The sequence below is a fragment of the Malus sylvestris genome, chromosome 1 (assembly GCF_916048215.2).
Source record: "Malus sylvestris chromosome 1, drMalSylv7.2, whole genome shotgun sequence".
NCBI classification, from domain to species: Eukaryota; Viridiplantae; Streptophyta; class Magnoliopsida; order Rosales; family Rosaceae; genus Malus; species Malus sylvestris.
In genome coordinates, this window is record NC_062260.1 from 11,575,986 (window position 1) to 11,648,074 (window position 72,089).

At 37.8% G+C, this 72,089-nt stretch overlaps 3 protein-coding genes and 1 pseudogene across 3 annotated transcripts; all 4 read right to left on the reverse strand.

Annotated features, from left to right (window-relative positions):
- Positions 1-21,046: 21,046 nt before the first annotated feature.
- Positions 21,047-24,971, reverse strand: LOC126620821 (8-hydroxygeraniol dehydrogenase-like). Its single transcript, XM_050289149.1, has 5 exons — positions 24,751-24,971; positions 24,546-24,659; positions 21,839-22,352; positions 21,539-21,692; positions 21,047-21,449 (listed from the first exon to the last, which is right to left on the reverse strand). Exons 1-5 carry the CDS (start codon positions 24,846-24,848, stop codon positions 21,241-21,243), a joined length of 1,089 nt encoding a protein of 362 aa, XP_050145106.1. The 5' UTR covers positions 24,849-24,971; the 3' UTR covers positions 21,047-21,240.
- Positions 24,972-30,313: 5,342 nt separating this feature from the next.
- Positions 30,314-37,015, reverse strand: LOC126620818 (probable rhamnogalacturonate lyase B). The gene is made up of 16 exons (XM_050289135.1): positions 36,915-37,015; positions 36,247-36,316; positions 35,369-35,490; positions 35,193-35,243; positions 34,987-35,106; positions 34,705-34,824; positions 34,399-34,534; positions 34,129-34,299; positions 33,865-34,020; positions 33,485-33,591; positions 33,316-33,406; positions 32,911-33,052; positions 32,473-32,629; positions 32,210-32,326; positions 31,992-32,118; positions 30,314-31,882 (listed from the first exon to the last, which is right to left on the reverse strand). Exons 1-16 carry the CDS (start codon positions 37,013-37,015, stop codon positions 31,643-31,645), a joined length of 2,028 nt encoding a protein of 675 aa, XP_050145092.1. The 3' UTR covers positions 30,314-31,642.
- Positions 37,016-47,700: 10,685 nt separating this feature from the next.
- Positions 47,701-54,225, reverse strand: LOC126620813 (probable rhamnogalacturonate lyase B). Its single transcript, XM_050289121.1, has 17 exons — positions 53,977-54,225; positions 53,706-53,820; positions 51,718-51,787; positions 51,364-51,485; positions 51,167-51,214; positions 50,945-51,064; positions 50,723-50,842; positions 50,429-50,564; positions 50,081-50,251; positions 49,801-49,953; positions 49,609-49,715; positions 49,414-49,504; positions 49,060-49,201; positions 48,813-48,972; positions 48,500-48,616; positions 48,295-48,421; positions 47,701-48,197 (listed from the first exon to the last, which is right to left on the reverse strand). Exons 2-17 carry the CDS (start codon positions 53,807-53,809, stop codon positions 47,955-47,957), a joined length of 2,031 nt encoding a protein of 676 aa, XP_050145078.1. The 5' UTR covers positions 53,810-53,820; positions 53,977-54,225; the 3' UTR covers positions 47,701-47,954.
- An 11,615-nt stretch (positions 54,226-65,840) lies between these two features.
- Positions 65,841-71,072, reverse strand: LOC126610270 (L-type lectin-domain containing receptor kinase IX.1-like; annotated as a pseudogene).
- Positions 71,073-72,089: the final 1,017 nt, after the last annotated feature.

Genomic DNA, 72,089 nt, shown 5'->3' on the forward strand with positions numbered 1-72,089 from the left:
CTTTGTCACTATCTAAAGGTGATATGAAAAATATTATTCCATTTGTAGATCTTTTAGCCATTTATATGTATCAAACAAATTGGCTCTCAAATGGAAGGCTCACCCAAATCTACTCCAAGTTCAACTCCTATAAAAATGAGGAGTTTGAATGGGATATATGTTTCCTACAATTTATCTGTTGTGGAACCAAAAAAATTTGGAGAAGCCAAAGATCATTTAGTATGGTAGAAAGCAATGGAGGAGGAGCTTGCAGTGATTGAAAAGATTTCAACTTGGGAACTTGTAAATAGGCCAATGACAAGCCTGTCATTGGTGTTAAGTGGGTGTATAAGAGCAAACTTAACTTGGATGTTACTGTGCAGAAGAACAAGGTAAGATTTGTTGCCAAATGGTATTCACAACAACCTAGAATTGATTTTAATGAAACCTTTGCCCAAGTGGTAAGGTTGGACACTATTAGAACTCTAATAGCTTTGGCAGTACAAAAAGAATTGGAAATTGTAGTCAAATCAGCATTTCTCAATGGAGTGTTGGAAGAAAAGGTCTATGTTGAACAACCATAAGGTTTCCAAATCAGAAATACAGAGGATATGGTGTATAGGTTGAAGAATGCTTTATATAGGCTAAAACAAGCACCCAAGGCATGGTATGGTGAAATAGATTCTTACTTCACCAAAAATGTGTTCTAAAGAAGCTCTATTCAAGCTACCTTGTATACCAAAAAACAAGGAAACTCTGATATCCTCATTGTGTATGTGTATGTTGATGATATAGTGTTCACAGGAAACATTATGCGATGTATGATTTGGGGCTGTTGCATTATTTCCTTAGCATATGAGTTGTGCAAAATGACAGTGGGATCTTCATTCATCAAATGAAGTATGCCAAGACCTTGCTAGAGAAGTTTGGACTGAAAGATTGTAAATTAGTGTGCACTCCATTGGTGGCAAATGCAAAGTTAAACCAAGATGATAAAACTGAGGATGTGGATCAAAGTTTGTACATAAGTATTGTGGACATCCTACTCTATTTGGCAGCTACAAGAGCAAACATCATGTATGTTGCAAGCCTACTCTCTAGGTTCATATATTGCCCAACAAAAACTCATCTAGGAACTGCAAAGAAGGCTCTGAGATATATGCAGGGCATAATTGACTATGACATCTATTATGAGAAAGGACAATCTTCAATCCTAATTGGATTATGTGACAGTGATTGAGGAGGCAATGAAGATGATTCAAAGAGCACCTCAGGGCATGCTTTTTCCTTTGGATCAAATGCATTCTCATGGACCTCTGTCCAGCAACAAACATTTGCACTATCAAATGCAAAAGTTGAATATGTAGCTACAACAAAAGCAACTTCTTAGGCCATTTTGCTCATATTTGTGCTGAAATACTTTGGTAAAGTTCAATTAGAAGCTATCCCATTGATGTGTGACAACATGTTAGCAATTGCAATGACAAAAAACCCTGTGTTCCATCATAGAACCAGGCACATCAAAAGAAAGTATCATATCATGAAGGACACTTTGCAGCTGAATGTGATTCAACTCCTCTACTGCAAAATTGAAGATCAAGTGGTTGATATCTTCACCAAACCATTGCCTAAAGAGAGATTCATATATCTCAGAGATCTACTTGGTGTCAAGACTAAAAGCATTTTAAGGGGTAGTGTTGGAATATAAGTTGCTTGTAACATTGAAGGTTCAAAGTCCGGACTTAAAGGACTTAAGAGTCCAACGGCTAGTTTTATGTTTTAAACATAACGGCTAGTTTATGCAAGAATGAAAGCATATAGGATCCTAGTTGCTAAGAATGGTTGTAGGGCTAGGATTAGAACATGTGAATGGCTGAGATTCTTGCATCCAGTTGTCCATTGTCAAGGACATGTACCGTTTGTAGTGCTTGAGATAAGAATGTAAGAAAATGAAGAAAGGAATGTTGAATGAAATCATCAGTCTAGAATGTTTTGCAGACTGCAATATTGAAAATTCCTTATGTTTTGTTATTTCTTTTGCATCATTCTTCCCTAAATATCCAAATTCTAACAGAATCCCTACAGCCTCTATAACCCAGGAACCTTTAAACCCATGACAAAAAAGTAGCCCCACGAATTTAATTACAGTCGAGTAGAAAACCCCTCAAGAGAACGCAAACCCATAAGGAAAGGTCCCAGGCTGATTGAGAAAACTCAAGACCCTAACATAATATCTACCCACGCGTACAAGAATCAGCAACACATAAATATGATAGAATAAGAAAGAAATCCAAGAAAGGAATGCCACCAAACCCTAAGAAAACCCTAATCTTTCCTCAAAAGAAGAGCTTCTACTCATTGAGAACCTTATGTTTTTATTAGTAATAGGCTAGTTTTCTGTATAGAATACATGTTTTCTCATAAGCAGGGACCTCTTTTATATCGATACTAGCCTCTTGTCACACATACGCCTGTAACAATTCACTACTACAACAGGGCCTTATTGTGTCAGGGTTGGTGTCAGTTTTATATAACATAGTGGCAGATAAGATATTTCCGACATCTACTTAACATGGTGTTAGAATTAATGTCGGTTATAAGCGACATAAACTGTCTATCTCGCTTATAACTGACATAAACTGTTAATATCGCTTATGACTGACATAGGTTTTAATATTTTTTAAAATAGTGGTGTCGCATAAAACAAAATCGTGTCACTTGTAACCGACATAAAGTTAGCTTCGGTTAAAAGAAGACTGGTGTCGTTTCTACCCGACACTAATGAAAGTTTTTTAATATTTTCAAAGCCTCTGTCGATTGTAGCCTACATAGATTTTAATTTCTTTTTAAATAGTTTGAAACACAGTTTTGCTTGTAGGCGACATATTGGTGGCCTTTATATACCCTCCCCATGTTTTCTTCTTCCTCTCTCGCGTCTTTCTTATTTCTTCTTCCAATTTATAAACTCTCCCCCATGTTTCGTTCTTTCTCTCTCGCATCTTTCTTATTTGTTCTTCCAACTTCATTAATTCCTTCTTCTTCACAGTAAGTTTTTCTTGCTTCTAGTATTTTTATTTTCTCCTCTTATGTTTAATTTTTATTTACAATTTGTTTGTACCATACTTGACCGACCCCGAAACTACTAAGCACCGGTCAACATTATACCGCCAAGGACCCATAAGAGTATCCCTCTAACCTGGAGGCCAATCACAACGCGACACATGTCAACATCAGAGGCCAATCATAATGTGACATGTGTCGACATCAGAAGCCAATCACAGCACGACACGTGTCAATGTCAGAATGAAACTAGAAACTCTCTTCTATAAATAGAGATCATTCTCTCACAATATTTTCCTAATGTCATTTGTGCTAAATCATTCACTTGTACTCACTAAAGGAAAGCTTGAACCTATGTACTTGTGTAAACCCTTCACAATTAATGAGAACTCCTCTACTCCGTGGACGTAGCCAATCTGGGTGAACCACGTACATCTTGTGTTTGCTTCCCTGTCTCTATCCATTTACATACTTATCCACACTAGTCACCGGAGCAATCTAGCGAAGGTCACAAATTTAACACTTTCTGTTATACCAAAGTCCTCACTGATTTTGTGCATCAACATTTGGCGCCGTCTGTGGGAATGACACTTATTCCCACTCTCTTCAGCTTTGTTAAGTTGGTTTTCACCATTCGTACACTCTCTTTTGACCAAGCATCCTTTTCTAACATGGAGAGCGAAGGAAGCCACAGCACACAGAATGACACCTCTTTTGCACCTGGTGCGAAGCAACGAAAGAAGGAACAAAAGAAGTTTGCTCTTCAGGCTAAAGTCGATGGGCTGGAGGCTCAGAACAACAAGATAGCGATGAAGAATAAGCTCCTTCAAGAGCAGTATGAGAAAGTCTTCGAGATGCTCCATGAGGCTAGATATACTAAAACACACGAACTCATCACCCCTGTGGAAGTCAACCATCAACTGGGTGCCCCCCAACACGGAGCGTCATTTGCCCTCGACATGGGTATTCCTGTTAAGGAGCGAGCTACTCTTCGAAATGGCGACCAACATAAGACATCTCTCAACCCAGCTGCTTCAACTCGAAGCAGGGGAAGTGAAGGAAGGCACCTCCTTACAAAAGGAGTGGAAGGATCGAAAGTCGTCTTTCACGACTGTCGAGACTTCCTAAAGCAACGTCGAGACAATCTCATCCATGTAAGCTCGAAGATCAATGACCCAAGGGTCTCTAAAAGACTCGGTCCCCTCCTATGTCCCAGGCCGGCTACCAATTTGGGGAAGGGGCAACAAGTCCTAGAGAAACACGAAGGTCTAGAGGACTCAGAGATGTTCCGACAGACATACCTTGGAAGTCAGTACAACGAGTACAGGGAAAAATCACATGCTCTTGATCAAACCTTCCTACTTCCAAGAGGAGATGGAGATTTACGAAAGAAAGCTCCAATGGTACATGACTCAATTCAAGACCCTCTTGTCTTACAGCTCCTTAAGGAAGTAAACAAGTTGAAGGCCGAACGACAAGCTGAGATACCTAATTGGAACCAACCTAGGCCTGGCCCTCTTACAAGGAGGATCCTCGACACCCCCTCCAAGCAAAGACAAAGCAAAAGCTTGGCTTGCAACTCTATACTAGAAAGGAGGACCCGATTAAACACTTTAACCTCTTTGAGTCCACCATGGCATACCGGATGCACACCGACGAAGAGCGATGTCTTCTCTTCCCCTCTACCCTCTCTGGTGGAGCTCTAAACTGGTATTATCATCTTCCACCTGAGATGGTAGGCTCATTTGAAGAATTGAGGAAACTGTTTGTTTTTCAACACGTTTTCCAGACCGATCGTTTGCACTCTGTGGATGACTTGTACATTATTCGCCAGAAGCCAGATGAGTCATTACATATGTATGTTGGCCGCTTTACCCATAAGTATTCCCGTTGTGCTGGGGCAAACGATAAAACTGCCCTCAAAACCTTCACGGCAGGCCTACGTGATTGTTTTTTCAAGTACATGATTAATGCCAACACTTAGAAGACTTACTCTGAGGTGATGGCACAGGCTTACAACTATGCCTCCGCTGAGGCAAGAACATATCAAGGGAAACCCCCCACAGCCACCCCTTATCAGCAAGTAGGGAGTGGAAGCCAGATCCAACCAAATAAGAAGACTTCGACCTTCCAAACAGCAGCGGTGCCTCCTCCTGCCTTACTTAATACTTAACCAAGTCAACAGACATATCAATCTCAGGGTAAAGGGAAAGATTTCCATCCTCACCAGTCCTATTTTAGTAAAATGAGTAAGGGAAACTATCGCGATAACCAAGGGTATCGCCACGATAATGCTCGCCCCTAGACAGTCAACACAGTGGGCCAAGCATGTGTCAGGACAGACCTTACCCTGAGGTATAGGACATACACGCCTTTGAACGCCACATACGTGGCCATTTACCCCAGCATAGCACACCTGATACTGAAGCCAATGCCGAGGCAGTCGGGTTACAAGCCCACGAAGAACACGGGCACGTTTTGCTGCTACCACGAACATAACGGCCATGACGACGAGAAGTATATCACCCTTCGTGATCATATTAAAGCTTTGGCGCAAGAAGGAAAATTTGATCAATTCCTCCTTCACCCTTCAAGAGATAATCGTAACCAACGCCAAGTGAATGTGATATATTCCATAAGCGGCGGCACACCCATATTTGAATCTTCCAATAGGGCCATGAAAAACAGCGAACGAGCTTTAAGGCCTGGCCACCAAGTGTTTCACGTGGAAGATATCAGGGGAGGCAAATATCAAAAGCCTAACTGGGATCCAATATGTTTCTACCATGAGGAAGAAAGAGGTATCATTTACCCTCACAACAACTCACTGATCATGGAGGCTCACATAGCCAACTTTGAAATACGACAAATCCTGGTAGACACAGGGGCTTTGGTCAATATCATGTTTGTTTAAGCTTTCAAGGCACTTAATGTAGCTGAACACTTGCTCGATCGCTTGATTTCTCCTCTGATAAGCTTCTCTAGTGATATCGTGCAACCTATAGAAAGCATACACTTATCTTTCACCATTGGTACAGGCCCTTACACAGCTACCATCACCACTAACTTCCTGGTAGTTGATTGCCCAACAACTACAATGTCATATTTGGACGCACAGGCATCAATGATCTCAAGGCCATGGTATCCACACATATGTTGTTGATGAAATTTCCAACCTCCTATGGCAATGGTTACATCAGAGAAGATCAACTTAGTGCACGGTCATGTTACAACATTTCGGTCAAGCAACAACACCTGCCTGTGCCCACGGAAACCTTTTCTATACATGACCAAGTCATAAAAACTAGCCCGGACGAAGCCAACTTGGATCTTCACAGTGGCAACAATTAACCCGACGATCATCGAGATGACTATTTTATCCAGATCACATGGTGAAGATTGGCACCATCTTGTCACCACCTATTTGGTTGGCATTGATCTCTTTTTTGCAAGATGACACTGAGGTCTTCGCCTAGTCATACGAGGACATGCCAAGCATCTCTCCCGATATCATATGTCATCGCTTAAGTATTGACCCCAAGACCAAGCCGGTGAGACAGAAGTGAAGATCTTATGACGTTGAACAATATAAAGCAATGAAGGTAAAAGTTGAAAAACTCAAAGGCATAGGCTTCGTCCACAAAGTCAATTACCTAACATGGGTAGCAAATATGGTCCTTGTTAAGAAAAATCTGACCAAAGAAAGTCTCTTGCTCCAAAAGGTCTTATGTAGAATGTGTGTCGACTAAACTGACCTAAACAAAGGATGCCTAAAGGATAGCTTTCCTCTTCCTCTCATTGACAGACTTATAAACTTAACGGCAGGGTGTGAACTCCTGAGCTTCATGGATGCTTACTCAGGATACAACCAAATCCTCATGAACCCTCCGGACCAAGAACACATAGCCTTCACTACGGATAAGGGACTATATTGCTATAAAGTCATGCCCTTCGGCATAAAGAATGCAAGAACGACTTATCAGAGACTAGTCAATTCAATGTTCGCCGAACAGATTGGGAAGAGCATGGAAGTTTACGTTGATGATATGCTAGTCAAGAACAAACATGCTGACCAACACATCACTAACCTATCTGAAACTTTCACCATTCTGAAGAGGTATCAAATGAGGTTGAATCCCAACAAATGTGCCTTCGGCGTAGGCTCTGGCAATTCTTAGGCTTCATGATAAGCTAATGAGGCATTGAGGCTAATGCCAAGAAGATCAAAGCAATCCTCGACATGAAGGAACCGGTAACTTCAAAAGACATCCAAAGCCATACTGGCAAAGTGGCAGCCTTAACTAGGTTCATCTTTAAGGCCACAGACAGATGTGCTCCTTTATTTAAAGCACTTAAGGGAAGTAAGAAGTACATTACATAGACTGATAAATGTGCCGAGGTATTCAAGAACCTCAAAGACTACATGAGTAAAGCCCCTCTGCTCTCCAAACCTGAGGTTGGTGACACTCTTATTATCTATCTGTCGGTATCAGCTTCAGCAGTAAGTTCCATTCTCATTCGAAAGGATGGTAATGTCGAACAGCCTGTCTATTACGCTAGCAAGGCCTTACAAGATGCAGAGACATGATACTCCAACATTGAGAAATTGGCTCTAGCATTAGTCATGTCTGCTTGAAAACTTCGTCCTTACTTCCAAGCACACTCCATCGTCGTGCTTACCAATCATCCTCTTCGACAGATACTCCAAAGTCTTGATACTTCAAGGTAAATGATAAAATGGACGATAGCATTAAGTGAGTTTGACATCTCCTACCAACCAAAGCCAGCTGAAAAGGGCCAAGCAATGGCAGACTTCATCGCCGACTTCACATATCCTGTTGACATTGTTTCTACGCCTAAAGAAGTGGTTTCATTACCCTTGGAAGCTCAGAAAATAAAACCAACAACCCCAGCTAGAAACTATATATTGATGGCTCGTCCAACCAACAAGGTTGTGGAGTAGGACTAGTCCTTACGACCCTTGACAAAGTGGTGATGGAGTATGCTCTTCATTTCAAATTCAAGGTGTCGAACAATGAGGCCGAATATGAAGCCCTTCTAGCAGGCTTACGTTTGGCCAAACACCTTGGGGTTAAACGAATTAATATCTTTAGTGACTCCCAATTTGTGGTTAACTAGGTCACCAATAACTTTGACGCTAAGGATAGCTCCATGGCAGCATATCTGACACAAACATAATTGTTGCTCAAGCACTTCTGATAGGAGCATATTTATGCAACTTAGTTAGCTTGTTTCTTGGCATTTACTTAGTTTAATTCTAGTTAGTTTAGTACTTTAAGCTACTTTCGTGTGTTTGTAGGTTCAAATAACAAAGTTAGCAACAAAGTGCTATTTGGAGCATTTTTGGGCCAAAATTGGATAGTGCAAGCATGGAGACATGAGGATGGACATTTTTGAAGATTTGAAGGCTAGAAATCAGCATGTTTATGTGCAAGTGTGTTGACCAACAATTACCAAACATCCATCCACTACACCCATTACATCCACTCATTACCAAACATTCATCTACTACACCCATTACATCCACTCATTACCACAACACTCACCCACTACACCCATTACATCCACTCATTACCAAACATCCATCCAATACACCCATTACATCCACTCATTACCAAACATCCATCCACTACACCCATTACATCCACTCATTACCAAACATTCACCCACTACACCCATTACATTCACTCATTACCAAACATTCACCCACTACACCCATTACATCCACTCATTACCACAACATACACCACTACCACCTTAATTAGATGGTGGTCCTCTCCCTAGCCTATAAATACATCCACCCTTCACCATAACAAGGAAGGAGGGAGGAGAAAAGATTTGTCCAAAGACACTACATTCACATCTCACAAATCCATACACTACCACCTTAATTAGATGGTGGTCCTCTCCCTAGCCTATAAATACATCCACCCTTCACCATAACAAGGAAGGAGGGAGGAGAAAAGATTTGTCCAAAGACACTACATTCACATCTCACAACTCCATACACTTACACTTTCATTCCTTGGCCGTGAGCACCATCCATTCCTCCATACAACCAACCCCTCAAACACTCACCAACACTTTGTGCCGTAGCAAAGGAAGGGAAGGAAAGTGCTTGGACATGCTTGCTGTCCAACTTGGATCGTTGGAGCGTTTAGGTGTTTTCTTTCTTTTGTTTTCAATGTCTAAATTTGTTTATCTTTGCTTTCTAAGTATGAGGAACTAAACCCCCCTTAGCTATGGGGGAATTCGAAACCATGTTCATCCTTGCAATATGATTTGATTACCTTCAGTTGTGATTTCATAAGTTGTGAATTCAATTTGTTTAACTGCTTGATTGATAACTTATTCATATATGTTTATTAAGAGTGCACACTTAGTTTGCATGCATGAATATGATGCTAGAGTATAAGGGAGTTTCACCTAATAGTTACAAACTTATATTCACAAGTAGTGGAGGTCGTTTATAAACGATCGCGTTAAATAAATTCTTGGCAGGAGTTTCATGCTCATCATAGTAACGAATGCCTTGTCAATACTTATAGTTTTCATAATGCTTAATGATCTTTGATTGTATCTTTATTGTGCTGTTCACGTAAAGAACTTTTGAAGAATGCTTAAATTGTTGTATGCGTTTTCCCATCCAATTCAATAACTTAAGGAGAACTTGAAGGTTAATTTAAGCGGACTTAATTAACCTGGGGTGTTGAGTTTCATGATTGATCGAAAGAACAACTGAAAATTGGTTTATGTGCAAGTATGTCATGTGTGGAGAAGAACCTCCTAGCTAGCCTTCCATCCATTTAATTTACTCAAATTCGTGCAGATTTCATTAGTTCTTTAATTTTCTTGTTTTGTTTTCAAATTCGTCAAAACCAAAACCCCCTTTACTTTAAAGTGTTTTATTAGTCAAAATCTGTTTTGATTTGTGTTTTTAGGTGTCCCAAAAGTGTGTTAGAGTCCAAATTTACCCAGTTTATGTTTTTAGGCAGATTTGAGTGTTTTTAGCTTGTTTTGAGTCCTTTGAGTTTGTTTTAAGTTCTTTGAGTCTAGGTTAGTGTTTTTAACTTTGTTTATATGTTTTTAAGTTAGTTTAGAGGTTTTAGCAAGCCCTCCTAATCCCCGGTTTAGAACGATCCCTACTTGCATTTATACAACAATTGACAACAAGAGGGTTTAATTTGTGTGTTAAGTTAATTTTCGCATCAACTTCCACTACCAGATTACCCAAATTCCTCGAGCGGCAAACAATCATGCAGATGTTTTGGCTCGCCTCACCTCAGCGGTGGAAGACAAGATTGGGAGAAAAATTCTAGTCGAATTGTTGGCCGCACCAAGCACCATGGCTGCGGAAGTGTGCAACTTACAACAGAGGGATAGTTGGATTACCCCGATTTATAGATTTCTTGGTCATGGCACCCTTCCAAATGACAAAGTCCAAGGCTAAGAATATTCGATACAAGGCTACCCGTTACTTGATCATTAATGACCAACTCTACAACCAGGGTTTTAACCTACCATACCTAAAATGCCTTACGCCAGCAGAGGTAGAAGTTGTCTTTCGGGAAATACATGAAAGAGTCTGCGAAAATCATGCTGGATCTCGATCCCTAGCACACAAGGCTTTTTGCCAAGGATATTACTAGAAAACACTCCACCAAGATGCCATCAGAATATCTCGCTCATGTGATAAGTGTCAACGCTATGCAACTATTCCTCACTCCCCTCCTGAGCCGCTCACTCCTATGATCAACCCTTGGCCCTTCGCCCAATGGGGACTTGATTTGATCGGCCCAATGCCTGCAGGGAAGGGTAAGGTCCGTTATGCAATCGTTGCAGTTAACTACTTGATAAAGTGGGTTGAAGTAGAACCCTTGGTAACCATTACTGAGGCAAAAATAGAAGACTTCGTATGGAAGAACATCCTTTGTAGATTCGGCATTCCCAATGCAATAGTCACTGACAACGGGCGACAGTTTGACAACAATAAGTTCAGGATGTTCTACTTTAAGTTCAACATCAACTTATGTTTTGCCTTCCCAACTCATCCCCAGTCTAATGGACAAGTTGAAGCCATCAACAAAATAATCAAGCGAACTTTGAAAACCAGCTTGGACAAGGCTAAAGGTTGTTGGCCAGAATTTGTACCCCAAGTTCTTTGGTCATACCGCACTTCGTCTCGGACATCAACAGGAGAAACCCCATTCTCACTTGCCTTTGGTACAGAGGCAGTTGTCCCAGTTGAGCTTGAGCAAGCAACGTTCTGAGTCCAGAACTACGTGCAAAGTGAAAATGACAAACAACTAAACCTTAACTTAGATCTAGTTGAGGAACACAAAAATCAGGCTCACATGAGGAATGTCGCCTACAAGCAGCGCCATGGCTCCTACAAGCTTAGAAGCTCCAAGTGAAGGAACACTTAGTCCAAACTGGGATTGACCGTTTGAAAATGTTGGCAGCAAGCGCCCTGGCTCCTACAAGCTTAGAAGCTCCGATGGTAAGACCTTTGGCCATCCATGGAACGCTGATCACTTAAAGTACTATTACAAGTAAACTCACATTGTACAAGTGTTAAGCTTCAGCAGTTCAGCATCCTATGTAACGAAGACTATTTGGCATGAATTCAATAAAGAGGTGATTTATACAACTCGGTCATAATCCTCTTACATTCTTAGCAATGAAACACTCGGGTTCAAAGCTTCAACATGAATGTTTCCAACATGAAACAAAGTCTAAGTATATGTCAACAAGACTATACAAATAAACGAACAGCTTCACAGTATATTCGTTCAATCATACATTCCAACATATTCATACATAAGCCAACTGTGTTTCGAAAGGGTTCAACATACTTTATGTCATTCGACACTTGCTACAATGTGCCTCGACACCTTGCCCTTATTATCACTAACCAGGTGATGAAATGTGAAGAAGGAACTCATCTTCATGCCACCAACCAGGTGATGAAATGTACAACCCGTACTCTCCTTCATGCCACCAACCAGGTGATGAAATGTACAACCCGTACTCTAATATCATTTGGCAACTTGCCACTCATGCCACCAACTAGGTGAAAAAGGAACTCATCTTCATGCCACTAACCAGGTGATGGAATGTACAACCCGTACTCTCCTTCATGCCATCAACCAGGTGATGAAATGTACAACCCGTACTCTAATATCATTTGGCAACTTGCCATTCATGCCACCAACTAGGTGAAGAAGGAACTCATCTTTGTGCCACGAACCAGGTGATGAAATGTGATGAAAGGTAATGAAGGAACTCACCTTCATACCACCAACCAAGTGATGAAAGCAACTCACCATTCATTCCACCTACCAGAAGATAGGTGGTACAACTTGTACATGTAAACTCCTAGCATTCACAAATAATCAAAAACCCTCAAGCTTGACAACTCAACTAGGGGAGAACTTATGCCTAACAAAAGTTATAGTCACTATTGCAAGCCAACAACAACTTCAGTGCATGGCATACGAAGATCAAGCTATTGAGCCCTCTTGCATCTGTTTCAGACATTTCTCCTCTATAACAACGAAAACACTACAAATTGTAGAAAGCTTCACACACACTCTTGATCAATACAATGTGAAGCAAAACCAATTTATGGTGCCAACAAGAGCTTCATCAATGGAGGGCAACCATAATTCTCAAAAATTTCACACACTCTTGATCAAGACAGTGTGAAGCAAAACTAATTTATGGTGCCAACAAGAGCTTCATCAAAGGAGTTCAACCACAATTCTCAAAAGCTTCACACACTCTTAATCAAGACAGTGTGAAGCAAAACCAATTTATGGTGCCAACAAGAGCTTCATCAATGAAGGGCAACCACAATTCTCAAAAGCTTCACACACTCTTAATCAAGACAGTGTAAAGCAAAACCAATTTATGTGCCAACATGAGCTTCATCAATAGAGGGCAACCACAATCTTCAAAAGCTTTACACACTCTTAATCAAGACAGTGTGAAGCAAAACCAATTTATGATGCCAATAGAGTTTCATCAATGGAGGGCAACCATAATTCTCAAAAGCTTCACACACTCTTGATCAAGACAGTGTGAAGTAAAACCAATTTATGGTGCCAACACGAGCTTCTTCAAATGAGTTTAACCACAATTCTCAAAAGCTTCACACACTCTTAATCAAGATAGTGTGAAGCAAAACCAATTTATGGTGCCAACAAAAGCTTCATCAATGAAGGGCAACTACAACTCGTAGAAAGCTTCACACACTCTTGATCAAGACTGTTCGAAGCAAATTCAATTTATATGGTTCATCCAAACCTTCGATTACTACAAAGTGTGGCTTGCATCACAATCTCATGCTCAACAGTGTGGAAGCAAAATTTGTATATGTTGTCTCTCCCACATTTTCAAATTTCTAGTTTCCCAAAATAAAAAAAATAAAAAAAGAATGAAATTCAACAAATTTCTAGTTTTCCCAAAAAAAAATTGGGAAATTCAACAAAGCTTCATCAATAGAGGACAACTACAAATTCTCAAAAGCTTCACACTATCTTGATCAAGATAGTGTGAAGCAAAATCAATTCATGGTACCCAACAAAGCTTCACCACAAAAGCTTCATCAATGGAGGACAACTACAAATTCTCAAAAGCGTCACACTATCTTGATCAAGATAGTGTGAAGCAAAATCAATTCATGGTACCCAACAAAAGCCTCAACTCAAAAGATTCACATATAAAGCTTCAACTTCAAAGCTTCACCTACAAAGCTTCAACACAAAAGCTTCACCCATAAAAGCTTTACCCACAATAGCTTCACCTATAAAAGCTTCACCCATAAAAGCTTCACCAACAAAAGCTTCACCCATAAAAGCTTCACCAACAAAAGCTTCACCCATAAAAGCTTCACCCACCACAAAAGCTTCACCTACAAAAGCTTCACCCACCACAAAAGCTTCACCCACAAAAGTTTCATCCATAAAAGCTTCACCCACCACAAAAGCTTCACCTACAAAAGTTTCACCCATAAAAGCTTCACCAACAAAAGCTTCACCCACCATAAAAGTTTCACCCACAAAAGCTTCACCTACAAAAGCTTCACACTATCTTGATTAAGATAGTGTGATGCAAAATCAATTCATGGTACCCAACAAAGCTTCAACCTTAAATCTTCACCTACAAAGCTTCAACACCAAAGCTTCACCTACCAATCTTTTAAAAAATATATATATATTTTTGGAAATTCAAAAATTCGAAAAAAAAAATTTGCCTAGGCCTCCTTTTCTTTGGGCCTAACAACTTTCATAACAAATGTATATGAAGGAGGAGTTTTGGGCTACCACTTAGAAAGGAAAATTGTGAAGTTTTGTTACTTTGGAAACTTGGCTACTAGCAAGACACCTCCTTCGTTAACTCCCTCAACCGGAGACTTGGGGGACTCCTACCATATGCTATTGCACCTTGATACTCGGAAGTTTCACAACCACTTAGTGACTTGGATTTTTCAAATCTCCAACCAAGAAGTTTTCCTCACTCAGGAAATTAAGGGAGCACTACCTCAACATACATGCTTCACTCACAAAGCTTCAACATACAAGCTTTAACAAAAGAAAAAAATTCAAAGAACTTGGTGAAAGAGGCCTTGGTGTATTTAACACAATACGTTGAAATGAAGCAAAGCTTATTTATTGATATCTCCGATAAGTAACAAATATGTACATATACATGAATCAAAATAAACAAATAAGAGAGAGCCATCACAAAGGTTACTCCAGAGAAGTCTCAGCAGTCGGCAAAGCCCCAAAAAGAGAAGGCACAGGAGGGTGATTATTCGGAGCCTCAGTACTAGGCAGAACCCCAGAAGGAAGAGGCACCGAAGGTTGATCATTTGGAGCTTCATTACGCGGTACAGCCCCAGAACACGAAGGCAATAAATGCCTTTGGAACAAACCCACAAACCTCTAATGATCAAGTAAAATCTGACCATCAGATTCCTGCAGCTAGTCAAGATTTCTTTTCATGTTTGTAGCATAGTCATGTGCGAGCCTATGCAACTGTTTATTCTCATGCTTGAGCCCTCTGATCTCCTGTTTGAGACTTATCATTTCAGCCGTCAATGATTCAACTTGGCGAGTTCGAGCAAATAGGCATTGGGCCATATTAGACACAGAACCTGCACATTGAACACTGCGAGCCAGAGAATCCTTAACAGCCAACTCATCAGACCATTTGGAAAGTAGTATGTTATCTTTAGGAGTGAGAAGGTTCTTAGCCACCACCGCAGCGGTCATATCATTCTTCATTACAGAGTCCTCAACGGTAAGAGGACCAGTAGGGGATAAGAAGAATGGGCGCCATATGTTGTCTTGAGAAGGCATGGCTGCCTTTTCCCCAAAGTTCAAGTCAAAACGACAGTCGAATGGGCCAGACATTCTCAAAAATGATGAAGGAGAAATGAGGTGCAATAAATATCTGAAGTACAAAAATAAGCGGAAACTTCCTGCAAGCAATAACTCTCTAAACGTACTTCTTGCACACAATTGGTGCCCTTATAAAAGAAAAGGCAACAGGGTCGTTGGTTCAAAAATCGAAGAGGCACCACTCTACGGATTTCAAGAAGCAGATTTTCCTGAGTAAAATATGTCGATAATCCCTACGCGCAACATCAGCTCCTCGGGTACCAAAGATAACTTTGCCAAAGATCTCTGACAAAGTTTAGACACATAAATTTTACCCTACTATTACCCATAAGGGTAAAAGAACAGCACCACTGCTTGATAACTAGAAAGTCCCTATGTGTGTCAACCTCCGTGCTCCATGGCAAGGCAGACTGGCAAAAATGCCAAACCTTTACTCACATTCGAGAAAACACTCCCAACAAGATTGCTTGCTCAAATATCGAAGATGCGCCGCTTTCCAAATCTTGAGAGCCAGACTCCCAACAGGATTACTTGTTTAAAAATCGAAGAGGCACCGCCCTTCGAATCTCGAGAGCCAGACTCCCAACATGATTACTTGCTTAAAAATTGAAGAGGCATCGCTCTCCAAATCTCGAAAGCTAGACTCCCACCAAGATCGCTTTCTCAAAAATTGAAAAGGCACCGCTCTCCGAATCTCAAGAGCCAGACTCCCACCAGGATTACTTTCTCAAACATCAAAGAGGCACCGCTCTCTGAATCTCGAGAGCTAGACTCCCACCAGGATTGCTTTCTCAAAAATCGAAGAGGCAACGCTCTCCGAATCTTGAGAGCCAGATCCCCAACAGGATTGCTTGTTCGAAAATCGAAGAGACATCGCTTTCTGAACTTTGAGAGCAAGATTTCCTTAGATAAAGCTTGTATGCAATCTTCACACGCAACATCAGTTTTCCAGATACCACATACCACTTTTTCAAAGCGCTTTAACAAAGTTAAAATACGTGAATGTTGCAGCTCCCACTACATTGCTATGACCGAGAAGGGTAAAGGAACAACATTACTACCCGTTGTTGAAACAATTCCTATATATGTCGACCTTCATCCTCCACAGCCAGGCATACCTGCAAATAAAATAAAAAATGCTCAACTTTTATTCACATCTGAGAGGGCATTCCTAGCAGAGTCTCTTGAAATACTCAGCTTCTTCCCCCCCCCCCGATAATACCTATGCAAACAAGCCACACCAGAGCAAGAGTATCTCATATCATCAGGGTTAAAAGCAAGAGTATCCCATATCATGTTTTTTCCCTGTCTTTTCCTTTGCCCTTGCTCTTACCTGCAGAACAAGGAGAAAAAACGCAATCAGTCGGAACCTGAAATCAAACTTCTGATTTGGAACTGATTGCCTAGAATCTTTGCATGGTTGTTTGCCTAACATTGCACTCGAGTACTCATCTCATCCTCAATGGTTATCAAGGTCACGAAGTCCTTCGACAAATACCTCAGAACAGTTGATATGATATTGACGCTTTACACTGAAGTTGCTACGCATGGATGAGTCGCTGCGAAGTAGTGCTCTAAAAGACCATTTAAATGCAAAGGTTGCATTCCACTCCTGCATCGGGGACAAATGCTGTAAAAGATTGAAGCAGAATGACCAATGATGAGCTGGAACAGATCACTACAGCACGATGCCCTTCCTGCAGAACCATACAACCCAGACAGAGGAGTCTAAATCAAATCCAAACCCAGCATCGCTACCCTATCCGAAGAACTCGAGAAGCTTCAACAACTTTTCGCTAACACTATCACCAAAAAGCAAAGCCTCGCCATACCACACCCACTACTTTGTCGACAGCAAAAGTATCCCATATCATTAGGGTCGAATGTACTCTAGATTTAAGGGACTTGTTTGGACCCTCAAATTCTTGAGTCGGCCTTATACTCTGGATAACCTTCCAGCCCAGTTCAAGAATAAGCCTGTGGAAAGTTACTTCTTGAAAAGTAAAAGTATCTCTTATCATCTCTTCTCCATTTGTTTCTCCTTATCCTTGTTGCTGTTTACGACACAAGGAGAAGGAGAACAATCAACTGGAAGTCGAAGTCGAACCTCCGATCCAGGTTGCTTGCTTGGAAGTCTGATTGCTTACCTTGTCTGTTACCTCCTTCGACAGACCTTCTCACTCAAAGACTTAGGGGACTCCCACTATAGGGTTTGTATCAAGCTTGACCAAGCCCAAAACTATAAGTAAGCTTCAAGTGAAATTGATACATTACCTTATGCATCTCCACCGGTTAAAGATACCACTCTTGGATTGAGGAAAAGTACTTCAAGAGAAGATGCCACATCTACCTATAAGACAGATATGGCAAGTAAAAACGATACCACACTTCGGTACTTAGAAGTTTTGTGATTACTCAATGGCTTGGATCTTGAAAGTCCCCAACCAAGAAGTTTCCCTCACTCAGGAACTTAGGGAAGCACTATTTGTACCATACTTGACCAACCCCAAAACTACTAAGCACCGGTCAACATTATACCTCCAAAGACCCACAAGAGTCTCCCTCCAACCAGGAAGCCAATCACAATGCAACACATGTCAACATCAGAGGCCAATCATAATGCAACACATGTCGACATCAGAGGCTAATCACAGCACAACACGTGTCAATGTCAGAATGAAACTAGAAACTCTCTTCTATAAATAAAGATCATTCTCTCACAATATTTTCCTAATGTCATTTGTACTAAATTATTCACTTGTACTCACTAAAGGAGAGCTTGAACCTATGTACTTGTGTAAACCCTTCACAATTAATGAGAACTCCTCTACTCCGTAGACGTAGCCAATCTAGGTGAACCACGTACATCTTGTGTTTGCTTCCCTGTCTCTATCCATTTACATACTTATCCACACTAGTGACCGAAGCAATCTAGCGAAGGTTACAAACTTAACACTTTCTGTTTTACTAAAGTCCTCACTGATTTTGTGCATCAACACAATTTAATTTTGTAGGGATTTTATTTAAGGTGGTTGAGTACATAAGGAATTGATTGACGACAGATAATTTGAAATATTTAGGCGGGAATTTTCCCGCTTGTTTTGCACGAGGAAATTGATTGAGAAGAGTTTGTAGTCAGTGTGTCAGATATCGTGTCGTTTTTAACCGACGCAAACTCCATTTAAACTGACGCGCCATGCATTTCAATATAGTGTGTCAGAAGATGGTGTCGGTTAGAACCGACACCAAATTTCATCTAAACCAACGCCACGTGAATTTCAATAAAGTGTGTTAGGAAGTGGCTTCATTTAATTCAACATGCATATCAGTAAAGTGTGTTAAAAGTTGGTGTAGGTTTTAACTGACAACAAGCTTTATTTAATTTGACACCAGTGGCTTTTAATTCAACGTCAGTGCAATCAATGTTGGTTTTAACTGACGCCAACTTAGTATCCATATTTAAACCTCCTCCTTCCCCATTTCATCTGTGCTTTCATTTCTTCCCCAATTTCAATCTTTCTCCTTCTCCTTCTCCTTCTCCTTCTCCTTTCTTCCCCCATTTCAGTTTTTCCCCTTCTCCTTCCAGTAACTTTTGCTATGGATCAACATTTTGAAGATGAACATTCTGAGGAAGTCCATTTCAAAGATTAAGAGTTCGAAGGTGGTTCATTTTTAAATTATTATGATTATTAATTTCAGTTTTTGTTTTGTATTCTAACTAGTATTATGCTTAAATTGAAAACTGATTTTTGTTTCTTGGTTTTTAATTTTTTTCTTCTGTATTTATAAGGATCAACTCAATAGAGACGCGGATCCTCAATTCCCAATTGGAAAGAGCAGCTTTGTTCATTTGATTCGTCTGAAAAATGTATTAATGATAATTCTAGTACCTTTTCAAAACATGTAGCGGTAGAGATTAGAGATCACAGAAATCTTCCATTTATGATTTATTTTATTATACCTTGAAATTTGTCTAATAAATTCTCTTATTTTTCAGGAGATTGCTGGAAGAAAAAAAAGCATAATCGGCAGTTGAAAACAATGAACCACACAACCGGTTCAAAATCTTTTGCAAGAGTTCGAGAAGAATATGTATAGGTTGACCATTTTTAAGAATTGTAATTAATTGTAGATATGGTGGATAATTGTTAGTATTTGGTACTATTGTTATTGTTAATAGTTTTATTAATGTTTGCTTTGGCCTATATATGAAATATGGTGGGAATTATTTTTATATAATTTTTTTTAATTATTATTAATTAAAAACTGAAGCCATTTTTTTTATTATTAATATATTTGGTGTCGCTTATGGGCGACAGCATGATAATTATTTTATTTATCGAGATGTTCTGTCACATCCCAATCCGGGCCCCCACCACGTCCCTGGCTCGACTCCGCCGTAGCACGATATTGTCCGTTTTTTGCCCCGACCACACCTTCACGGTTTTGTTTCTGGAAACTCACACGAAAACTTCCCAATGGGTCACCCATCATGGGATTGCTCTCACGTGAACTCGCTTAACTTCGGAGTTCCGATGGAACGCAAAGCCAGTGAACTCCCAAAAAGCCTTATGTTAGGAAGAGATGGGCATGTACATATAAGGCTTACAAGATCCACTCTCTTGGGTGATGTTGGATGTTACAATGTCGGTTAGGACCGACAGTAGGTTTGATATTTTAATTGTTTAATTGTTACTTGATGTCGGTTAGGACCGCCATTCTGTCAGAATTTAATGTCACTTCTAAGCAACGTAAAGTTGGATGTCACTTTTAACCGACGTTGTTGTTCTTTTTTATTTTATATTACTTTGCTTCATGGTGGTGGATTAAGGGGACTAACCGACGTCAATACCCTTTCCGTGACGTTAGCAATGGTGTCGATTCCCCCATCTAACATTGCATTATTTGATGTCGGATTTTTACCAAAAATTTGACAATAATTGGGGTTTCTTGTCGGTTTTTACACCGCTAGTAATGACCTCTTTTGTAGTAGTGATTGACATTTGTATGTTTAATTAAAGTTTTTTTTATGATTTTTTTTTAAAAACTAATTAAGAAATTCAAGTTTTTCTATTTATATATTATTAAAAATATTTTTGAAAATAACTTAGAAGTTAAATATAAACCACCCACTACTATGGGGTTTTATTATTTTTTTCTAAAGTTTAAAATTTTAATGTTTAAAATTTTTAAATTCATTCAAAATTAATATTTGTTGAATTATTTTAACTCCTTTTAATTCAATTGTAATTTTAAAATTCTTGAGGGGTAATTTATAGTATTTAAAATGTTTCATCATTTTTTTTTAATTTTTATTTTAACATATGATATTATCTCACTTGCAAGTAAAGAGAAATACCACTAGACCGTAGTGTGGCAACTATTTCACCATTTTAGGTGCTCCTATATATATATATAGATACAGACAAACCCTAACTGATTCCCACCTATTAAGGGCATCAGCTAGTAACCGTAATATCTATGTTAAATACCAAAGTGGGTTATCTACCACTCTTTCAGGTCAGCTTATATAGGTCCTTTTAAGGATAGTGTTTGATTCAAATATTAACTCTAATTAATTCTTAATTTAACAACATATTTAACCTTATCATAATTAGTAAGACCAATAAGATTCCAACATTTCTTATTTGAAATATCAAATAGCGAAGAGAAGCAAAATAAACCGTCTCATACACTAATCAACCTACGTACTTGGATGAAATTTAGTTACTTAGACCAACACATTTCATTAATTATTTCCCTTCTTGAGTCTTCAATCTTTGCTAGCAGCCAGTGTGTTTCCAACATCAATCACAAATCGGTATCTAACGTCATTCTTAGCGAGACGCTCCATTGCTGTGTTCACGTAATCCATTGAGATAACTTCAACATCCGCGGTTATGTTATGTTTTGCTGCAAAATCAATCATTTCTTGGGTCTCCTTCATTCCTCCGATTCCACTACCCGCCACCGACTTCCTTCCTAGATTCACATATTCATAATAATTTTAGATTTTAGGCCGAAATAATTTACGAGATAATGTACAAATTATCCAGGAGTTTTATACTTACCCATGATTAAAGGAAACACATGGAGGTCAAGTGGCTTTTCTGGTACGCCCACCAGAATAAGCTTCCCATGGGGCTTCAAAAGACCAAGTAAGGGCACAATGGGATGCGCAGCTGAGACTGTGTCGATGATGCCATCCAGTGTTCCTATGGCAGCCTGCAATTAATATGTACAAAATAATCACAAGTCAAGTGCACCAAGGAAATAATCTTGCCTGATCCTCTATTAACATTTTTAAAGAGGATTAATTTAATGAGAGCAAAACAAGCTAACATATCATAAGAAATTGGCTAGAAATGAACCTGCATTTGCTGGGGGTCGCGGCTAACCAAGAATGAATCAGCCCCAAGTTGCTTCAGAGCTTCATCTTTCTTGCTAGGGGAGGTACTAATCACAGTCACTTTTGCCCCAAAGGCCTTAGCGAATTTCACACCAACGTGACCAAGCCCGCCAAGGCCTACAATGCCAACATGCTTACCAGGCTCGGCTAAGCCAAAATACTTCAGGGGACTATAAACTGTGATCCCTGCACAAAGTAGAGGAGCACCAGCGTCAAGTGGCAGGTTCTCGGGGAAACGAACAATGTAGCGCTCATTGGCGACCATTGTGTCCGAGTAACCTCCATATGTGACAGTTCTGTCGGCGTAAATGGAACCGTAGGTAAGTATCATTTTGGGGCAGTAGTTTTCAAGGTTGCTGTTACAGCTCTCGCATGCATGGCAAGCACCAACCATGCAGCCCACACCCACTTTATCTCCTTCTTTCACTTTACTCACCTTGCTTCCCACTTCTGTCACTTCCCCCACAATCTCGTGCCTGAAAGTTAGCCAAATTAAATTCCAATTTTTCTTTTTGTTTTGATATTAAAATTTTTTAGATGTGTTTAATTAAATAATACTAGCAATTGCGCATGTATTATGCATGTGTTGAGCGGTCAAGGAGAATTCTTGTAACAAAACGTGCAAAGACCATAATGTTGTAAGAAATTTTAAATGTTTTAAGAACTTATTTGGGCCACTTAGTACCGCATTATAGCGCTATATTTTTTATAAAGAAGTATTTTGTAATTTAGAGGCCTTACATTTAATTATTGCACGTGACGAGTTTGAACTCAATTTTTTCATCTATCATTTAATGTAAATATATAGTTATATTAAAAACTTATTTATTGGTTTGACATGAAGCTCTTCATGATTAAATTGTTATTTAGTAAAATAAGAGCTTAGTTGAAAAAAAAAAAAAAACAAAAATAGAAATAGCATTTATGAAGCTACTCAGTACTACGGTCTAATGGTATTCCTTTTCACTTGTAAGTGAGAGGTCTAAGGTTCGAATTTCATAAATAGTGAAGGTTGCTCATTGTGTGACTTTATGGAACTCATTCATCTCCTTAATTTAAAATATATAGTTGTACCTAAAAAAATGACATTTATGAAAAAGAGTTGACAAGGGAGATTTGCCCATACCAAATTATGTGAACATACATGTGCCAAATCAAGTTATATAGTCCAATACACCTTTTAATTTCTGCTGGGCCAACCATCAATCAGTAATTTGATATGCATTACATGCTATGCCCTTGAGTCGTTGAGTTAGTTGACAACATTGAAGAGCAATTGACGGTTCAATTATTATATATACGAGACTAAGTTGACTCGGTGACTGCTGAAATTAATGGTGTGTGTTTATTAGGGAGTCGGGGACAGTTCACAGTTGGGCTCGCCCATATTATTGAAAAAGGTTTATCGAACTAATGGTGATCTAAATGCGGCCCAAGTTGATATTACAGTCTGGTGGTATTTCTCTTTATTTGTAAGTGAGAGTTTTAGGTTTGAATCTCGTAGATAACAAATTTGATACTAAATTTGGTTGCCCATTGTATAGCTTAGCCAAGCCCCTCTCCCCTTAGTATAATATATATCGTTGTACTAAAAAAAAAATGTGACGCAAGTTCAATGTAATTAACAAGATATGGATTCGACCAATAAAAAAAATGAAAATAATGTTAGAGAGACTAAATTTGTAGAAAAAATTTACAAACTAAATGAAGTGTCATAAATAGAAATGAGAACATTTATCAATCTTTAAGTAATAATCCAATCATAAACTTACATATCATTTAGTTTACAAAATTTTGTCTCCCTAGTATTATTCAAAAAAAATAAAAAATTGTGGATTGAGTTTTTTTTTTTTTTTTTCTTTTTTGGTGTCAAATTTGTATCATACAAGTTGAATCACCTCAAAACTAACTTAAAATGTTATTACAAATATGTTCATGAGTCCTAAAGACCTCTCATATAAGCAAATAAACGAGTCACAGTCCACAGGTGATTCTAAAAATAGTAGTACCCAAGATGATGAACGAGTCTCAATCCACAGGTGATTCTCAAAGTATTAGTACGCAAAATCTAATATTATATTTGACATTTTCAACCTATAATTTAAATAGGATTCAAATCTGATATGTTAACATAAGTTTTTCAATACATTGAATACGAATTTTATTATTTTTGATACGAACAATTAATTAGATCTGCCAATCCAAATAATAAACGAATCAAATACGGATTAAGCCAATTTCGACCCCTTTACAGATCAATTGAAAACTCAACAGTCTATAACTTATGGATTATTGTTTTAAAACACATTTATATTCTAACTTATAGATTAAACAAGCTGAGTGTGGCTGTGTGTGGCTGTGTGTGTGTGTGTGTTTTTTTTTTCCACATACGAGTGATAGTTTGGGAAGAAGATTTGAACTCGAGATCATATGAAAAGGTACATTTATTCTAACCAATGTGACTACATCTATGTCTACATTTTACTTCATTTAATTATGTGAAGTTTACTCGAATAAAAAGATGGTGCCTCTTCTAAATCGTGCATTTAACAGAAAATACATTGATAGAGAAAACCAAAGAAAAGAATATATATTAACAAGAAGGATAATCAAAAGAATATATATTAACAAGAAGGATAATCAAAAGTTTGAAGGTTATTTGTACGTACCCAGGAACCATAGGGTACAAAGAGATACCCCATTCATTCTTGATGTTGTGAAGATCAGTGTGGCATATCCCACAATACAACACCTTAAACCTCACATCCTCATCACCTGTTGATCTGTACATACACGCATATCATATCAAAACATACGTACCGGTTATTTGCCAAAAAATTAGAGGGAAAAATTAAGCAAAACATATATGTTTACCTTCTGGAGAAGTTAAAGGGAGAGAGGTGGCCAGATGTGTCTCTAGCAGCCCATCCAAAGGCCTTCACAGGGTGTTCTTGTTCTGGAGCCTTTGCCATTTTTGAAGCACTGAGTGAGTGGGAGGAGAAAGTGTAGTCTCTCAAGTATATATGTTGAGTGCTCCACAACACGGTTAGAGTGATTAAAGCTTCGGTATAAATATAGAAAAGTGGCTGGCAGGGCCAGTGCGCATAGCCAGATCCAATTTAACATCAGATTGTCATCTCAACTACCATTTTGGCCTTTTAAATGTAGCCGTTTGTCACAGTTGTGATTTGCAACAAAAGTATGGGTAAAAGAACATTGAAATTAAAATGCTAATTATTAATTTCCAAGTTTGTGGTTCTGGTTCGAGGTTTGTTTTACTGCGGCTTTTTTTATAGGGATTAGAGCTTGCTGCACGTTTGCTTGTGTTTTTTCAGATTTATCTCTCACATTTGAACTTTGGATGGCCTCAAGTTTTTATTGAGGATTTTGGGTTTTCCGCTGGTTTTTGAGGTTTCTGTTTCTCTGATGCGTTGTGGGCTTTTTGGTTTCATTTTCAAGGAAGGATGGGAGTGGGAGACAGACAGATCAAATTGTTGAAGATTGTATTGAATGGAAAAGGATCCTCTTTGTGAGGATCCGGGAATCAAACAATTACGTCGTTTATCGTATAACGTGAGGTCGGAAATCATTTTAAATTCAAATTTTAAAATTGAATATAAATAATATCTAAAGAAAACTGACTGCACGATATACGATAAACGACCGTGATTGCTTGATTCGTCAGATCCCCACAAAAAGATTCCGGCGGGGATCCTTTTCCGTATTGAATGGTCCCAGGTACATTTGTTATATTTGGATAGCTAACAATTTATTTTTTTGTTTAATTTTCTTTAGTATTCTGATTTTTTTTTTTTTTTTTTTTTTTTTGTGGTTGCCGGGCTTTTTGAGATCTGGTGTGAAGTTTCTCCCAGTTATCAATTTATCATTGCAGATTTCAGCATAATCAAACATGGTTTTATTCCAGTTTTACTGCTGTGTATTTGTTCCTCATTTTCAATGCAGCTCTATCGCATGATTGACGACTATGGTACGTGAGGCAAAAAGGCTTTAAAGCTTTTTCTTTTCTTCTTTTTTTTTTAACCAAAAAAAAGTATAATTTTAAATTAATTATATGGAACATTAATGTACTAATTAAAGCGACGAACTAAATTTGACGATATATAGCGCTTCAACTTTTGGTACGTCTCACGAAGTCCTGTTGTACGGACCAAATGACTAGTATGTTTCAAAGAAACCTTACTATGCGTGCTAAAGGACCAGTACGTGCCAAATCAACATTACAAAACATACCTTAACATCGGTATGTATCAAAGTAATCGTACCTTGTAATTTTTTTGTTATAATTTTATATTAATTATGTGGAACATTGTGACTATGGTGGTCTTTCGTCCTTTTTTCATCTTATTTAAGTACAAAAACATAGTTAAATGGTTGATTAACGCAGTTAAATGTCAATATTGTGCATCTTTGATTAAACTTAGTAAAGGAATATATGATTTTAATGGTTGATTAATGGAGGTGACTTTATTAAACTTAGTAAAGTAATATGATTTTAATGGTTGATTAACATAATTAAATGTCAATTGCGCATCTTCATTGAATCGATTAATTGTCATGATTGTGGAATTGTTGTTGGAAGGCAGTGGGATATATGTAAAAGATAAAGTGACAATCCTGGATGTTATGTGGTTTCGTAAGGTCATCTCCAATCGATCCAGCCAAAAGGCCATAGGATCGAAAATAATCCAAAATGACACGAAAACCGTCTCCAACTGAGGGCTAGGCCAAAGGCTTGTGGACCCCACTGGGACAAAACCAACCAATCAAGCTAGCAAGCTAACCATCTCCAACTAGCTAGTCAGCCCAATGAGCTAGCCTTTTTTTTTTGTTCTTTTCCATTTGCCCAACCCACTTTAGGGTTTAAGGTTTATGATTTTTTTTTTGCCCAGCTCAATTTTTTTTTTTTTTTTTTTTTTTTTTTGCCCAGCCCACTTTTTTTATTATTTTAAATTTCTAATCTTTTCCTACACTATTTCTCACATATTTTTCACCATTCCATACTATCTTACCTCATTTTATTTCAATTCTTCACATTCCATACTATAGCCCTTTGACCCTCAATTGGAGATGATTTTTTGTCATAGGGCTATGTTTGGCCTATGGCCCTCTGGCCCCTCGATTGGATATGGTAAGAAATATGGCCTTGCACTATTCATTAAAATATTAATTTCTTAGAGGGCCAAAGGGCTAAAACGAGCCATCTGACCCTCCTTTAGTTGGAGATGGCCTAAGTAGTCTGAAATCTAGTGAATCAGCTAGTTGAGTTCCATTGAGTGATTCGAGAACTCTATATTTTCGGCTAAAAAGTACCATGAGAATGTCGAAATTAACAAAGGGTAAACTACGAATGGTTTGATCCCGTCTTAGGGTACATAGACAGTCTAACACAAAGGTTAGATGCAACCATGAAATAAAGGAAAAGTTAACACGCTATTGGATCGTTGGGTCAATTTCATCATGTCTTGGGAGCAAGGCATGATAGTTGAATAGGTATGTGATGACATCACGTGTTGATCATGGATGTATCTCGTGACCGAAGCGTGACAATTTAAGTCATATCAGAGCTTAGGTATTACGCTCTTGTACTTTACCTTTGAGTATTGGGAATTAAGCCATGAAATTGGCTCGCATTACTTGTGTAATGAGAATTATTTTTCATCCAAATTTTGGTTATTGATGACTATGATTGTGTTGTGATCATGCTATATGGTTGAGGTTTGTTTTGGAGGACTTTAGGGAGTTAACAACTGAAGCAACTCCATTATTGTGTGATAACACTTCTACCATAGCTATCATCAAAAAACCTGTCTTTCATATAAAAACCAAGCATTATTGATAAAAGGTATCACTTCATCAAAGATGCATTGCAGCAAGGGAAAATTGATTTGCTTTACTGTCATACAAATGAGCAAATATCAGACATCTTCACCTAGTCCTTATCAAGAAAGTTTGGTTACTTGAGGAAGAAACTTGGGGTAAAATCTATGCACGACTTAAAGGGGGTGTTGAAATAAAAAGGGTTCTTTTGATATAGGCCCTTGAAACTCCTATTTTCCAAACAAAAACTCACCTAATTTTAAACATTCAAATAAACCCCAAATTTCGAATAGACTGCCATGTAGACAGATATGTAACCAAGGTTCTAAAAAACGCTAGGCGCTAGTCGGGGGGCGGGCTAGCGCCTAGCGCCTAGGCGGCCTAGGCGGATTTAGGTAAATTTCTTATATATTTTATGAATTAATTAAATTTATTATATCAAATATAAATAATTATTGATTAATATGTTATTTCTCATGGAAGAACATATATATGTGAATGTTTTATGTACATATATGATATGCTTTCCTAGAAAAAAAATTATCTAAATAATTTATAATTTATATAAGATTTATATACACACAATATATATATAACAAACTTTTAAAAATATAAAAAGCCCACTATGTGGTGGTTTTTATTATTAAAACCATCAACCCGTCTGCTCTTTCACATCACATGTCCACCTTGGGTGGTTTTCATTATTAAAACCACTAGAGTCCATGGTTTTCTTCATTAAAACCATCAGCTTTTGGCTTTTGACTTGGATTTGAGATCCACTCCGCACCACTACATTTGAAATGTTTCTCTCTCTCTCTCTCATCTTCACAGATGAGCTCCACTTCTTCGATTGCTCTGCCAGCAACATTTTTTCTTCCTTCATCTTCAGTTCACAGAGACAAGCTCCACTTCTTCGATTGCTCCGCCCAATTCTCCATCGTCTTCTCCGCCTAATTCCCCATCTTCTTGCCCTGCAAAATTTCCCAAAACATATTCTAGCACGGCAAAGATCCTTGAAAACATTGCTGGCTCCGGTGAAGAAATCCGAAGAGTCCAGGTCAAATTTTTCGTTTTTTTTTTTCCAGCAATTGCCTAGTTCACTGCCGAGACCGCCTAGCTCGCCACCGAGACCGCCCAGTCGGCCGCCTAGACACCGCCTAATACCCTTGCCAATTTATTGAACGTTTTTGGAAAAATCGCGGCGGCGGTCCGACGCCCAGCGCCTAGGCGGCCGCCTTGACCGCGTTTTAGAACACTGTATGTAACAAACTATTACAACACATATACAATTTATGCCACAAAATCCTAATTTGGTCAATAAATGTTATTACTCATCCTAATTATGATGAGCAATTAAACCCATATGGATATTTACCTTTCTTGTATCATAAATATTAGTAACATATATATAAATTAATTTACCATATTAAAAAAAAGACATACCTCGTACGAAAAAAATAATATTGTTTGAATCATGTAATTACCTACATATAAATTAATATACCTACTTATAAAATATTATACTAATTTACCTACTTTAATTTACCTATTCCAAAAAAAAAAATATTAGTGATAATAGATAATGTTGTGGGTTTGTGCTTGTAGGCAATTAAATAAACTTGAAATCTAATGCACATAAATCATATAGGTAAATTAGCCTATTTTGTTTGTGTGGAACATATAGCTTTTGTTTTGTGCATTAGGGATTGGAGTATATATGCAATAACTGAAGCTGTTTTAGGTTTGTTGTTGTGTTTGTAGGTAAATTAACTTGTATATTTAATGCACAAAATCACGAAATTAGTATTATTATTTTCCAATCAGCACCTTATAACAATTTGAAAGTTAATACATTGAATTTACAATGAATGGCATGAAATATTTTGTAAAATAAATATAATTAATTAAATGGATATAACAAGTAACTGATCCAAAAACCCAATCCAAGTATTAATAAGGGTAGTTTAGGCATTCGGAAAATACACAATTTGAAAAATCAAATTTAATTAAAGAATTTGCTTAGTTGGAGCCTAGTCAATGGACTTTAGTCAAGAAAACAAAAGGAGATGGGTTCAGGGAGTAATGTCAATTTTTCAGAAATAAAAATCCCACTTAGATTTTACACATGCAATTATGTTATTGGAGAATTCTTTTATTATCTCATAAGCAATGGTCCACTTGTCATTAGTTCATAGGCTAGTTACAATGGAGGGCTGAGATTGATTGAGTTTGTTATTTTTGTACTGATGTTGAGCTCACATGCTTAGTGTGATGAATAAGAATCCAAGCAGCAAGAGTTACATTCTCTCTGCAACAAACTGATAACGATTTTACCACTTGTAAAACAAAGGGTTAAACCATAGAAAATTCTTGCAAGAGAACAAGTGTTGTAGTATAGAATGGCTCAAGCAAGGTCGATCTCCTCAGGGACTGGTATAAACAATTTATGAGCTTTTGTGTATTTAACTTAGTTAACTCTAAGAACTACACTAATTCAACAAAACTAAATACTATTGTACGTGACTTAAACAAACATTTAAAAAGGGAAATGGCTTATAGAAATAATGATTCAACTAAACAAAATAAGTAAATGAGGAAATTCAAGATAAAATAAATGATTGAAGAAAAATAGATTGACAATATGCTAGAGTTCAACCTTTACCAACAACACTTCTACGTAGCTCTTCCAATTGCTTAAGTAATCGAAAACACATATGCTTTGAAGGTTGGGTTTTCCTTGTGTATGTTTTACTTGTGACATTCAAGTTAAAACGCGTACCACTACATGCAATTTATCCATGATATTTGGATTAAATATAAACATGAATGATTCATTAATCTTGATGAAAATCCTTTTGTTAAACCATGTAATCCCTAAGAGTATGATATTTACCTTAGGAGAAATTACAATCCTCAATCACAAGAAGCATAACCAATTTTTACGTGACATTCGTTCAAATTGCATCCAATGACTTTTCTAAGCATCCTAATGGTGATCAATCATCAAGACACATAGATAGTTTAATTTAGAGATTGAAAATATCAAAGCAAGCATGTAACAATACTTAAGCAATTGAAAGAGAAATCTACGTAATCATGTTGCGGCTCATGGCCTCACTCTAACGAAAAGAAATTAGTTACACATAATTATTTGAATACATAAGAAATTATCCATGAAGAATCAAAGAAAGAGACAACCCTTTTTTACAAGGAGGTTATCTCCTGATGCTCTCCGATCCTCCTTCCATGTGGAGCTGCGGCTCCCTTATTTTCCTGCTATGTTGCTCTCTGCAACTCTGTCTATTCCTCTTCTTCTTCTCTGCTCTCCCCTCTTTTTTCTCAGCCCTGTGCCTTCCTTCTTTCCCATTGCCGTGTGTAGCCTTAAACAAAGGGCAATGATTTTTCAAAGCACGAAGGCCACAAGTGGAAGACAAGCCTTATCCCACCTCCTAGTGCTCCACTTTATCCTCCCCCACTTTGCTTTCTGATTTCTTTTTCAAACACCACCCGTGGAGACAAGCTCCACTTCCAATTCTTTTGTTTGTTTTTATTATTTCCTTTTCTCCTTTTTGCTTGAAATTGATCCTAAAGCAAATTTAACTGCACACTAACCCAAGGTAAGGTAAAATGCAACCATTTTAACACAAAAACATCACAAAGACTTTAGAAATGGATGGTATAAATGCATGAAATATATTAGTGATCACAAACCCTCTGTGTATTCATCCCTTCTTCATTTTCATATCATACAAGAATCATAGCTTATAATTTGAATTACATTTCTAGTAATCTCAGTTTGAATTCTACACAACTTATGTGACCAAGTGAAGATCTATATAGCAAAGCAAAGGCTACGTCAAAAAAGGAGCACAATGCCGTAATCTGTGGCCTCATTGACAACTATATCCATTGAAGGAACCACCAAAAGTCACCATTGAGGAGGTCCTTCTAGTCGAATATAGTCATACATGACGCCGTCGAAGGAGCCCAATCTTCTTGACTGTGTAAGAAAGATGCTGTTGTTTCCTTCTTGTAGTCGATAACTTGGTACAATAATACTGAACAACCAGTACAAACCATGAATTCCATGTCTTGCTATGGCATTGTCCTTCCCTATTAGTCCTGTCGTAAAGTGAGGTGGTTTGGTGCTCTGGTTGTTAAATCGAACCTGGTTGAATCCCATTGTCAAAGACACAAATAGCCGAGGAAAAAAAAAACTATACTAAAACCCTGTCATTTGCACATTGTTTAGCATTTTCTGGGGATTTAAACGATACCTGTACTTCTGCATTGTTGGCTGAGGCCAATGCCAATTGGAGTGTATAATTTCCGGTAGTAGTCAAATTCTTAAGTTGAAATAGAATTCGCCATGTGGTTGCTTCATACGTATTATTTCCAGTGTTCCTGCAATGCCTGATTAAATTAAGAGTACCTACAAATTTAAAAAAGCAGAGGTATTGTTCTCATGTTAGGTTAAGTTAAAACAATGAAGTACCTTGTCACATGAGCAAAAAACCACTTGTCATGGTAATCGTCAGCACCAACGGTGTAGATGAGATCATGGTTAGGGTATAAATCTGTATAGCGATCCCACAGGCCGTATTGCCTAAACCTATAAGCAATATAACCTTATGTAAGCATACAAACCAATTGCTAAGAGTACTCGAAAAATTGCAGTCTGATAATGTGCTAAACTATCTAGCAAGAGAACATTTCCCCTCGAGTAAAACAAAATACGACTGCTATACGAAAACTAACTTGTCCGTGTGATTGGTGTATAATTGGTTCCTAAGAGTTGGGGACGGATCGGGTACATTGAACTCGGCAGCTGATCGATCTGGGATGCCAATTTCCCACAGGGTTGGACCATTTCTTGGAGGTACGTAAGTTATATTGCCCAGATTAATTCCACGTCCTGCATATATAATTCAGTGATGTGAATATCTAGTCTTGAAATTTGTAACTGTTTTGTACTGCATTAATCATTGGGCATCTTGAATTTCTTCATTCACGTTTCGGACCAACAAAAAAACGAAGGAGGTTTCCGACATACTCTCTCATTTCCGCCGCACTTCAAATTATACTAAAGAAAATAAATTAGAAATCGAAAATATAATTATAATTTTTTGTTTATAATTTCAAATATATATATATATATATATATATATATATATTTATTTTGCAAAGATAACTTACTTGGTTTAATTTTAATAATAGTTTCATATTTGTAATCCCCAACAACGCCGGGAACTGTTGCATACAAACTATAGTTCCCAGGTCGAACGTCTTTAATGAGGAAATAACCTTGCTTGTTAGTTTGAGTCCAAAATTGATAACCCTGAAACGAAAAGTATGCAATAAAAAAATTACGTTTCAGTTGAGGAATGATCGCAAGAAAAGTTTTCAATTCAAATCTCGTAGATAGCGAGTCTGATATTAATTTATTATCTACAACCTTGAGTGTAAATATATCGTTAAATAAAAAAAGGAATAACAAATGGAGGTACTTTTTGTTTGTTTATTGCTCAATATTGAGAGACCCGTCCATTAACACCAAAGAAGACATTTGTGTTTCACCAAAGAAAAAATCTCAAAAGTTACCTTGCTTTCCTTTTGCCATGATCCCACATTTCCAGGTGCTGCCAATCCCACGTAAGAGGAACTTGCCCATACAAGGCTCTCGTTGATGTACCTAAACCAATATCAGTTTTTATAGTTACATTCAAACTCTTGAAAGAAAAAAATTTAAATATTCAAACGAGGAACATACCGATCTTGTATTAGTAACTGGCCCGCAACTGATCCACGTTTATCCGATGATGGAAAATCTTCAGATTGAGTGAAATTGTAAGGCCATCTTTTGACTTCTTCAAGCATCTAAAATAAAATTTTCTAGTTGTTATAAGTTGAATAATAATTACATAAATCTTGCACTTCAATTAGTGCATTATTACTTATCTTCTGGACATTGGGAAAGGTACTGTTCGAATATTTACTACCCGAATGAAAAATGAAAAGAGAAATGGTTGAAGAATGTTGAGGTTCAATAGTCCAATTACTTATAAGCATATGCAAGGTCTATTCTTTTTTTATTTAGGATTGCTACTCTAAACAATGATTGCCTATAACATAATATTAATTAGTAAATACCTGTTCTTTAGCATTTTCCCAGAGTCTGAGGGAATTATTTGAGCTTCGAACTGAATTAAGATAGACAAAGACAGGCCCAAAAACCTTCTTCCATGCCTCCCCATCTTTGAATGTCATCCCAACTTCCTTCCCACCATAATGAGTACTAGCAAACATCTATTGGATCAGGTGAATTTGATTACAAGTTATTAAGTTCCGTCACCGAAGATATGGATATGCCAAATAATGGTAAGAAGAAATATTTGATTAGATGAGTGGACATACAGAGAGCACAGTTGGACCCGCATGAGAGGTAAGGTCTTGTTTGAAAGGTCCGGCTGTACGAAACTCATCACTTGATGTAATTATCCAAAACCCTACAGGCGGTTCATTACAAATCCAACCATGAACTTTGTTATCTTTGTCCTCAGTTGAGTATTGGTACTTGTCATCTACCTGCAACAAATATAAAAATTAAAATAACAAAAATGAAATATCATATTCTCAGCAAAAGAAGAAAAATAATCGTAAAAGTGATGCTAGGTTAAGTGGTACCTCTCCTCGAAGGTCAGGATTGCTTGTTTTGGTTAAAAGGACAGCTTCAGGGTAGGCAAGGGGCTTGCCATTTGCACGGTCTCTGGCTGTTGGCATGACTCTTTTTCTGTTGTCTGATATAGCCATGAATGGAAATCTGGAATTGAAAATTTTCATAATACTTAATCAAGAGGTTTCAATCCCTTTACAATTTGATAAGGCTAAAGAATTGTGTCAAACTCTAATAACAATATATAGTGTCCATTTATCGTTAACCTGACACACTACGTCGACGTATTACAGATTTTTTGCACTTTTCACACATACTTGTCTTGTTGAAGTTTGTACACAAATCTAATTTGATCCACATTAGTTCTGGGCCACCCCTTAAGACGCTCGAATATTGCGTAGGCATAAAACCCATCACGACCACGTTGCACTATGTATCTGCAACAAGAATTTAATGTAAAGTTTAGAGAACTTTGAGCATAAAGTTTAATAAACTGTTTTAGTTGTTATTGACACTCTAAAATTGTACTTCATATTGGTTAAAAAAAATAGCGAGAAGTGCATAATAAAACTCCTTATTGGGAAAGATTAGAACCGTACCTTTTGTCAACATTCATGGGAAGTGTAGCATTACCAAGGGAAACATTATATGTTTTAGTAAAAGAAATCTCTATTTGGTCGGCCCTCTCTGTAATGACTCTAAATCCAGTTCCTTGTAGCCTGCAAATGAGTTATGGACGTAATTTTAGTCAAAATCGGAATGATTATCTACTATGCTAGGTAGAGATGGAAGGAAGAGGGCTTACTTGTCCACCACATCTTTACCTCCATCTCTGTTCCAGACAACGTCCCAGTACCTGTATTATAGGTTTGACATATATCAAAGTTCAAACAATGTGCAAATTATGCATGTATTCAGTAAACAAAAGAAATCAGTGCTGATATTTGTATATCGAAGATGTAATTAAGACTCTGTGCTTGCCCTCGATTATCTATTGCATTCTTGGTTTCAAGCAAGTTTTTAATTCCCTTGTAATTGATTCCAATGACGTCTCCTCCGGGATAAGAAAGATTGAGTCGGACAATGCCATTATCGATCACCACCTAAAAGACAACATCGTTGAGAGAACTGACGTGAAAACATTAATATAAAAAAAAATAAAATAGATAGGGAAAGCAAGAGAAAGAGTTCACTGAATTATGAGAAACTTTTTGTCATCAGAAGACAAACAATGTTGATCAAGCTAACTGTTGAAATGTCCCACATCGACCGTATCAATGACAAAAAAGAAGAGTTTAAATACCTTAATTCCACTTCAACTAATACCGAGGCCTTTTGTGATAAAACCCCACACCTGACGGATTGTGCAGGTGGTAATTACCAAGTTGGGGACAATATCGGTGTTATTGGAAATGGGCCGTATGGCCCGTCTCTCTGATATTTCTACATGGTATCAGAGCCAGGGAGCGGGCCCGTACCGTACTGCCACGTGATGGGTGGGTCCCCTTGGCCCCACGCGATGATGGTGGGTCCCTTGGCCTCGCGTGTAGGGTGAGTCCCCTTGGCTCCACGTGGTTGTCGATGTGTGGATCTCCCACGTGTGACCTGCTAATTGGGTCCCACGTGAGGGGGCGTGTTGAAATGTCCCACATCGACCGTATCAATGACAAAAAAGAAGAGTTTAAATACCTTAATTCCACTTCAACTAATACCAAGGCCTTTTGTGATAAAACCCCACACCTGACGGATTGTGCAGGTGGTAATTACCAAGTTGGGGACAATATCGGTGTTATTGGAAATGGGCCGTATGGCCCGTCTCTCTGATATTTCTACACTAACAAATAGTGATTGCACTTTACCTGGTTCTTAGTCTTTGTTAGCATCGGATTGACCCCGGTATCTGCCCCAGTAACACCCGCTTGTAACCTTCTGTAATTACACTAAATATATTAATTTCATTATAACTCTTATAAATCAATAATTCACCCCAAACAAAATAAAACCAAAAGGAGAAAGCCTGACTATGGGGCAGCAGTTCGTAAAAAGGTAAAATAGAAATTGTGGCAGGATTGAGTGGTTGATTTTCTTGAAGAGAAGGTGACTGAATTAATACTCAAATCAAGCACAATAAGAATCATCAAAAGAGGACATCCTAAATAACATTAGGAGGATATAATTTCAAATGAGATTGCAAGAATATGTTGATGAAGAATTCAAACTTAAAGAAGCACCTGAAAATGTACTACAGACCAAAAATAAAAATTTGAGAGCATATGTATCGGGAAAAATATCATTTATGGTCATCATGGAAATTAACTATCTATAACAAGAACAAAGCAGAACTTTTTCGAGACAGTTTATTTGTACAGTATTCTGAAATAACAGATATATAGCTGCTCAGAGCTCATCACCTTTTCTCAGACAGAATATCTACATTAAAAAGACAATGCATGAGTCTCTATTGCAGAGATGGGTTGCACCGTTGCACTCAACAAGAAAGAAGAATGAGAAGGGATAGAGGAAGGACCTTACTGGGGTCTTCTTGAAACCATCACCATGCATGAACAACAAAAAGGCAAGCATTGCTAATGCCCCAATGATCCAACTCCATTGCCTTACCTTCTCCATCTTCTATTAACTGCAAATGTTTAAGAAAAAAAATACCAAAAGACATGCACATATATATAACACAAACAATACAAAAATACTGCAAGGTATATGGAACTTCCATCAAATTTTTATTGGAACTCAGCTAGCAACATTCTAAAAATAACGGTTGTAACTTTTTTGTTTTGTTTTTTGTTTTTTGTTGAAACAGTTTTACCTTGGTTCACGGAAACAAAACAAAACTAACAAAGATTTTACGTGTTTTGTCAAACAGTTGATAGATTTGTTTGTCAAATGGATCTGTTTACATCGCGCTCAAAACTGGGGAGACGGCCACCAAGTAGAAGCATAAGAGGCCATGGCGTGAGCAGACATATTACACGATCTTGGTGTGAAATGAAAACTAATAGTTTCCACCATGGTAGTTAAAGTATGGAAATTATGTATTAGTCCCTTCACAGTAACGTCAACCACCCTTTTATCTTGAATAGTCTCAATAAGCTTTGGCACAACTGATTGCACAATTAACTTCCTCATCCCATGTTTGAGCAGAAAATGTTGAGTACAACAAGCAATCTTCAATCCATGTTAAGAAATACAACGACACTATCTCCTCTTGCCAACACTGAGGAGCGGAGTACCCTACACAAGAAAAAATCTCGACAATCAACACTACAAAAAATAACCTTTTCAAGATGAAATAATTTCGTCGGGCCAAAGTGATTCCGTCGCCCAGTTTTTTGTCCAAAGAAAATCCGTTGGGCAATTTTAGTGGGGCAAACACCGTCACTCAAATGTTTGCATGAATATTTAAAATTCGTTGGGCAAATATTTAAAGTGTGTTGACCAACGTGGCCCAATGAACCAAACTTTCCAACGCTATTATTTCATCGGGTTTCAAGAAAAAAAAATTTAAAATATTTTGTCCTAACAAAACAGTCGTCGGTCAATTAATTTAAAGCAAAAAAAAAAAAAAAAGTACAAAATACAAGCTCGAAGAAAGAAATCGTCGGGCAAAAGTTTCAAATTTTTTTAAATAATTCGTAATTTAAATTATAATAATCTCAAAGAAAATCACAATATTTAAAAAATGTATTTGGTTATATTAAAACTAAAATGTTCGTAATGTATGTAAAATATCCTAAACTAACTACTGTTGGGGTGGCTTGTGGTGGTAACATAGGAGTTAAAGTGGATATAGCTTAGGTTTTGATATTTTAACTTGGTCTTTTCTATTACGGGTACTTACTAATTTTGGTTTTTACACTTGTTTTATGAATTGGTGTCTAATATCTTGAGATGTGCTAAATTATCCATCTTAATCAATGCTTCCCCACATAATTTTTTCTTTTGTTCTCAAGGAATGCGTCAAGGGGTTTGAATCAGTTTCAACTTGATGGGCTTACTAAGACAAATTTCGCTCGAACATGTTGTATTTCTTATTCTCATGTACTTTTTGCAAGTGAACTATTTAGTTTTTGCATAAGTATTGGTGTCACTTTGCTTAATCTGCAAGGTTTCTTAGATAGATATAGTAAGGACTCTAGTCAAATTATCAATAAGGATAAAAGTATTTTCTACTTGGGCTCTATTTCAAGGCACCACAAAGTTGTGGTCAAGCGTACTACTTGGGGTTCAAAGAAGGTAAAGTACTATTTGTCTATTTAAGAGTTCAATTTTTCTGTGACAAGCCTAGGAGGTCTCATCTTCAGGCCTTGGAAGATAAACCCGAAGTTAACAAGTTGGAAGGGGAACCTTTTAACTATGGTAGGAAGAGTTCGACTCATTAAATTAGTTTTTCACCGTATGATTTCGCATAGTTTCTGTTTATCAGTGGCCATCTTCCTTACTAAGGAGATTTTAAAGATACCTTTTCCAATTGATGAGGAAAATGACGTGTTAATTTGGGAAACCTTCTACATCTGAAGTTTATTTTTGGTTTTCTTATGGTTAGAAAATTGTTCGTCATCGGTTTCCTGTTAAAAGTCGGGCTTCCATTGTGGATGCAAATTTCTTCCTCCTTGATCTTGGACAATTTTGCACCTACAAAACAATTAACACCTTAGGTTAAGGCCAAGAGCCCCACACGCCCACAATGAATGGGGGGGCTTTGGCCGAAGAACCTCCGATGCCAAAGTTAGAATTTAGAGAGAAAGAGTGTTTAGAGAATTTTGGGATTTTTGCCAAAGTGTTGGAATTGGCTTTTTTGGTGAGAATGAGAGTATATTTATAGGGATAGGAGGTGGCTAGGGTTTTTGTGTTTGATTTAGGTTTAATTAGCCAATTTATTTGGCTATTAAACATAAAATGAATGTTTTTGTGGTTTTTGGAATTAATTGGCTAGTTAATTAGGGTAATTAAAAATGGAAAATAGTGGAAAAGGTGGAGAATAAGATGGTTTACTTTTCTTGATGGGATTGGCCGGCCATTTTAGTAGTTTTAGGTTTGGATGGGTGTTTCAATTGATAATTAAGGGATTGATTAGGTAATTAATCCCTTAATTAGTCAATTATTATGATTTTAGGAAATATGAAAGGAATAAGTATATTATTTAGCTAATTGATTAGCTAAATAATGAAATGGGAAATATATGAATAAATTAGGTTTTAAGTTGATACCTATTTTGGGCACTTTTGATTTGGTTGAGGGATAATTGCATGCTACTTGCGCGTAGGAATCCCGGTATACCTCAAGGGTAGTTTTGTCTTTTTTGTCAAAAATCCACGTGTCACCTTGTGATTATTTTTGGCTCCACAAATGCCCCCACACCTGTTGGGTTGCTTGTAGGAAAGGGAAACAGGTGTAGAGATTTTCTTGCTTTAGGAAACTTAAGACTGCTTCCTATTTTGGTGTTGATTCTCTCTTTAAATGGAAATTAGATCCTTCTAGGAAAAGGAAATAAATTTCTCTCAAAGCCTATTTAAGTCCACCTTAAGTGGGTTATTAAATCAACTTTGGAGAGCGATTTATTCTACCCAACAAGAGAGAGAAAGTTAGAGGATATTTGTTCCCCCTCTTCTAGCAATCTTCTACATCTTACCCGTGCAAAGGACCGTCTTTCGTTGATTTCTTCGTCTTCTCCGTGTCGCACCGATGTAAGAAAAATTTAATTTTTCTTGCCTTCTTCTTGGATAGTTCTATTGCAGGGCAGCCGTCGGGGTGGTGCGGCACGTCGGCTGGCAGGGGCCAGGAGTTGGCTCGGCATGGGCCGAGGAGATGTCATGGCAGGGACCACTACTTGGGCAGCTTGGCTTGGCTTGAGCCAAGGGCAGCTTGTGCGGCTGGGGTCGCAGATTATGGCGTTGGGGCGCAGTGCTAGGTGAGCCGCATGACTCATGTCTTTTGGGCTCTTGGACCTGACTCAGACCAGGCTGGCGATTGAGAGAAATTAGGAGATTGTGGGTCTCATGGGCTGCTAGAATGTTAGGTTGAACTCCCCTACTGGGTACCACGAATGGTGTTGGCTACTTTAACTCTCTTCATCAGGAGAAACGTGGGCTGCTCCCAAAATAAGAGGTGAATAGGATTAAGGCGGATGCATTGGTTCATCCAATCACCGTTGTGGATCATGCTGCAAGTGAAGGTGGGAAAATGGATCCTCCCTGCCTGCTCAAGAGATGTCGGCTGAGAAAAAAACCAAAGACTTCTTTCGCTGCTTATGCAAAGGATGAAAAGTTGATTGCTACTTATAATCAAGTGATCCACTTCAAGAGAATCGTCGATAGGCTTGAACCCCAAGTGTTGGAACTTCAAGGTGTACTGAAGATCAACGAAAATTTGAAGAAAGAAGTGGATGAGTTGCAGCGCGTCCATGTTGGTATTGATGAAGTAGTTGGAGAAGTTGGTGCCCAGGCTGGAGCAGTCGGGGGTGATGCCGCTGCTAAGAGCTTCGCGGCTGCTGAAGGTGTGGCGACGGAATAGTCGTGGGATGTCCAGGCTGCTAAAGTGTAGTCATCTAGGTAGCCTTTAAGATTTTCTTTGTTTTTCCTTGTAGCTCTTGTTTTTCTTGAACTCCTTCGGCCTTTGCTAGTTGTTTATAAACATGTTTTCCTTCACTTTTCTTCATCTTTGCTTTTTTTGTTCATGCCCCAACCTTTAGACTTGATAGACCAGTGGCAGACATGCTACTTTTTTATAAGCAGACAAGCCCGCGTAGCCTATGCAGCCGTAGGTGTTGGTGTAGAACTTTGCAAAGTTGTTAGCCATTGGGTTGGCAGCCGGATGCCTTACTTACAGAAGCAGACAAGTCCGCGTAACCACTAGGCTGTTAACCTTGACTTTCTCCAATTCCGTAGGTTGCGCAGCAAGTATCACAACACTTTAGGACTTGGTGTAGGTTGTTCTACGCTTGGCAGAGGTGAAGCTTATCGACTATGTAGCATGTCGGCAGTGGATAAAACTTCGTATATGCGTGCTAGCTTGTTTAACCTTTCACAAGAATGTGAGGTTGTATAAGTCTAGTGTGGCTTTACTGCTCGAAGGGCAAGCCGTAGGCAGTCTTCCGGAATCCGTAGGCTACCTTAGTGCACTCGGTAGTAGCTTTAGGATTCCAGGGCAGCCGTCCATCGGATGTACTGCGTAATGTGCCATCTCTGTCTCTAGGGCCCGGTTCTCCACGGATTAAGCCAAGAGACCCAAAATCCTTCAGTTAGCTAAGCCTTGAAAAAGACCATTGCGGCTACTTCTAGGAATCCCGACTCAAGCCATCGTGCATCTAGTTATACTAGGGCAGCCCGGCTCATCCACGTCTGGATATTCAGAGTGTAGAGTTTATCCTCCCATTCTTGGAGAGCTGACCCATGTGGGTGTCGGGGAATTGGTTTACCTTCTCGCGTTGGAGAGCAATTAGTTTACCCTCTCGCACTGGAGAGCATGGTTGGTCCTTCGGGGGGCGCAATTCTTACGGTAAGTCCCTAAGAAGGGTGTGGTCTTCTTTTGAAGTGCAGGAGTGATCAGTTGTTGTAAGCATGCAGCCAAGCTAAGTCGTGATTACTTCTGAATTCCTCATTGAAAAACGAGTTAAACGAACGAGAACTTAGATGTAAGGTAAGAACTGCATAACAACTGGATAATCCTCGACTGGTGAGGTAGTGCCCGTCGAGCTGCTTGAGTCTTCGGGCTTTGATGTAGCGAGAGGTCACACATGGTACTTCCTCAGATTGTAGGCGTTCCACTGTTTTTTGATCTTTTTGTCGTTTTATGGTGGCGAAGGTGTAATTATTCTTGCCACCTACTCTGCTGATCTTGTACGGACTTTCCCAAATGGGATCCATATTTTTGGAGCCTTTTCTGCTGGCAGTGATGAAGGTTTTTCTTATGACCAGATCTCCAGGCTGGAACTGCCGGATCTTGGCCCTTTTGTTGTAGCTGGAGAGAAGCTGATGCTGGTAGGCTGCGATGCCAGTGATAGTTTGTTCGCGCCTCTTTTCTGCCAGATCTAAGCTTGTGGCCATCTCCTTTCGGTTGCTCATCTTTTGGTTGTGCGATATGCCCATAGATATCCTTGGAGTTCGTCTGGCCATTTTCTTTTCTTATTGGTGAAGTAGTCGGTTGCCACAATCATCATGCCTTTGCCCCTAGTAGTCTGGCTGGTGATTAGCTAGGACTCGGAATGAATTGAAAGCTTTTTCAACACCAAGTCTTTTGTCATTCGAATGCCTGCTAGTGGGACTTCGTACTCTGCTTCGTTGTTAGATGCTTTGAAGCTTAGAGTGATCGCCTGCTTGAGCATTGAAACGTCTAGGGTGGCAAGAACCACGACTGCTCACAAGCCTTCGTAGTTGGATGCGCCGTCGACATGCAAATGCCAGAAATCTCCACTGAGGGAGCAGGTGTGGCTAAAGTGTGCTCGGCTGCCTTCGGGGCGTCGTTGGGCCGAGTTGTTGCGTTCGTCAAAAAACGTTGCATCTGCCAGGGTCTACGTCTTTATCGTCACCGGTTTGGATTTGGCGGAATAGTACGTCATGATGATGACTGCTTGCGTTTGAAGGTAAAACTTAAGCTTTTGGGTTACAACAATTATCGCCAAAGTTAGCTTTTGAATTTTTAATAGCATCGATGAGAGCTTTTGAATTATAGAATACAGGTAGTCGGGCCCCCATCTCTTCTCGCATGATGGTAGAGCTTATTGCTACTTTAGATACCGTCAAACATGCGAATAAGTCATCAGCTGCTTCTAGGGAGGTGATGTCGGGTACTTTTTCAAGTCCTTGAATGTGCATTGGCGAGCCTCATCCCAAAGTGCATGCTTCTCTGCCAAAGCAAAAAAGTTTGCTGGAAGTTCTTTTTAGAAGGCTGCTCTAGCTATCGAGTCGTTGCATCTGACTATTTTTGCCTTCTCTACTTTAAACCTCCTCACATAGTCGCGAAGCGACTCCTTTGGGTTCTTCTTGACGTCGAATAAATGGTCAGACTTCTTTTTGATCGAGCGATAAGATGAATATTCTTTGGTGAAAACCAAAGAAAGTTCGTAAAAATTCCAGATGGATTTTGGTGGCAGGGTGTAGAACTAATCTTGCGCCTCGCCTTGTAGAGTGGTGGCAAATATCTTGCATATGAGATCATCGTTGTTTCGATAAAGGATCATTGCGGTTGGATAGCGCTTTAAGTGTCTCTCCGGGTCTTCATCCCCTTTGAAAGATGTGAAATGTGGCATGTTGAACTCTCGTGGAGGCTCTGCCTGCTCGATCTCGTCCGTGAAGGGTGACCTGCTTATGTTGGTCATGTTCCGTCGTAGTGCCTCGTCGGTGACCTCGTTGCGTTGGAAATCATGCAATCGCTTGGTCAATAGTTTCTCTACTTCTTCCTGAATTTTCCTTTGTTGGGGTAGCGGAGCTCTCGTTTGCCCTCAGCCATGACTTGCTGGTCTAGGCTGTTCTTCCATGTGTTTGGCTCGTCTATGTCGCTGATGTAGTGTATGTGGTGCCTTCCTAGCAGGCGAGCGAGTTCTTCGCAGGCTGCTGGTTAAACTTGAACGGGATTGAATGACTGCTTCTCTCCGTCCGTCGTGCTGCCTACTCTGATGTGAGGTGCAGAATGCTCATTGTGGGCTTAGCCATGAATAGACACTTTGCCCGGAAGGTTGCTCATGTTGACTATCGGAGTATGACCCCAACCGTGAATGTATGCTCATCTGTGGCCCTAGTCGAGAGTGCATGCTCCTCCGCGCGCTAAGACAGGAATGTACACTGCCCAAACGTTCGGCTCATGGCTGGTCGAGTGGCTGCTTGCCGGGACGCTGTTTGAAAGGTCTGTCTGCCCTTGTCCTACTTCGGGATACCTCGTCCAGGGCACGTTGGATCCCGATACGTTGCAAAAGTTGATTCACCAAGGTTGTCTATTGTGCAAGGGCGCTCGTCAACTCTATGACTTGTCGAGACAAGTGTTGTTCGCCATTTGGATTGGAAGAGCTTAGAAGGAATGCGCCTCCTTGGGCAGTGGAAGGGTGGTAAACTCCGAGCGCGAGATTTGAGTTGGGAAATGTCAAATCCGCGAAAAAATATGGTGAGAATGCCCCCGGCTCGATGGTAGGTTCGGATGGTTGAGATAGTCTTGGGCCGACTTGGGCTGCTTGGAAAGCCACGAGAGCAGGTTGGGCCATGAGAGTGGGCTGCTTGACTAGAGCTGGCTGGGCCACGGGAGTGGGCTGCTCGTCGGGAGCAGGCTGGGTCACGATAGCAAGCTGCGTAGGAGGAGCAGGTTGGGCCACGGGAGTGGGCTGCTCGACGGAAGTAGGCTGGGCCACGGGAGTGGGCTGCTCGACGGAATCAGGCTGGACCACGGGAGTGGGCTGCTCATCGGGAGCAGGCTGGGTCACGAGAGCAGGCTGCTTGGCAGGAGCAGGCTGGGCCGCGAGAGCAGGTTGCTTGGCAGGAGCAGGTTGCTTGGCAGGAGCAGGCTGGGCCACGGGAGTGGGCTGCTCGTCGGGAGCAAGCTGGGTCATGAGAGCAGCAAGAGCAGGCTGGGCCGCGAGAGCAGGTTGCTTGGCGGGAGCAGGCTGTTTAGAATGTGATGCAAGCAAATGCGAGGCTCGGGCCCGGGCCCGTGCAAACTTGGATGGCACGACTTGAGCCGTGGCCTTGGTGTCGTGAGCCTTGGATGGCACGGCTCAAGCCGTGGTGAAGGCACCATGGACCTCGCCACGGGTGGCTACCAAGGTAGCCACCGTGGTGGTTCCCATGGTGGAAACTCGTGGTGGTGGTGGTGCTCCACTTATTGTCGCATTTAGCCTCACGGATCTCCGCAATCCCATTTCTTGAACATTAGAATTTTCACACGTGGAATTTTCTAAATTTCTAGCCATTATATTTTGCTTATACGTTTTATCAAAGAACCTTTGCAAGTAAAAAATTCTAATAATAAGAACGTATGAAAAATATTCAAATGGACTAGAAAATAAAGAAAAAACCTTTTTGTGTGAGAGTCTTCTACGAGTATGGATTTCAACTCTCAATGAAAGCACCAATTTGTGGATGCAAATTTCTTCCTTCTTAATCTTGGACAATTTTGCACCTACAAAACAATTAACACCTTAGGTTAAGGCCAAGAGCCCCACGCGCCCACGATGAATGGGGGGGCTTTGGCCGAAGAACCTCCGATGCCAAAGTTAGAATTTAGAGAGAAAGAGTGTTTAGAGAATTTTGGGATTTTTGCCAAAGTGTTGGAATTGGCTTTTTTGGTGAGAATGAGAGTATATTTATAGGGATAGGAGGTGGCTAGGGTTTTTGTGTTTGATTTAGGTTTAATTAGCCAATTTATTTGGCTATTAAACATAAAATGAATGTTTTGGTGGTTTTTGGAATTAATTGGCTAGTTAATTAGGGTAATTAAAAAGGGAAAATAGTGGAAAAGGTGGAGAATAAGATGGTTTACTTTTCTTGATGGGATTGGCCGGCCATTTTAGTAGTTTTAGGTTTGGATGGGTGTTTCAATTGATAATTAAGGGATTGATTAGGTAATTAATCCCTTAATTAGTCAATTATTATGATTTTAGGAAATATGAAAGGAATAAGTATATTATTTAGCTAATTGATTAGCTAAATAATGAAATGGGAAATATATGAATAAATTAGGTTTTAAGTTGATACCTATTTTGGGCACTTTTGATTTGGTTGAGGGATAATTGCATGCTGCTTGCGCGTAGGAATCCCGGTATACCTCAAGGGTAGTTTTGTCTTTTGTTGTCAAAAATCCACGTGTCGCCTTGTGATTATTTTTGGCTCTACATCCATTATTTGACATCCTTTCATTCCACCTCACTATACTATTTTAGTTTGGAGGATTCTTTTCAATAAGCTCCCAACAAAGGATCAACTATAGCGACGGGGCATTCGTTTGGTTCCAATATGGCAACTTTGTTACAATAATTCTAAATATATCAAGCATTTATATTTTAGTTGTAAATTTGCACAACTTGCTTGGTTTTGGCTTGCAACTCAATTTGGCACTATTATCTTACTGGTTCCTTCTCAAATTCATGGCTTGCTTTTATGTCAAAGTGGTTTTCAACAAACTTCGTAATGTCTACATAGCATCAAGGGTTTTCTTAGTAATGGCTATTTGGAAGATGCGTAACAAAGTGAAGTTTGAAGGTAAGCCTTTTTCCTTTTCACAATTTGTCGTTCTACTTTGGCCTGTAATATATGGGTTGGAATTTTCATTCTAGGTCATGTACATGGTATTTCGGATAAGCAACTTTTAGTCTCTCTTAGAATCTTAGCTGAATCCTATAAAGTTTCTTCTATAGTTCACGTTCTTTGGCATCCTTCTCCATTCTCTTGGGTCCAAGTGAATACGGATGGCTTTTCTAAAGGTAACTCAAGTCTCCCCGCTTGTGATGGGGTTTTATGAGATTTTGCAGGTTATTATCTTGGTGGTTTCTCCATGAGCCTGGGCATCGTACTTCTTTCTATGCGGAACTTCATGCAATCATCCTTGATGTGGAGTAGGGTCATGTTCGGGGTTGGCAAAACTTATGGCTTGAAAGTGACTCTTAGTGTAGGGTCATGCAATCGTACTTCTTTCTTTGCTTCTGGTTCTTTTTCTCCTCATTGGTCACTCTAGTTTCATTGAAAAAGTTGTAGTTCCCTGTTACAACACATGATTTTTTGTTGTCTCATACCTTTCGAGAAGGGAATGCAATTGCTGACAAATTAGCCAATTTAGAGATTCTCTCGTCTTCACCGCAGCTCCTCCTATTGAGATTCTTCCTTTTATGCTTTCATATTTCTTGTGCATGCATGCCTACAGGTTTATCTCCCATTCTTAATGTCTGATTTTCTTTTTTACCTAATTCTTTAGGATTTTCCTTTTTGTTTTACAGTTTGCCTTGCAAGTTCTTACCACCCCTCCCCCACACCCCCCCCCCCCAAAAAAAAAAAAATTTGTTCTTGTATTTTCCTTTTCAAGAAGGGTAAGTTTATGTCTCCTCCTCTTTTCTTGTATTTTGTTTTCTTACTTTATGAGGAGTAAAGTTTATGTGTCAAGGTTAACTTTTTTTTTTTTCATGATCACTAAAATTTGTTCAGTGAATCAATTAAAGTGAGGTATGTCCCATCCACAAACATCTTTTACCAGTAAGTACAAATTAAAGTGAGCTTTGTCCCTCCAATGTTTAATTTTTCTTTCTGAAAGAAACCTGAGAATTAAGAGTCAAGCCACTTAATTAGAAGGAAAATCTTGTGCACTGTCATGTTTGAAGGAATAAATTGCTGGAGACAAAAATCAATCCTTTATTAAAAATACCTCAACTGTAACAACAATATGATTGAACTATTAAATATGAACACTGCAAAGAACGGGATTGACTCATGCCTAGGCTCTAATTTTAATACCAAAAAAAAAATGAAGAATGGGATTGACATTTGTATACATGATTAATTTCTGTGGTTCTCTTTACACTACTTTTCTCTTGAAGAAGCATGCCACTAAAGTGATCATGTTGGTACCGGAACCAATATAATCACTTTCGAGGAGGAGGTCCTTCTAGTCGGATATAGTCGTACATCACTCCTTCGAAAGTGCCCAAGCTTCTTGACTGAGTAAGATAGATGGTGTTGTTTCCTTCTCGTAGTCGGTAGCTTGGTACACCAATACTGAACAACCAGTACAAACCATGAATTCCATGCCTAGCTATGGCATTGTCCTTCCCTATTAGCCCTGTCGTAAAATGAGGTGGGAAGGCGCTCTGATTGTTGAATCGAACCTGGTTGGACCACAATGTCAAACACAATCAGCCAAAAACTATACCAATGCTATGTCACTTGCAAAATGTTTAGCATTTTAAGGGTTAGAAACAGTACCTGCACTTCTGCATTAGTGGCTGAGGCCAATGCCAATTGGAGTGTATAATTTCCGGTATTTGTCAAATCTTGAAGTTCAAAAAGAATTCTCCATGTGGTTGCTTCATACGTACGATTTCCGATGTTCCTAGAGTGCTTGATTAGATTAGTAAGACATACAAATTTAAAGAAGCAGAGGCATTGTAACGTTCGGTAAAAAAAATACCTCGTCACATGAGCGAAAAACCAGTTATCACTATAATTATCAGTACCAATGTTATAGATGAGATCTTCATCAGGGTATAAATCTGCATATCGTTCCCACAAGCCATATTGCCTAAACCTGTGAGAAATTAAATACATTTTAAATGTAGTGAGTTTCTATATAACTAAACCGAATGAAGTGCTCTCTTGTCAAACAATCTACTTTGGTTCAGATTGATAGTCTAATAATATATTGTGCCAAAGCTATCTATTAAGACTGAGAACATAATTATACTAGGAGCAACACAAAATATGACTGCCATATGAAAACTCACTTGTGTGCGCGATTGGTAGTGAACAATTTGTTCATAAGGGTGGGATTTGGATCCGGTACGTAAAACTCGGCCGCGGATCGATCCGGTATGCCAATTTCCCACAGGGTGGGACCATTTCTTGGAGGTACGTAGGTAAGATTAGCCAAATTGATTTCACTTCCTGCAAACATAATTCAGTATTGCAAATATATACTTGTTTGCTGTTTCAAATGCCAAAGTGAATTAAAGATTTGCATAGAGAACGTACCTGGTTCAATTGTAATATTAGACTTAAATTTGTAATCCCCAATAATGCCGGGAACAGTTGCATACAAACTATAATTTCCAGGTCGAACATCTTTAATGAGGAAATGACCTTGCTCGTTAGCTTGAGTCCAGAATTGATAACCCTGTTAAAACAAATTTATAGCAAGTTATAAGAACTTGCATTTGAACCATAATATTCACACTGCTAAGGGCGTATTTGGTACACAAAAAATGTCGACTGGATTTTCGCATTTTTGGATACTAATAGTAAGAACAAACACAAAGCGAATAACAAAAACGTTACCAAACTGTTTCTGTGTAACATAAGGGCGTAAAAACTAGTGTCACAAGTTACCTTGCTTTCCTTTTGCCATGATCCCGCTTTTCCAGGTGCAGCCAATCCTACATATGCAGAACTTGCCCAAACAAGGCTCTTGCTGGTGTACCTAAAACAAGAAGAACGTTTATAATTACAGTGGAACAGATCCAACCCTTTGAGGAAGAATAAAAGGGAATTAGAAGGAATTGAAGTCTCTAAATAGGAACATACCGATCCCGTACTAGTAATTGACCGGCAACTGATCCGCGTCCGCTTGAGCTAGGAATGTCTTCTGATTGAGTGAAACTGTATGGCCAGCTCTTGACTTCTTCAACTAACTAATAACATTTACAGGGTCAATATAAATTGACATATGTCCTTATTAACAAAGTAAATGTGTGTATATGTTATCACATTATGTACCTGCTCTTTAGCATCTTCCCAGAGAGCGGACTCATTTAAACTTGGAACTGAATTGAGATACACAAAGACAGGCCCAAAAACTTTCTTCCATGCCTCACCTCTTGCAAATCTCATCCCAACCTCCTTCCCAGCATAGTGAGTACTAACAAACATCTGGATCAAGTAAATCTGATAAGTATTTAAGTTTTTCAATAATATTATGAATATCAGGGCATATAGGTGGATGAAGATGAATATTGGGGGATATGGGTGGCTGAAGAGTTTTGATGGGGGTACTTACTGAGAGGGCGGTTGGGCCTACATGAGAGGTGAGGTCCTGCTTGAAGGGCCCAGCTGTGCGAAACTCATCACTAGGTGTGATGATCCAGAAGCCTACAGCTGGCTTAGTGCAAATCCATCCATGGACCTTGTTATCTTTGTCCTCACTTGAGTATTGGTACTTATCGTCCACCTGCAACCCCAAACTTATTGTTAAATTAAGGGATGTAAATTAGCCGAATTTTAGTTTTGGAATGAATTCTAAACTCAGCTGTAAGTCCAGAGACAAATTCTAAATTTTACTCTAATTATTATGCTACATACTATAGACAAATTTTGACAATAAAAATGAAGATAGGCTAAGTGGTACCTCTCCTCTGAGGTCAGGATTGCTTGGATTGGTCAAAAGAACAGCTTCAGGATAGGCAAGTTTAACACCGTTTGAACGGTCATCGGCTGTTGGCATGACCCTTTGTCTGTCGTCAGACACAGCCATGAATTGAAATCTGCGTATAAAATGAAACAAATAAATATAAGCTTTCATTTTGTAGGTGGCAGACTGAAGTAGCTCGTCGGAGTCTGATAATAATATAGTAGATTCATAGTTTCAGAAATTAACACAACGCGTCGACAAATCCATATTATTGTTCCATTTCACACGTACTTGTCTTGTTGAAGTTTGTACACAATTCTAATTTGATCGATGTCCAATCCCGGCCACCCTTTGGGACGCTCAAATATGGAATACGCATAGAACCCGGCGCGACCACGCTGCATTATGTACCTGCAGCAAAGTTTAAAATAAAGTTAAGAGAATTTCAGGCATAATTGTAATTACATCCTCTGTACTTTGTTTGTCTCTATTTGGGAAAGGTTGACACCATACCTTTTGTCAACATTCATGGAAAGTGTGGCATTTCCTCGAGAAATATCGTATGTTTTCGTAAAAGAAATTTCTGTTTGATCTGCCCTCGCAGTAATAATTTTAAATCTCCTCCCTTGTAGTCTGCACACGGTTCATATACATAATTTTAGCTAAAAGCTAAGAGACATATTTTCTTTTTCCAACCACAAAAAATATGCAGATGAAACAATGAAGAGCACGTACTTGTCGATACCTCCTTTCTCTTTGTTATTCCAGACAACATCCCAATACCTGTATGATAGGTTTGGCATCAGTTAAAGTTCAAACGATGTGCAAACTTGTATAATCTATGATTAGTATACAAAAAAAAAAAAAAAAAAAAAAAAAAAAAAAAAAAAAACACATATTTACTCTGCTATTTTGTAAAATTTGTGTGTTACCCTCTATTATTTTCCTGATTCTTGATTTCAAGTAAGTTGTCGATTCCCTTGTACTTGATTCCGATGACGTCTCCTCCGGGATAAGAAAACGTAAGCCGGACAATGCCATTATCCATTACCACCTAAAAGAGAAATGAAATGTGAGATGTGATATTTTGACAATGGCATGCAGATGTTAAGAAAATTCATGTAAAAACAAAAAAGAATTTAGAGAGGACCCGGAAAAGGAGATTCAAATAACAGAGTTAGAAAATTCAAATCATTAGAAATATGATTTCCTCAAAACCACTAGGAATATGATATCACAAGATATTATTGTTCATTAAGCTTACAAAAGAGTGACTGCAAGTTTACCTGGTTTTTAGTCTTTATTAGCATCTGGTCGAGCCCATTATTTGATCCAGTAACGCTCCTTAGTGCTCTTCTGCAATTACACAGTAAATATTTCATTAATAATTCTTATTAAAATTAATTCAGTTATGCAGATGTTGACATGAAATTTCAAGGACAAACCACAACTTCAGTTAAAAAAAAGAAAAAAGAAAAGGGGGAATCCCAGTCAATAAGGCAGTTTGAAAAAAGGATCGAACAGAAAGTGTAGTCTTTCAAAACAAGGAATTCCTTGGTGTGTGCTCCAATTTTGTCCAACCTTCGTGACGATTGAGTAAACTAGTACAATTTAAAGAATATAATGAATCCAAAGAGTGGGCCAAGTGTTTCTAGTCCCAGGTTGAATGGACAAATGTCAAACTTTAATCAATTATGCCAATATTCAATCTTAATTTTGATTTTCATTTTATTGAATTACGTGTGATACATGTCAAATAAGGGTATTAAGAGCTCCTCCATCTAATAACTTCAAAGCTTCTAGGAAGAAACCTAGATATATGTTACCCTTAACAAAGACACTTGCCACACATAACAACTTTTGGTCATCCGAATTGTCAGTATGAAAAATCATTACCCTAGACATATTTAGTGACAAACTTTTCTGCAAATCGAAATAAAACATGCTGAAATCGAAATGTTAATCTTAGTATGCAAGGACGTTTATATGTTTCCTTGTGAATATTTTATTTTTTTTGGGGTGTGTGTTACCCTAGACGTATTTAGTGCTAAACTTTTCTACGAATCGAAATAAAACATGCTAAAATCAAACTGTTAATCTTAGTCTGCAAGGATGTTTATATGTTTTCTTATGATTTTTTTTGGCACACCCCTTGCTAATTTTTGTTCTTTAATATTCTTCAGTTCATTTAATCCGACGGTCGAAAATTAAAAAAGTGTGTAAGAAATAAAAATAGGTATATGAATATCATACTTTTTTTTTAAATAATCTTTTCGTGTGTTCATCTTGTGAATTGCCAGTACTAACCGTGACCTCTGGTAAAGACTGCCAAGAAGTAAAAGGCAAAACATAGTGGTCCTACAAACATCCTATAAATAAAGGTGTGAATGAAACTATTTAAGGATCTTTATAACATTCAGCAGAGAGAGAGAGAGAGAGAGAAAAGAGAGTTACAACCTCCTATTGAGTTATGACTCACGAGATAGACAACAACATTGAATCTGAGAAATGTTATAAAAAGTCTTTACCGTACCATGAGGAGCGCCTTAATTATGATGACTTATGCTAGAGCAAGAATATATATGTTGATTGGGGAGTTGAGTAAGACTTGAAGTCTCGTGAGAAAAAAATCGAAGAAAAAACTAGAACTAATTTGAAGAAAAAACATAAATTTATAGTTTGTATTTTTTTTAACAAACGATATTATATATATATATATATATATATATTAAGAGAGAGATAATGAATTTAGCCTCACAATATGCTAGTAATAATGCAGTTCAAATTCGTCTTTGGCGAGAATCGAACCTAAAACCTCTCACTTACAAGTAAAGATAAATAATACTAGAACGTAGTATTAAGTAGCAACTATCGTTTGTATTTAAAAAAAACCATAGAAATACCCTTTGTATTTTAAAAATATAGGAATATCAAAAGCATTAAATTCAATAAAATATTTTTGTAAACAAAACAAAAAAATTATTTGGGACGTCGTCGGTTCTGTATAGCAATAATCTGCTTCTTCAACAGTCAGCAAAAAAAAAAATCAAAGGACCGTTATTTATAGGCCACAAAATAAAACAGGTAGCAACTCAACTCGATCAGAGCTGGTCCTCTCTGAGAGGTTTCACCATTTAAAAGGCAATGCACGACCCCGTCTCTGTTTTGCAGAAAGAGCTTGCCTTTTCCTCTCAACCAAGTTTTGGAATCTAAATTTTTCCGATCACCACGAATTCAAAGAAAAAAGAAAGCGGAAGGTAGAGGACGAACGAACCTTACGGAAATCTTCGCGAAGTTTCCATCATCAGGCAAGAAGAAGAGCAAAGCGAGCATTCCCAATATCCCAAGGACCCAACTCCATTGCCGTACCTTCTCCATTTTCGACCAACCTGAAAATTTTTAAACAGCATATATTCACAAGATATATGCATATTTTTGTATTAATGACACAAATATATGCATGGTTAATGGAAATTAACTGCACCAGAATTTAATCACAAAACACGAGCTGGCTAGCAAAGTTCCAAAGAAAATGGTTATTGTACCTTGATTAACGCAAATTATTCGAGTCCTAGGATAAACTCCTATATATTTATGGCCGTCTTTTCTTTTCGAAGCAAAAGCAAAACTATAAAGTGGGACAAAGCACAAAAGAGTTTATCTTATTAGAATGTACCTCTCTCCCTCTCTCTATATCTCTCTCTTTCTCTCTCCTCTCTGGGCGTTGCTAAATTCTTTTTTGGATCCTTAATGCTTCAAAAACGTGCAGACAAACAAATATGTAATGCCTCCAAGTGAATGAATGAGCTTTATATAACCGCAGGTGGAGAATGAGTTCTGCTCCCCGTTGGCATGTTACACATGGCAATTTTGGTGCATGAATTTCCAACAATCACCTCCTCGATTCTTTATGTATCACAGCTTCTATTAAGGCAACCCACCTCCTATTCTAGTTCGGAAAGGAAAGGACAATTTTGTCACGCAATAATGTTATGTGGGCTCAGGATGGTAAGGTGACCTAAAATTATTGACAAATTTGAGAATTTTGTGCCAAAATTTTGACAAATTTCGAGGATTTGTAAACTAAAATATTGTTGAATTTTCAATTAGGTTTTATTTCTACGGAGCTGTTTATGCTGTTATACCAAAGTTTGACATTATAATTTCCTATTGGTATTTGGTAGAGCAAAAGCATAATGAGGGGTATTTTCCGTTTAAGGGCGTCAAGAAAGGTGGCAAAGTGTTCTGTTTAAGGGCGTCAAGAAAGGTGGCAAAGTGTGTGCGCCTAATTTTTAGGAAGTAATTAACAATCACGTCATCAGGTGAAACTAATCCCATTAATGTGATTTTGTAACTTCAATCACGACTGCTTACATCTGCTAATTATTATTATTTTTTTATAAACAATAGTATCTACACTAAGGGGTGAACTAAGTCCACACTGGCCAGCTATAATAATGTGGTTCAACTTCGCTTTTAGCAAGAATCGAATCTCAGACTTCTCGCTTACGAGCGAAGAGGAATACCATTACATCTGGTAATTATCTTTGGTGTGTGCTACCATTGGAAAATGTATCCACCATAACTAGGTTGAGCACTTAACCTAATCTCGCTAACCCTACTGCCTAAAAAGCTCAACCTCCGGCAGTATTTGTGGTTGGGTCCGTGGATAGCAGGGGCGAATTTGAGGAAGGGGGAGGCCGTGCCCCCTCTCAGTTTTCTAATTAAGTTTATATACACTTTTGCTAAAACTACCTTTAAAATTTTTTTAAAAAAAATTTTTTTTTGTGTGAAACCGATGACCAAGGAAAAAAGTAAATGTTTTTAGCACAACGACACTATTTTTTTAGTAAAGTTTAAAGTTAGTCATTTTTTCTTAGAATAATAAAGGGACCCATTAACCCTCCGTCCTCCCAATTGTCTTATAAATTTGAGCTCATGGCCATATACATATATGATATTACTCTTTGTTTGACCTATAACAAATATTTACCTAAAGACATAATTAAAAGAGCATTAAAGGGCGGGAATGTACGCTAAGCACACAAGGGCATGGATCGGCCAAGTGCTCAACAAAATGCTTTACCGAAAACAATGGGAATTTTTTTTTTTTTTTTTGCCACTATGAGTGTATTGTAAGGATGCAACGAGGATAGTTCTGCACCCACCACTACTAATTGTAATCTTGATGAACTAACTTTCTAGTTTCGCCTCTAATAATGGCTAGCAAATAGATGTTTGAGTGGGCAAAAATTTTGTATATGATGAGTCATTTGTCGCATGGTGTATATTTCTCACATGATAATGTAGGTGCACAACATGACTGATAGATACTACTTAATATATTAATAGAAATACAACACATGTTAGAATTTGACAAAAATTATAACATGTGACAATGTTCCATGTACACTTGAAAATAAAAAATCTATTGCCTATGTGATGTAGCATTTGAGCCATATGAAGTCACAAAGCACACAGGGCTATCTCTGACATTTTGGGGTCCCTGTGCGAATTTAATAAAAAGGCCTTCCTTATTTAAAAAAAATGTTATTGGACAATATATCCATACAAAGCTCAACAATCAATATTCAAACTTAATTGAAATCAACATCTCTCTTACTAATTGAATAATCTCCAAAATAAAGTCATGATTTAGGGTTCATCTATAAAAAAAAAATGGAGCACAGCTGAAAGAGAGATATGGAAGTACGTTTGTATTTGTGGAAGAAAGTAATACACAACTTAGTTTTTTATTGCTTAATAGAAAAGTTGAAGAAAGTAGTACACAAGTTTTTATTGTTAAAAAAAAAGTAGAAAATTAATATATTGAGTACAACCTCCGCTTAACCAATTGTAATGATGATGATTTTTCTTTTTAGTTTAGAACTTTTTTTATTAGAAATTTATACTCATGTGTAATATAAGGGAGGATAAAAAATTTTGAAGCCTCTAAAAAATTTGGAACCCTGTACCACTGCACCTTTTGCATACCCCCAACGTCCCCTCTGAAAGCACACAACCCATTATTTATTTATTTTTGGTAAAGAACAGCTCCCAAGTTTTCAATATTGTTCCTTGGACGTTGGGTTAGGTTGTCAAAACTTGAGACTCAAAAATCCTCAGTAGTTTTTTCTATTGGCTATGAAAAGCTAACTCATAAAGTCTTCAGCATAATATTCAGCTTTAAACCCACTAGAACCAAAGTTAAATATAAACTAATTAATTCAACTTGGATACACGGTTAACAAAATTTCTACAGTGTCAAAATTGAAACCGGTTAAGACGCAATATGTGCCACATTCTAGAACGCCATGACCAAGTGTTGTATAATACAGAACATAAAGCGTACCTCGAAAAAGCCTGTAAAATGATTTTGTCGTGCCTTAAACAATTTCAGTACTCTTTCCAATAATAAATCAACGTTTGAATTTTTGAGAACCGATCGATCAAAGGTTTATTTTTGTTGTTGGTTTATACAACTGCACACATACATATTATTATATAAAGAATAATTACTAAAGAAAATGGAGTGTTATTTCGGTTCCCGACATTCTCACATTTTTTTTTAAATAAATGATATTATCTACACTAATGTGGTTCAAATTCGCTTTTGGCGAGAATTGAACTTAAAACCTTTCACTTACAAGTGAAGAAAAATATTACTAAACTGTAATACTAAGTGACATAAAAATTCAATAATATGTGGTCCTAAACCTTTAAATCCGTTGTCAAATAATTTCTAAACCAGGAACTAAACCAACTAAAGTCATAGTTGCTAATCCAGTTTTCATTATTTATTGCTAAGTTGTTGGATTTCTTTACTTCTCACCTTTGTTGAAGTCCACCCCCATTATAATTTGACACCAAAACCCAATAAAAATATCCTCACACAGTCAAACTGTAGAAGAAATTCCAACAAAGAATCCACCTATGACACGCCAGGGCAGGAATAACAAATCAGAGAAAAAATCCACCCTCATGTGACTCCAAACGACATTGAACATGGGAACCACATACATGTAGTTTCACAAAAAGCCCCGCCCGTGACATTGATCCGAACACACTTTGCTTTGAACCACTACTTTTTGCATATATCATGCGTAGTCCCTCAAATAGAAAGTTTTAATGCATTTCTAGTAGCAGGAAAACAAAAGTTAAAACAATATTGGAATCCAAACGTTGCATGTGAGAATATAAATGTTTTTATCTGTAGTTTGATAATTGCATTTGTGGCCTCCAACCTAAGATTGTAAGGACTTTTATGATACATAATATTAACTACATTGGAAGAGGCATGAAACTATCGAAATTACAGAGAAGAAGATGAAGGTTTAGAACGAAATCAAAGCTTGTATGGATAGTTGAACAGATTACAGAAAATGAGAAAGAAATTACAATTTATACTAGCCTACAAAGTAACTAACTCTAACCTTCTAACAAACTCTCAGTAGACTAATCTCCATCATTCAATCATAAACCAAGCTCCATCATATGTCTGTTAATACATAAAGCGTTCTGTGTCAATACACAAATTATATTAATTTCTCTGCATGTTCCTGCATTATTAATACGAAATGCTAATTATAACATTGTATTCATACCATAAAATAAAAACCTACCTCTCCCAACCTGGTGCACTTGCACACTTCCAATGTTGACATGTGTACCCCAAATGGGTGGGAGACAAGAGAGTATGGACTAAAAGCTAAAGGAGTTGGATTAATCATATGGTTTCTAACTTCTATGTATGGTGGGAGCACCGGGAGGACAGAAAAGGACGGTTACCTTTTAAAAAGTTTATGGATGAAAAGGAATCATATGGTCTCTATATTTACTATTTTCCTATCCTTTTCTACTTGAAACAGTGTGAGCTCACTGGATCTACTAACTCCTCAGCTAATCTTGATTAATTATTAACAACCCTTTTGGTTTTAATAACAACTCTTTGGTTTTAATAACAACTCTTTGGTTTTAACCTAGCTAGATTACCTTTATTAACCCTAGGTAGCTAGCTCTTTTGACTATTTGAATTAATTTTTTATTCAACACCCAATTATTTCTTAAAGTTCTATAAAATATGCAGCTATATCATTCCAATTTTCAAATGCTGAACCTACTTTCTCCATTGCCAAAAAGAAAAACCACAAACTAATTTTTATTTAATCATCAGAGCTGCTATTGGATAAATGGAGTAACAATGATATGCAAAAATAGTGAAAAATATTCGAAGTGTTTGTGTATTTTTATTTTTTATTGACAACATTATTGTTACAGAGAAAACAAAACAAGATAGATTATAAAACAAGATAGACTACACAAAACAAATTCCAAAATTATTAGCAAAAACAAAATCAATAAAATATAAAAGCTTACCAATTTATAAAGTTGGAAGTACAAATTATATATGTTATATGGAAAAAAATGTCTAACCTGATATGTATAGATGAATAATTAAAAATACAGGGCTAAATTTTAAGACTTCGGGCCCTGGTGTTGAAGTTGAAGATAGCCAAAAAGTAGGCCGATACAATCCCAGGACGTGCTTCGAGTGGGATCCTGCCCATCGCAGCAGTAAAATTCCTTCCTGACACAGGCTCACCTGCTTCTTAAGCTGAAACGCCTTTAATTACTTTGAGGTAGTCTAAATGGATGCATGTCCCCAAATAATAATATTCTCAAACCTTCTACGACCAATGCAAAATAATGAAAATATTAAATATTTAGCATTTATTTCCTAAAATGCATGCATGATGCTAGGAAGATTATATTTCTAACTTATATTTTATAAATTAATATAACATAGTGATTGCTAATTGAATTCTTTCGTTAAATTATTAAAAATAAAATTTAACCATTAATCATTACATCATGTTATTTTTTAAATTTTATCTATACTAGAACTAGGTGGAAAAAGCACTGTTCATTAACAGTGCACGGGCGGAAATGCCCTTCGCATCCTTTGTGTTCTGATTTTTTCTGACCATTTTACCCTTTCACTGACAGTGCCCGGGCCGTGCTGTTTTGCTTTGGGTCTCTTTCTCTTCTCATTTTCACTGCTTTCCTTTGCCCAGGCGTCCACCATTCTCTTGCCACGTGTCGATCATCCTGGAATGGTTCGCTTCGGATCTCTAGAAATTTCTTTTGGTTTCCATTTCATTCGTTCGATTATACTTCTTGGTTTGATTTCGGTTTCTGCTCCTCTTTGGCAAAACTTTCTGCTTCTCTGTGGTTCTTGGTGAGATTTACCACCTTCTCGATTTTTGTTTAGTTTTCAGTTTCAGGGCACTGTAGTTTATGGTTTTTCTTGAGCTTTTCTTTTCAGCGTTTGAAGGCCTCTATGCTGAGGCTCAATGATAGCAGTGGCGAGTTTCTTTTTCAGAGATTCGTTCTTCCCAGTAATCAAGCTTTATCGAGTAATTTATCTGCTTAATTTGGGGTTGGGTTGGTTTTTTCTGTTTCACCAAGCACTTAATTTCCTCCGCTTCATGCATACTGCAAAGTCCCCATGAATTTGTTGTTGTTGAACCATCTGGGTTGATCATGTCTTCACTGGTCATGATTGCAGTTTGTCAAGGACTTTGATATTTAGTAAATTGCAACTTTTTGGTAATTGAAAACATGTGTCAATTATTTAGGTCTGTTGGGGTTTTTTGGGCTGTTTTTTTATTGCCGAGTTTTAGACAACATAGATAGTAGACCTAGCATTCGTGTCGTGTTTTTCGTGTTCGTGTCATTTTCGTATCATACCCGATATCTTAACGGATCGTGTTGTGTAATATCTGTTAAAATAAACGGGTAAAATGATCCGACCCAAAATTGATCTAATAATATTAATAGGTAATATGACCCGACTCTGTACACGTTAAAGAAAATATATTTTAAATCAATAAATAATCAAATGAAAAACATAATACTAAAGAAATATATACATATCATATTATCACATCCAAAACATAAAAACAAATTTTTTTTTCAAGTATATTTTCACTTACCAAAAGTCTTTAATAGTTTTTAATTATTGTAGAAATGTAAAAAAATATAAAAAATATATATAAACTCTCGTAATGACAAACTTTACAACTTGCATGAAGAGCTTAACTTCAAAATTCGCCATTATAATCTTATAAATCATATATCAAAATTTAACCGTTGATTGTTGTTTACATTTATTCTTCATTGTTCTCATCAAATTTTGTTTTTTCAGATTTTCTTTTTTGAAAACTTGATCTATTAGAGGATACAGGAAGATGAACGGTGTGGATCATTGTTATTATATTTAGAGTTTTACAGTTAGTGAAAATATTGCTTGATGTTTATAAAGTTTCTACAAACTATATGATATCGACTCATATTTCAGTTGACTGTAAATATAGAAACGTGATATCAAAAATCTGAACCGTTTATCTTCTTACATCCGCCTGATGATCATGTTTTCAAAATAGAAAATTTTAAAAATGAAATTCAGTAAGAAGAATAAAGCGTAAATGGCAGTCAACGGTCAAATATAAATATAAGGTTTATGAATTATAGTGTTGGATTTCGAATCTGACCCTTTCATGAAAGTTGTAAAGTTTGTCACTATGAGTGATTGTATATATTTTTTACATTTTTTACACTTCTACAATAATTATTATTAATTTTACCCTCAAATAAAAAATATTATTCATGACGGTTTGGAGGATTTTAAAAATCTAAACGATAATGTAAGTGCAACCATTATTTATTCGTGGAGGAATAATGATGAATCACGAATGTTTATATATTCTTTCACATTTTTCGTATGAGTATGTATGTCTTCTTAGTTCTTGTCTATACAAATATTATATTAGTTTATTTTAATTTTGGACAACATCATGTTAAGTAAAATTTATCATAGTAATGATATTAAAGAACTCTCATAATAAAAATAAATAATGACTAAAACTTTGTTTTTAAAACTTATATAGAATAATAATACAAAACGATATATTTAATATAGAATATATTGTATATATTAATATGGCTATTGTATTTTATAATAAATTTTTTACTAATTAAACTTTAAAATTATCAAAATAAATATTTTCTTAACGGGTCGAAATGGTTACCCACGTGTTACTCGCGTGTATACCCGTTAAGAACCCGTTAACTGTTATTTTTGTGTTGTTTTCATGCTGTGTCACCGTGTCGTGTCAGAAATTGCCGGATCTAATAGATAGTGAAGCTAGAGGTAATTGAAAAATATTTAGTGGTGTGGTTACCAAAACAATTGAGAGAGTATTTATATTTTATTTAAATATTTTTTTAGTACAATCTAAAAGATAGCCGCTCAACCATTTTTCAAAACAATGCTATTGTAATTATCTTCTTTTGCTTTAAAGAACTTTCTTTACCAAAGCTGTCTTTCAAACTAACCCACTGCACAAGAAAACAAGGTTGGTTGTACTCAAAGAATCTATATGCGGCGATCACAGGAACCTTATCTGATTACTATATTATGTTGGCCGCAACTGTGAAACAATCACTCTGGACAAAAAAGGTTCCATTCCAAATAAAAATTCTGGAAAAAGGAATGAGCTCGAGCCCGTGAAAATAAAGCAGTGCCACATGTCAACAGTCTTATGCATGACGCGCTTATAGTTTGTCTTACAAAACTCTAAGCAAAAATCTAACCATTAAAATGTTAAAGTATTGCTCCGGAACTATATAAAAATTTCTGCCAACACACCAGTTTTCCCTTATGTAGACGATGCGACTGTTGTAAATTTTTTGACATACATTCTATTATACGTAATGCTAGGAAGATTAAATTTAGAGATAAATTTTTAAAAATTAAAAGACATAGAAGTTAATAATTGGTTTATTACTTAAACATTGATAAACATATTTATTTCTATTAGTGACACATCGTTTAGTTTGCAAATTTAGTTTCTCTAGCATTATTCTTCTAATATATGTGTAGAAGTTGTGTAAATTCTAAGTACAGATAAATTAGAAATCCTTTGGTATATTAAAGATCTTTCCTATCAAACTTTGCATTACTTGAAGAGCAAGTTTATCTCCTAATTATTACCATAAATAAAGGCATAAGGTTTGCTGAATAACACACATAATTCTTCAAGCCCTCTTCTCCATCTCCCCTCTCTATGTTGTGCATCCCCTCTCTTTCCTTCAGTTAATTATAGGTCACAACACGTTATCATCATGCTATTAACGTTGCAATGACGAGAATTCGATCATCTTCAATCAAGAGAATACCATGTTTCAATTATTATTATTTGATTATTTTATCGAGTTCATATACTTTTATTTATTCAATTTATTTTTCTTGCGTTGATGTGATACACGTTCTAAAGATCGAAATTTTAAATCCGGAGGAGCAACTCTTACAAACCCGTTCACAATATTCATCATGCAATCCAGGTTCTTCCAAACCAATGGTGTTTATCTCGGTGTTTTTTTAACCTTAATTGTATGAGCATTCACCATAATGCATCACCTAACTTTAAGTTTTACGAATTTTAAATTCTATATAAAGTGTGCATGCCTTATACTCAAAATATTGCCATATTATGTGAATCTCTACTAATTAATAAAACATTCATTGTCAACCAAAACTTTATGAAATTATCAGTTTAACCCTCTAATTAAAACAAAACATGAATAAGAAATGTGGGGCAAAAATGTAATTTCACAAAACCAAATTTTGCTTTTTTTTTTCCTTCTAAGTCTCGAACATATCTATAATTCAAAAAAATTAAAAAAAAAAATTCCCACTACCACATTCTCTATCACTCTCTTCCTCTCTCTTTCTATTTCAAAAACAAAAATAAAAAATTTTCTCACACACTTTGTGTGTGCCCATATGCTAGCTGATATTATGAAGAGGAAAAAAAACTAGGGTTTGAAAAAGGGAGTTTTAACGAAAAGCCTGCAATACTGTTCGTTTTAACGAAAAATCACATTTTTACACTAAAAAGTCAAACATGATACTATTCGCTTTACCTTTTATTTTGTCTTTGTCGTTAAAACTCAATATTTTAAAGTTATTTTTATTAGTTTTCCTTATGAAAAACCCAGGCGAGCTGTAGCGTGTGAGCCAGCAGCTTGCGCCGTTGGAATCGAGCCATGAACCCCCAAGTCGCGAGCCGCAAGTCGGGATGCACTAGAGCAAAATTGTGCCGTCTAAAAACCAAGAACACGACGCTGTTCTTAGCATCACCCCCAACCCACATCCTTGCCATTTCTCTGGAAATCATGACCTGCAGTCGTATTTTTTGGACTGAATCCTTCATCTTCGACGATGTTATTAGAAATTTCGGAAGAATTTCTTTGATTTTTCGAGGGATCCAATCCAATCCATATGGTTTTCGCACCCCGTCATTGAAAATAATTTTTCGTCCAAAAATCGAGGGTTCTAGTTAAACCCATGCCTCACCCCAATGGACTGGGCCCAGCTCTCGGCCCGCAACCGGACCCACCTGGGTTGCTCCCTTGGACTGCCTGCAGCAGCCCAACCCACTACTGCTGCCCTCGCACTTGGCCCGTGAATAACAGCCCAGTTTTGGGCCTCTGTCACTTATGATTACATCATGCAGCCAATCACGTGAAAGAGGGCCTGCAGCCCCAGTTTCGGCCGCACCTCATCCCAACCCAGATTTTGGGCCTAGGCTTGTTTTGTTTTCATCAGCCCCGTGTAGGCTTTGGTCTAGTTTTGGACCACTAAAATTTCACCTCCTGATTTTAGGCATTGTTCATCGGGTTTATTATTTTTGCCCGTGCTTTTCCTTATTGGCCGGAAGTTCAACGAACATGATCGATTCATTAATTATTGGTGTATGGCTTAAAGACCTATATGCATTTATCTGTTGCATATTTTTCTGTATATATTGCATTTGTTTGCAGGTATTATGAACCTGAAGTTCATAATTCCGAAATCAAAGTTTGGTAAAAGTGTCATAGACCCTGAAGTTTTTTAACGTGCTACACTTATGTTGGGACCCGAAGTTCTCCATGATTGATCCATTTAAACCAAACTATGTCCTGGTACCCAATCACAATCTTGTTCCGTCCATTTAACTAATTGTTGAACCGACGAACCATAACAAGTTTGATTTCACTAATTTGGAAGTTTCGATTTCACTATGAAGAGTTGCGAAACCATTGTAGCTAACTATGGTGTGGAAGAGGTGAATAAGCCTACACTATGATCTTCATTCAAAGACTTATATCTGAAACATTACAAATAGAAGAACCTCACTAATGAGGATTCCACGGCTCTTTGACTTGCTTATACGGACCATTCCAATCATAAAAAGATAATCATTTGTCCGAAGCAAGACATAATTGAAACCTTTACGTTCATGAATCGGTATAATTCTGAAGTTTATATCCGATCAAATTTCGACTGTAGAAGATTTTTCTTGTCCTTCCCTATCTCTAACTTGCTCCTGAAGCAGCAATGTAGAGAACGGAAGTCTTCTAAAATTCTCGGATCTAATTACTATCTCACATGTGGAAGAAATGTACCCTAGTGATTTAACTGGGATGCACCGAATAATATAGACCCATTTTCAGTTAGTGTCTACCCAATTTCAGTTAGAGTCTACCCATTTTCGGTTAGAAATGTACCTTAGTGATTTAACTGGGTGGTACCCTGCTTTAAATGGGCACCAACATGCATGCTCTACTTAGGCAGAGGTGCAGCGAAAGGTATTATTCATATCATCTCTAGTTCAGAATAGAGTAATGTAACGTTTACTATATATTTGTATCATTATTTGTATCATCTCTCTAATAGAGATAAGACCCACCAACACATGTAGGTCTCATATTTATTAGAGAGATGATACAAATAATAGTATAAATATGTGATAAGAGTATCGTTTTTTGTTCAGAATGTAGTCAACTTTTCCCAATATAACAGTGCTTGGTTAACAAAAAGAAAACATTGCTTGAACTATATTCTGTTAAATTAGAAAGTGTATGGGATTATGTCAGTTGACTAAGATAGTGTCCACCTTTCTTACACCTAATTTTAATTGTCCTTTACTCGTATATTAGAGAAGTTGTATGTCTAATAAACAAAACTATTAAGTTGGAGAATATTATGATCGTGTACTACACCGAACACCGAATAGTTCTTAAGCTAATCAGTTAAAACATGAGATGCCTAAAATATGAGGAAGACTTGCGTGACACGGTTACACAACCGCCATGATGAAAGATATTACCCTGTTTTTTGTCCTGAAAGGAAAAGTATATTAGTAGAACATTGTTCTTGTTATACTCTCAATAGAGATCTCTATAACATAGTTTAAAATAATTCAGTAGAAAAGTATCATAAATTGGTATTACTCTAAACTGAAACCTGAAATATATCAATACAAGTCCAAGGCTCAAATTGATCTAAACTATATGATCCACTGTTCATACAAGTTTTTTTAATTAACAACATAAAAATAACTTACCAAATATCTAAGTAAGCTAACTCTTTCTATAAACGAAAACAACAGAAAGCACAAGAATTCCTGCTCTTAACCATGGACAAGAAAGAAATCAAACAAAAAAATTAAAAAGAAAAAGAAAAGGTTAATTGAGGCACATCACTACACAACGGTTGTGCGCGAATTCAGTAAAGCCTTCGAAGAGCCGGCTGACTGTGATGAATTATAGGTAGTGCAATTGCTAGACGAATACTGAGTTTGATCTTTTACTGATGATCCGGTGAGGTGAGACGTATAGGAGAACCTACACATACTCAATGCAGGTGCAAAGTACATTGGCACTGGCAACTTCAAAGGCAGGCTTGGCATGGGGGCCTCGAAATTGAGAACATTAATCACTTGCCTAATAGAAGGCCTAACGGTTGGATCAGGATGGCAACACCATATCCCTACTATCATCAAGCACTCAATTTGCTGCTCATCAAATTCCATATTCAATCTTTTATCAACGGCTTCAAGTATTTGGTCTTTTCCATATAGATCCCAAACCCACTCCACTAGCCTTACCCTGCTCGGTTCCTCATTTGCTTCGACGGGCCTTCTTCCACAGCTAATTTCTAGGGCAACTACCCCAAAACTATAGACATCGGATTATTTACTAGCCCTTCCATCTGTCACACACTCTGGGGCTAGATACCCTATGGTGCCTGCTAATACAGTTGTTTGTGACCCCAAGCCATGGTCTACAAGCCTTGCAAGCCCAAAATCTCCAAGCTTGGCATTGAAATTTGAATCTAACATCACATTGCTTGACTTTATATCTCTATGCACCACACATTGTTCCCATTCCTCGTGAAGATATAAAAGTGCCGATGCTAAGCCAATGGCTATTTTGTGCCTCACTGTCCAAGTGAGATGGAGCTTCATTCCAAACAGATGGGAATCAAGGCTTCCATTTGGCATACGTTCGTAGACCAGAAGGAACTCACCTTGTTCATGACACCAACCAATGAGCTGCACCAAGTTTCTGTGTCTCAATTGACTGATGATCCTCACTTCCACTATGTACTCCTTTTTACCCTGCTTTGATCCTCTTGATACTCTCTTCACAACCACTTCTGTGTTTGATTCAGTTAGCAAACCCATGTAGACTCCTCCAAATCCTTCATCTCCAAGCTTGCCTCCCTCGGAAAAGTTGTTTGTTGCGCGACTTAGTTCACGGTAAGTGAACCTCCGGGGCCCAGTTCCCTTGTCAAATTCATCATCCATGGACATATCATATGCCTCATTTATCTTCTTAGCCCCTTTTCTCCAAGAGATGAACGAAAACAGACCTAACCCACAACTCAAAAGACCGAATCCCGCTCCTAAACCAACCCCAATTCTTATTTTTCTTTCTGCTTCATTATTACTACTGATCTCTAGGGTTGAACTAAATGACCAAGACAGAATGTTGTGTACTTCCACCCATGCACCCGTGGCAGCAAAAAAACCGACGCTTACTAACTCCAACAAAACCTTGCTCAAATCAACTATATACGAAATACTAGAATCTCCAGTGCCGAACTTTGGATTTTTGGAATATGTTAAGAACACACTTAAATTATGGGAGGTAGAGTTATAACTTACCCATGCATTTCTTACTGATCCAATTTTCATGGTAGTTTTCCACGAAACGTTGGCTATTGAGACAATGGAGTTGACATTGATTCCTACGTGATCAGGACTTGGATCCCAACTATTTTGAAAACTGTCAAACTCCACAGCAACAATTTGATTTTTGGTGGAGTTGAAGGAAGAATTGGAACTAAATAGAGCAAGGTATCCCCCAGTTGAATTTTCAGGGATTTTCAAATCAAATGGTGCAAGGAAGAAAGATATGCCGTTACCATAGTACGTATCATTCAAGGCTTTTATGACAAAGGTGAAATGGGTTGTGAAGTTAGTGAGCCTCTGATAGGAGCATATTTATGCGACTTAATTGTCTTGTTCTTGTGCGTTTATGTTGTGTTTCCTTAGTTATTTTAGTGTTTAAAGCCATTTTCATTTGTTTGTAGGTCTTAATAACAACCTTGGCAAGAAAAGTGCATTTTGGTGCATGTGGGATCAATATTGGGTTGAAATGGATTGCATGCATGAGGATGGACGTTTTGGGCATATGTGTGTGCATTTGTGTGTGTGCAATTGCAAGGATAAACAATGACAACTCATACACATGCAAACACATGGCAAAAGAGGGAGAAAACACATGCAAAGACACCCACATGCAAAGTGAAAACAAAACTCACGGCAAAGGAGAAGGAATTGTGTGTGTTTTGTGGTTGAAATGATGAAGCATGTGTGTGTAAATGTAAAGGGGAAAACATGGCAGCAAACACATGGCAAGGAAAGCAAACACATGGCAAAGAGAAGAACATTGAAGCAACCACATGGGAGCACATGGCATAGGGCAGAAAATGTGGGTGTTTGGTGCTTGAAATGATGAAGCATGTGTGTGTAAATGTAGGAAAATAGGGCAGAAAATGTGTGTGTGTTGTGGTTGAAATGATGAAGCATGTGTGTGTAAATGTAAAGAGGAAACATGCCAACACACACCCACACAAGCTGCACATGCAAAGGAAATGGAGTGGTCTTCTCTCAAGCCTATAAATACCACATTCCATATTCATCAAAAAGAGACAACAGATTTTCTCCTTGCTTTGGCCGAAACTTCCCACCACCATTCTCTCTAATTTCAGCCAAAAACCACCCCTAGCCACACCACCCATCAATCCTAAACCTTTCCATACCATTCCCCATCCATTCTACACCATAAAAACCACCCAAAACCGTCCAAAACCTCTAGTGCCACTGCTTGCAAGGAAGGAAAGAGAAGGAACATCTTGTGCCGTGCCTATGCCCAAGCCTTAGGAGTGTTGGAGCGTTTCTAGGTATTTTCTATCTTTGATTTCAATGTTTAAATTAAGTTATCTTTGTGTAATTGCGAGTATGAGGAACTAAACCCCCCTTGTCTAGGGGGGATTCAAAACCATGTTTATGCTTGCTATATGATTTGATTACTTCCAATTGCGTTTCATGAATTGTGAATTTAATTTACTTATCTCTATGGATTAAAACTAATTTGTGTATGTTGGTTGAGAGTGCACACTTAATTTTCATGCATAAGTTTGATGCTAGGATATAAGGAAGTTTCACCTAATCGTTATGAACTTATATTCATAAGTAGTAAAGGTTGTTGATCACAATCGTGTTAAGTAAATTCTTGGCATAAGTTTCATGCAATTCATAGTAACGAGTGCCTCGTTAATGCTTATGTTTTTCATAGAACTTAATGATTCTTGCGTGTATCTCTATTATGCAATTCATGTAGGGAACTTGTAGGGAATGTTTTGGGTTGTCGTATGCAATCATCCAACCTAATAACTTGTGCAAAAACTGAGGGTTAATTAGTGCAATTCACGGTTAACTTGGGGTGTTGAGTATTCATGGTTTGTCGAAGAGCAATTGGAAATCATTTTGTATGCAAGTATAACATGTGTGGAGAAGAACCCCTTAGCTAGCTTCTCATCCATTCAATTTGATCAATCTCATTTTAAAACCTATTTTGTATTACAAAGTTCTTGTTTTGTTTTCAAATTCGTCTAAAATCAATTCCCCTTTATTTTGTTGAGTTATATTAGTTAGAAATCAATTTAGTTTGTGTTTTTAAGTGTCTTGAGTCAAGTTATAACATATTTTCGTTCAAATTCTTCCTTAGTGTTCAAAACTGCCCAGATTGTGTTTTTAAGGCAGTTTTGAGTGTTTAGGTGCTGTTTTGAGTCTTTTGGTTTGTTTTAGTGTTTTAAAGTATAGTTTTGCATTCTTTGAGTCTAGTTTAGTGTTTTAAACTTTGTTTTTACGTTTTCAAGTCAGTTTCAAAGTGATTTAGCAATCCCTCCTAATCCCCGGCCTAGAACGAGCCCTACTTACATACTTTACTACAATTGATAAAAGAGGATTTAATTTGTGTGCTTATATATTTCGCATCAGCCTCCCCATGCTGGCATCATAAAGGCGCACGGGTTGAGTGAATGAAGCCCGACCAGCACTTTCAGTCAGCGGACCATCAACTTGATTCTTTGTAAGCTGAATGTGTTAGGAATGTTGGTACTACAAGATAGAGAATGCTCAAGGTAAAGTAAAAAATGGACACCAAGAATTTATGTGGTTCGACAATTTATGCCTACGTCCACAAAACAAGGATCAATCTTCACTATATGAAAATGATGAGTACAACAAGAGTAGTCTTACCAAACCAAAGACAAGACTTGATGGATACAAGAAAGTATGACACACACTTTCTATCACTCTAAACTTCACTCACAATGTGTAGTGGAACACTTTCACTTTCACTCTTGGAGTGGAACTCTAGCTTTGGACTTGATCCTTTGCTACTCACACTTGGTTCTTAATTGGTTACTTCACTACAACATCACACCCATATTTATAGGTGAGGGTTTGGCGTTCTACTAGTTTCTAGTGTATTCTTCAAACCTCTAGCATAGATAATTCTAGACTAGCCACAAAGTTGTAGCTTCTAGATCTTTCCATTTGCAACCAAGGAAGCTAGTACTCTTTAGCTTCTTCCATCAACTTAATAACATGCTAGAATTGTCTAGCATGCTCCAGCCACCTCACTTGCTTAGTAGAATAATCTAGAACATTGATCATGGGCTGGACCATATACCAACAATCTCCCCCTCCAGTCCATGAAGAAGGAATTCCGATCATGACTCCAAGTTACCTGGAGTCCATCCCAGCAGCCTTAATACAGAATTCCAACTTTGATTTTGTGACTACCTTTGTCAACATGTCTAAAGAATTATTATCGGTATGAATCTTCTTCAGCTGTAGCAACTTGTTCTCGATAGCATCTCTAATCCAGTGATAACGAATATCAATGTGCTTAGTGTGTGAATGATATGTAGTGTTCTTGCTCAAATCCAGAGCACTCTGACTATCACAATAAATGCTATAATCACTTTGCTTCAAACCCAACTCTTGAAGAAATTACTTTAGCCACAACAACTCTTTGCATGCTTCTGTAGCGGCTATGTATTCAGCCTCGGTTGTGGACAAAGCAACACACTTTTGCAATTGCCAAGAAACGGCTCCCCTGCAAAAGTAAACAAGTACCCAGATGTAGATTTTCTACCATCCAGGTCACCTCCCATGTCAGCATCTGTAAATCCTTCCAAGATTGGTTTGCAACCACTAAAGCACAATCACATCTTAAAAGTCCCCTTCAAATATCTGAGAATCCACTTAACAGCTTCCCAATGGTCTTTCCCTGGATTAGAGAGAAGCCTGATCACCACACTTACTGCATGAGTAATATCTGGCCGTGTGCACACCATTGCATACATGATACTTCCTACTGCTGAAGAGTGGGGAACAACTGCCATTTTCTCCTTTTCTTCATATGTTTTTGGACACGACTCTTTGCTCAACTTGATATGATTGGCTAAAGGTGAGCTTACCGGTTTGGCTGCTTTCATGTTGAACCTTTCAAGCACCCATTCAATATACTCCATGCCCAAAATCTGCTTGGCTGGCCCTAAGTCCTTCATGTTAAATGACTTAGATAACTCTTCTTTGAGCTTTTTAATCATAGAAGCATCTTGACCGACAATTAACATGTCATCAACATAAAGCAATAAAATGATGAATTTACCTCCAGAAATTGTTTGATATAGACACAAGAGTCAGCATGAGTTCTCTTGTACCCATTACTCACCATGAATGAGTTGAACTTTTTATTCCACTGTCTCGGAGCTTGCTTAAGACCATATAAGCTTTTCTTGAGCTTGCACACCAAAGTTTCTTTACCTTTGACTTCAAAGCCTTTGGGTTGCTCCATATACATCTCCTCTTCTAAGTTGCCGTGGAGAAATGCAGTTTCAACGTCTAACTGCTTGAGCTCAAGATCCATGCTTGCTGCCATACCAAGGATAACTCGAATGGAAGTCATCTTGACCACCGGTGAGAAAATCTCATCAAAGTCAACTCCTTTCTTTTGACCAAAACCTTTGACAACCAAATGAGCCTTGTACCTTGTCATGTTGTCGTCCCTTTTCAATTTGAACACCCACTTGTTTTTCAATGCTTTTCTGCCATGTGGAAGCTCCACCAGCTCATAGGTATCATTCTTTAATAAGGAATCCATCTCTGACTCCATTGCCTTCATCCAT

Excerpts from the sequence above, each read along its gene's own strand:
- LOC126620821 (XM_050289149.1), bottom strand. The coding sequence starts at position 24,848 with ATGGCAAAGGCTCCAGAACAAGAACACCCTGTGAAGGCCTTTGGATGG. Across the intron at positions 24,660-24,750 it reads CCCTTTAACTTCTCCAGAAG|ATCAACAGGTGATGAGGATG; the intron begins GTAAACATATAT and ends GTGTATGTACAG. Across the intron at positions 21,693-21,838 it reads GCGACCCCCAGCAAATGCAG|GCTGCCATAGGAACACTGGA; the intron begins GTTCATTTCTAG and ends TATTAATTGCAG.
- LOC126620818 (XM_050289135.1), bottom strand. The coding sequence starts at position 37,015 with ATGGAGAAGGTAAGGCAATGGAGTTGGATCATTGGGGCATTAGCAATG. Across the intron at positions 36,317-36,914 it reads TTCAAGAAGACCCCAGTAAG|AAGGTTACAAGCGGGTGTTA; the intron begins GTCCTTCCTCTA and ends GTGTAATTACAG. Across the intron at positions 32,327-32,472 it reads TACACCAATCACACGGACAA|GTTTAGGCAATACGGCCTGT; the intron begins GTTAGTTTTCGT and ends TATTGCTTATAG.
- LOC126620813 (XM_050289121.1), bottom strand. The coding sequence starts at position 53,809 with ATGGAGAAGGTACGGCAATGGAGTTGGGTCCTTGGGATATTGGGAATG. Across the intron at positions 51,215-51,363 it reads AATCAGGAAAATAATAGAGG|GTATTGGGATGTTGTCTGGA; the intron begins GTAACACACAAA and ends CCTATCATACAG. Across the intron at positions 50,843-50,944 it reads TCCATGAATGTTGACAAAAG|GTACATAATGCAGCGTGGTC; the intron begins GTATGGTGTCAA and ends ACTTTGCTGCAG.